Here is a 71,800-nt window from a genome sequence, read left to right as displayed (position 1 = left end):
CTGTGACAAAGGGCACCACATTCCTAGACACCACCAAAACCAACCACTGACCAGCTCCCATTGTTGGACAGGTAAGCCCCAGAGCCAAGGCAAGGGCAGTGCCCTCTTCCCCCAAGACCACTGGCCGGGACTCTGAAGTCATCATCTGGGAAAGCTGTGAAGGAGGAGCAGTCATCCCCATTGGCTGCAAACCAGCTGCTACCCACAGGGCAAGCAAATTAGCCTAGCTACAAGAAGATATCCTGAGGGAAATATAGGAGATGAGTGCAACTACCACTATCAGCCACCACCTCCCCTCAGACCCTGATGGACCCACCCAGTCCTCTGAACCTAAACCTGGGAACAGAAGTACCCCCCACCTACCCAGACAACCAGGACTGTTCTAGCCTTGTTTCTTCAACCATTATTGTGTAGGAGTAATTGTTGAGGGGAGTAATCCCCTTCAGAAAAAATCCCTGCCTTGCTCACCGCTGTGAAAATCAACCACTGATCAGCTGTCATCTGTGGGTAGGTGAACCCAAGAGTCCTGGGATTGCCAGTGCCCTCTAGACCATTGAGGCTACTTCCAGCCCAGCCTCTGCAGCCATCAATCCTCCCATCAAGCAACCTCACTGGGGATGGGATCTGGGAACTGCTTCTGCATGTTGCTGCAAATTCCCCCTCCTCAACAACCACAGCTCCTGACAACCTGGAAAGGAAAGTTTTGACAACCAAGTCCCCGGCACTGCCAAGCGGCTCAAAACCAGAAAGAGATGTGACTTTATCAATGGAAATAAAATTTTAAAAGATGTTACCATCTGCTTTGCTGCTATCAGCTAAGGACCATGGGACCTTTCAGTCTAACTATACAGCTGAAACTTCCTTTATGTATTGTCTATCTGTAAGAATGTGAATTCTTTGAGAGCTGGGATTGTCTCTGCTGTACTATTTTTATCCCCAGTGCTTAGCTTAATTCTTTGCACATAGTAAGCACTTAATAAATGGGGTTTTTTTTCATTATTTCTGTTGTCATTCATTCATTTAGTTAGAGCCTTAAAAACTGGGTTCCAATCCCAGTTGGGTTACTAACCCATACAATCAGGCCACTTCCTTAGGCAAGGTACTTTCTCTCTAAAACTCAGTTTCCCCATCTGTAAAATGAAGATGTTGAAGTAGATAATGTCTAAGTTCTCTTTGAAGCTCTAGATGGAAGAGGGGAAAATAGTTAAGAGAGTCATACATCTATCTGTATATAATTTGCATTCTGATTTCATAGGGTCTCATATGGATAGAAATGAGTTGGATTATCTCTACCTGAGGTCTTACAAATTCCTCTCGGGACATGAGAGCCCTGAGCAAGGCTGGTCCTCATCAGATACCTTTGAATGATGTCACTTGGGTACAGGCTGGGTGGAGATCAGGGAGTGTTTGGCCTCTGGTATCTATTGCTTCTTTTAGGGCCCATTTTCACCCCACCCCTAGTAATACTTCATCCCTCTCTTCCTTCTAAATCCTGTTATGAACAAAGTGGTACACTGTTCATTAAATCAAGATGATGGCATCACTCTAATAATCATGCAATGCCCAGTAGTCCTCTCCCACTCCCTGCCTCCATCATCATTTGAAATGCATACACATGAGAAGTCTAACACTGAAGCCTCTCAGACTGAATCAATAAACTTTTGCTCATAGAAGGCTACTTTCAGGATCACTGCTTTACAAAAGGGAAAGGAAATATGGTTCAAACTGGGACTCATGCCTTTGCAGGGCTTATAGGGAATAATAACATGAGTGCTCTCTCTGCCTCTCTGGCTCTGTGTTTTTGAGCTCTCATATGGCCCAACCCCAAGCTCAGCTTTCCTGAAGAAATAAATATCTCCAGCCTTCAAAGAGGAGAAGCCTTTCTCCTTACCTCTATCTGCACATTAAATCACACAACAAACAGCTTGAGTTTCATTGGCCAACAAGTTTTATCAAATTTTAAATAGCTTGGAAATGATGGCAAGTATTTAGGCAAAGAATAAAGCTTCCCATTTCCCACTGTCGGTCAGGCAGCATAAAGAAGGACCATGGGAATAGGAAATAAATGAACTGATTAGCAGGAAAACTCAATTTTTTTTCTGAGTGGGTGCAAGGAAAGGGGGAATAAGGTCTCTTACTCTCCTAGCTCTCTTACCCTCTTACTCTCTTACCCTCTTACCCTCCTAGCTAATGCCTGGTCATTGTTCTACATCACATTTGCACAACCCCTCATCTACCCCATCAGTTCCAGTGGCTACACCATAGCTATAACACCATGCCTCCTTCTTCCCTTCTTCCCAGAACCCCTTTCCACCTCAAAGTCAGGTATAGACCCCTTAAATGCTGGGAATGATGGATAAATTGCCCAATAAGCAGGTCTGTTTCCTCCCCTCCCCCCAAAGCTTCCAAATACAATGTTCCTATGGGTGGGGCCAAAAGACAGGTTACACCAGACTTACCCCACCCAATGCTCACTGCTCCATTACCCTCCATTGTATCCCCTTAGCATTTATGTCCCTATTTCACCGTGTTCATTCCTATTCGCTTATTTACACACTGTTTGTAAATATTCTTAACAAAGCTTGGCTTCTCTCATTACCAGCATTAGCTTGGGGATTCCCTGCCATTTACTAAACCTGGTGAGCTGGGGGATTAGCTTGACAGAAAGAAACCCAGGCCCTGCACTCAAGGAGCACCTGGTCAGAATCTGGTGTCTATATTCAATCCCTCCTGCTGCAGCGACTCCCTTTGGATAACTCAGCTGCTCATCGGCAACCATTCTGTCTGTCAATGAAATTCACGGCTCTGAGCCAATTTCTGCCTAAATCTCAGCTACTCGCTGTTTGTCATAACAAGGAAGCCTGAATTAAAGACACATTAACTCTACTCTGATCCAAAAGGACTGGGTCAGGCCAAAAGATCCAATTTGAATCCTGGCTCTGCTACTTTGTGGCAGAGCTGTGATGACCTCCCTCTTTTGCCTTCAGTTTCCTAAGCTGGAAACGAAGGGCATTGGACTAGATCTCAGAGTTTCCCTCCTTCTCTAAAGTCTCCTGCTTTTGCAGCAGCAGGCACTGAGGAGTATCAGCTTTTGGAAGAGTCAGCTAGATGAGTCAGCTCCTCCCACTTCTTTCTCCCTTTTGAAATGACTTTGTATTAATTGCCTATAAATACTTGAATTTACCAGTCAACAAGACATTATATTCCCCAAGATGAATGTTACCTCCTTGAGGGCAAGGACTGCATTATATTTTATCTTTGGAATAATGTGTAATAAACACCTACCCCTGAGACTTGCCCATAGTAGGTGATTTATAAGTATTTGTTTAATTGAACTTTCTTTTCCAGTTTTTCACCATAAATGCTGTAGTAAAGTATTCTGTCCATCAGGGGACCAGCCTATGTATTGAAATTTCTGGGCAGTCACTTACTGCCCAGATAGTTTGACATAGAGAAAAGAACACTAGTCTTAGAGACCAGTATTTGAAGTTGGGCTCTAGCTGTATAAAACTGTGGGCAAGACACTCAGTCTCTTTTTCCATAAAATAGAGTTAAAAATTCTAGTGCTGCCTATCTCACAGGATCGTTCTGAGTTACCAAGTACTTTGTGAAGTGTTATCTAAGTATAAATTATTATTATCATCCCATAAATCTAAAGGTGAAGCTCTCACAGGCATCTCCTACCCCACAAGTCATACACATTTGCCTTTGGCATGGGCTGAATGTCCCTGAAGAAAAGAAAACTAATCCTAGGTATTGTATTTCTTGCCTTCTCAATGGGTGGAGGAGGAGTGGAGAGAGGGAGGGAATTTGGAACTGAAAATTTAAAATTAAATAAAAAAATTTAAATAATGTTTTGTTTTCCCCAATTACATGTAAAAACATTTCAAACACTTTTTAAAAGTTTTGAGTTCCAAATTCTATTCCTTCCCTCCTTCCCTTCCCCCTCCCCTGAAACGATAAGCAATCTGATATAGATTATACATGTGCAATCATGTAAGACGTAAGAAAAGAAAAATTAAAAGAAAATTAACCCTAAGGACTTTTCTCGGGACCTATCTGCTCAAGATTGGGGAGATAGGGCACGGGGGGACATTTCTGAACTTGGGAACAGATTCACTCAACCATATGCCATCTCCCATTCCTGCCTCTGAGAGTGTAAAATACCTCAAATTCTTTCCACCCCATACCCTACCATAGTACAGCCTTCCCATTCTTCAGGTAGATTCTATAATTCTGCGTCCTCCAGGAAGCCAATCTAGATTCAACAAAAGGAGAGTAACCACACTTTAAACCTTTATGTGCTATCTAAGAGGAATCATAATATTCAGAGCTAGAAGGGACCTTAGCAAATCCATCAGTCCACAAGCATTTATTAAGTACCTACACATGGAAACAAAAACATGAACTTGGACTTCAAAAGATAGTGAAGGATAAAAGGACCTAGCGTACTGTGATCCACGGGGTCATTAAGAGTCAGACAGGACAGAACAACAATAACAAATAGTCCAGGAATAGGAGGTAGAGATAAAAACCCAAAAAGTAAAACAGTCCCCCGTCCTTAAGGTGGTAACCACCTGGGAGAGGGAGAGGGACATGGACCACACACAGGTGTGGAGAAAATATTTTCAAAATAGATACAAAGAGATGTGAGGAGGTAAGGAATCCGTGGCTGGGAAGATCATGAAAGGTTTCCCATTGAAAGGAATGGTTGAGTTGAGATTTGAATGAAACTGGAATTCTAAGAGACAGAGGGAAGGAAGAAGTGCTTTCCAGATATGGGGAGACAGGAAATGCATGAGCATAGAGAAGGGGGGTAGACTATCACGTTGGAAGAAGAGTGAGAAGATCAGTGTGGATGCACTGTGGTAGGTGTTGAGTGGGAGAAAGGTGCAGTTCAACAGGAAAGATAGGCTGGAACCAGGTGGCCAGGGGCTTAAATGACAGAGGAATTTCTGTTGAGCCTGGGTTTGTTACCCCCAATAAGGGGATAAAAGACAAAATGTCTCTGAAGTGCTCAAGTAGAATCCCAAAGTTCAGCAGTTAGTGGCATCTTTTGAACTTGGCTTTCTGGGGTTGTGTGTTTTGGACAATACTGGGAAAGAGGAGCCAGAAGAAGAGAGGTGGGGAGAGTGGAACGGCCAATCTCCAGATGGCAACTCCCCTGACACTATTTTTCTGAAATATCCCTGCTGGGCAGAGAGGCTGGAGTTGGGAGATGCCAAAGAGATGCAGAAAGGGGCAGCTAGGTGGCAGTGGATAGAGCTCCGGCCTTGGAGTCAGGATGACCTGAGTTCAAATCTGGTTTCAGACACACAATACTCACTAACTGTGTGACCCTGGGCAAGCCACTTAACCCCATTGCCTCATCGGAAAAAAAAAAAAGAGAAAGAGACTTCGGAGAGGTGAGAGTGCTGACTGTGGTGAGCATACTGGGATATCTCCTTCCCCCCCCTTTCCATTCTCAGTGAGAAAGCAGCTCTCCGTTAACTGCCCAATTCATCAAATTTCTGTTTCCTTTCCCGTGGGGGGGGGGGGGATTTAAAATGAGGAGAATCAGATTCTTCCTCTGCAGCCAGAAGCATGAATCACTAACATCTTCCTATACAATAAGCCATTCCCTACCACACCTCCCTTGTCTTTTCATTGCTATCCTCCTATTCCCCTTTATAGAGAAAATCCAGCTGCTGCTACATCCCCTGGTGCAGATACAGATTAAAGTCACTATCTCCTAGTGACTTGAAATGAAATTCTATCCCAGAGCTCCATCATGATCACTCCAGCGGGCCCTGGGCCTTAGTAATATACTTGCTGTGCACATTTCCTTATGTGTGGCTCAGTTCAAAAGAACTTTGGTCCCTATACAGGAGGCTTAAAAGGTGGAAGGAGAACTATCTTTGTGCCTGGCTACACTTTAAACTGGAATGAAGGAAGGAGTCTGGGTCAGGAAGTACCAAGACCCAGAGGACTTTCAATCCAAACCCTAGAGGAAAATGGTTCTGAAGCAAGTCCAGGGAAATTCTACCAGCAGAACCTTAGCCTGGAGTGAAACAGTCCAGGTAGAGGGCTGGGTGTAGGACCTTCCCCCTAGCTGGCCACCCTCTGCTCTGTGTTCCTACATCTAGCTTCAAAGAGAGCTAGCCTTGGGAATGCAGGTGACTCAAGTCACTAGAACATGCCTTTGGAGCTCCAGATAGAGGCTGTTGTGCCCTTCTCACCCCTTGCTGATGGAGAGACTTGTGGCAAAGCAAATGACCTGTATTATTGGAGAGACTCTAGAGGAGCCATGATCTTCACGTCTCCAAATCTCAGAAAGATCATCATTGAGAAGAGAGATTAGACTTGGTCTGCTGGACCTTCATGGTCAGAACTAAGAGAGATAATAGAAGGATTTAAGGGAAAGTCTTCTAACAATTAGGGCTACCTAGAAGACCAAGTATGGACGACCTCGGGGGTGACCAGCTCCTCTTCAGTGGAGACCCTCAAGTAGAGGCTAGATGACTCACTGCAGGAGATGATGACATGGGGAATCCTGGTTAGCTCCAGGTCACACCTGATGACCTCTGAGGTCCCTCACAGCTATGAGAGTCTGGGAATAGATGGCTCCAAAGCCGGTAGTCTTTCGATTACTTCACAGCCTACTGTGAGTATACCATATTGTCCCCACATCCTCTACAAGTCCATTGGCATCTGTACCCACAGATTGGCACTTGATGAAGGCTTTGTTCAGTGGCTCCCTGTTGCCCCTGGGATACAGAGATATATAAGCTCCTTAGCTTGGCATTTTTAAGGAATACATTAGCCAAATGAAGAAGCCTAAGGGGAACTGAGTCACTCTGTTAGAGTAATTGTTGTTGTTGTTCAGTGATACCTGACTCTTCCTGCCCCTATTTGGGGTTTTCTTGGCAAAGACAATGGAGTGGTTTGCCATTTCCTTCTCCAGCTCATTTTACAGATGAGGAAACTGAGGCAAACAGGGTAAAGTGACTTGCTCAGGGTCACACAGTTAGTATCTGAGGCCAGATTTGAACTCAGGTCTTTCTGACTTCAGGACTAGCCCTGTACGTAGTGCACCACCTAGCTGCCCCCTAGCTGTCAGAGCAAAACCAGCAGTAATGGACCAAAACCTTTTGGTTTGCCCGAGGAAAGTTTGAATACTAATAAGCCACCAATTCCTCAGGAGTCTTCTTCCCCTTTTGAGCATGAAGGCTCCTGGTTCTGCTGCCACTATATGTGGTCCTGTGAGATCCAGATAAAGAACCCTATAGACCCAGACTTTACTAGTTTAGTAAGAAGGTGCCACATTCCCTCCAGAACCCCAGCAGGGTGCCCAATTCCAGCCAGGGGCCCAGTGCACCTGACCAGTTTCCACCATCTTGCCTGACTGCCTTTCTTATTGTTAAGCATTTCCCCCTCAATAAAGTAGGCTGCTTTATTGTCTTCTTGTGAGCTCCATGTTTCCTTATACTGGACCATGATACTCCAGACCTTCCTAAGTCTATATTAAGACACATTTAAAGCCATTCATGGTATGGTTCCAGCCTCCACTTCCAAGCTTATTACACATCCATTATTCCCTTTTATGCTCTTTCCCCCAGCCAAACGGGCACATTTTCTTTTCCCCTAACTCAAAATTTCATCTCCTGCCTCTGTGATTTTGCATCAGTCATGCCCCTTGCTTGGACTGTACCTTCTCCTCACCTTCACCTTTTACAATCCCTGGCCTTCCTACAGGGCTCAGTTCTCATTCCATCTCCTATACAGGAAACCTCTCCTGTCCTCTCACTTTTGTACTCTCTCCTTCTCCTCCTCAAATTATCATGTGTATATTAATCTTGTTTATATGTGGTGTCCCCCAGTAGAATGCAGGCTTCTTGAAGGCAAGGTTGTTTTCATTTTGTCTTTGTATCTCCAAGCCCCAGCACAGTATCTTGTATGTTGTAAATGTTTAATAAATGGTTGTTAGATTAGAGGAGGAGGAGGAGAGGAGGAGGAGGAAGGGAGAAGGAGGAAGAGAAGAGGAGGAGGAGGAGAAAGAGAGGAGGAGAAAGAAAGGAGGAGAAAGAGAAGAGGAGGAAGGGAGGAGGAGGAAAAGGAGATGAGGAGAACAGGAGGAGGAGAACAAACAGAAAAGCATAGAATACAGAGTTGGACAGTCCTAAGACAATTACATGTGTAGAGCCCTGTTTTAGGTTAGGGAAGTGGGTCAAAGTGAGCCTTTCAGAGGAAGAGATTTGGTCTTTGCCTTTGGGGAGCTTCCATTTCAATGAGGGAGATGAGGCAGATAAGGCACACACCCAAGACAGATATATGCATAGTTCATGTCTAAGCAAGTACATCTGCATGGGAGTATATGCAGAAGTCCTTGGAGGATGAGGAGGGATTCCTCAACACTGTCTGTCCCAAATCACTGTGGACCAAGAAAGCCTTCCTAGGGGAGGGGAGTGTGGAATAGGAGAAGAGGAACAAGACCGGGGTTAGATAGTATGAAGCAGCGGCTTATGTAAAGGCTTCAGGGTGTGAGAAATTTAGATGAGGGGTATGGGAGGTAGAGATATAGGTGTGAGAGGTACAGAGGGTAGAGACACAGGTGTGAGGGGTATAGGGGTTAGGGTACAGGTGTGAAGGGTACAGGGGGCAGGGACACAGGTGTGAGGGGCAGGGAGGGAGGTAAGCTGGTTCATCTGTTTCAAAATGACAATTCACTGAGAGGGGAGTTTTTGAGATTAGGTAAACTTTCACAGCTGGTAACTAAAGGGGGCTCTTGTTACCACGCAATGGATCCTAAGCTTCTTCCAAAGTTCCACTCAGGCCCCACTTCTGGTGGGAAGCCCACCCTGATCCTCCAAGTTGTTAGCACCCTCACTCCTCAAATCATCTTATATTTACTGAATTATGTGCATGTTCTATCTTCCAGTAGAATGTAAGCTTCTTGAGGGCAGAAGCCCTTCATTTATAGCCTCAATGCCTTGCTACTATAGATGCTAGTGACAGAGATGATGGACTCAGGGTGCAGAATGAGACAAATATTTTTGGACATGATTTATAAATGCTTGTGGAATAAATTAATGAAGTAGTTCAGGTCTTGCTTTCTGAGCCGTGTTACTCTGAAAGATTAAGTAAGGGGAAGCAGAGAGCTGTGGGAGATGAAGGCAGAGTAGCTGGGGACTGAGGGCACACTGGTGAGTGGTGCTCAGAAAGACTTGCCAAGGAGCAATGGATCTCACTGGGGTCAGTGTTCAAGTAAATCTGCTACCTGACAACAAACACCTGTCTTGCCCCCTCCAGAACCGCCCCAGACTCAGGCTTCTTTTTCGTTACACTTTGCTTTCCTTTTCCCTTCAAGGCTGCCTTTTATTCTCCTCTCAAGATGTTTTATCTACCTTAAAATGGATGGAAGCTTCAGTGATGAAGTATGCTACCCATCTACAGGCAGAGGGGATGGACTCAGGATGCAGAAAGAGACACATGTTTTGGGACTTGGCCAGTGCAAGAATTTGTTTTGCTTGACCAGGTATATTTGTTTCAAGAGTTTTCTTTTCCTTTCTTTTTTATTTTCTAGCGGAGGGTAAAATTGGAGGAAGAGAAAATTTTCTTGTTGTTGTTGATTAAAAATTCAATTTTTTTAAATAGGCAGAAGAAGGGTTTTGGTGTTCGCTAGGTGACCGGCCCCAGGACTCTCAAAAGCCATGGAGACATGTAAGATCCTTCACCAATCTAGGGAAGACAAGATCACAGAATGCTAAAGATGGATGGAAAGAGCATTAGATATGACCTAATCTAAAACCGTCATTTTAGAATTGAAGAAACTAAGGTTCACAGAAAATGAAATGACTCATCTAAGGTCACGCACTAGTAAGTTGAAAAGCAAGGACTCTAACCCTTATCTGCAGGTTTTTGAGGGGTTTTTACTGTTGCTTAGTCGTTTTTCAGTCATGTCTGACTCTTTGTGACCCCATTTGGGGTTTTCTTGGCAAAGATACTGGAGCGGTTTGCCATTTCCTTCTCCAGCTCATTTTACAGATGATGAAACTGAGGCAAACTAGGCTAAATGACTTACCCAAGGTCACACAGCTAGTAAGTGTCTGAGGCCAGATTTGAACTCTGGAAGAGCAATCTTCCTGATTTCAGAGCAGAAAGCTGCTGTTTAATATGGGTTGGGGATGAGGGAGGAAGAAGAGCAGGAGGATCAGTGTGGGGACACAGAGATGCTAGGAATAACTTGGTGCCAATCCCAGACAGCAGACACAGGCAGTGGGCCTCCCAGGAGGCAGAGGGCAGGGCATCCAAGAGTTCCTCAATTCCCACCCAGGAATGGAATTAGCCTGGGTTAGCTACCCAGTGCACAATGAATGAGCTTAGAGTTACTCTTCCACTGCCACCCCCACCCCACCAGGCACTAATGTCTTGAGCTTGTCAACATCTCTCCTGGCTGCCTGAGTGCCAGGCAGCAGCTCCCCAAATGAAGGGGAAGGAGCGGGTCATTAGCCACAAGAGAATGTATCATTAGGGAAGATATGTTGCCATCTCTCAGACAATGGCAAACAGTCATTAAGGACTGTGTCATTAGGATGAGGCAATGCTGGGCCAGCCAGCCACAGAACCCACCCAGGGAGCTGCCCCAGCTAGCACTGCTTCCCCTCTCTCCCCCTCCCCCCGGGCCCAGGAAGCACTGAGCCTGCCAGCTAGAGACCAGGCTCTCCAGAGGGGCCAAACCCTTCCCCAAGGTCTCAGACATACAGACTGACACCCCTCCTCAGGGTCCCAGACACACAGTCACTCTACCTAAGAAGATCCCAAACCCAGACCCCATCCCAAAAAAGACCAAACATATAATCCCCTCACTCTGCACAGATACTCCCCCCCCCAGAAGACACCCCCCAAATTCCCAGACACAGCTATCCCCACTCTAGATGCTCAGACAAAAAGCTATACATTTCCCCATTTCCCCAGGATCTCAGACACCCCTACACACAGCATTAACCCACAGATCGCAACCCCTCCCAGAAGAATCAGACACACAAATACCCCCACCCAGGGACTCTTTCTAGAAGGGCTCAGATACACAGATACTACTCAGAAGGTCCCAGATCCAGACCCCTCCCCATCCCTTCTCAAGGACAGCAAACTCAGAGCCTCCCCCAAAAGATTCAGACACGCAGACACCATCACCCCAGGGGCCTAGAGATACACAGACTGCTTCCCAAGGATTCCAAGGACCCCTTGTCTCTGCAACCAAAGGGATGTTTCTAGGAGCTAATCTGAAATAAAGTCTAAATAAACTCAGGAGGCACGTGGTTGGAGGGAAAGGAGGAGGATTTCACCACCTGCCCTCTCCTAGAACAGGAAAGGACACAGCAATGACTTTAGTCCCTGGACACCCAGCCCTATAGCTTGGCCTCCCAGGGTGTGGCCCTCAGGGAACATTAGAGCTTTAGCCTTGTCCATATAGGGAATCAAGGCACTCTAGAATTGGAAAGTACCTTCCAGGTCATCTAATCCAAACTTCTACCTTTAAAGAAGAGGAAATGAAGGCTCAGAGGTGTAACCCTGGTTAGTATTGGATTTGGAGTCATTCTGCCCAAATCAATTTACTAATCACCATATAGTAGGCGTTGTGCTAGGTCCTTTAGATACTCAGGAGATGAAGACAAAAGTGAAAATGTCCCTGCCCTCAAGGATCTTACATTCTGTGCCTATCCATACCTTCTCATCTTGCTCAACTCTCGTTGACCCACCATGCTCCAGTCAGTCCACCCAATGTGCTTCCTCTCATCCCAAATAAATATAAGAGAATGAAGGAGAGGAGCAATGTACTAGTACTAGTCCTTGGGGGGCAGGTCAGAAAAGGCCTCGTGCAGAAGATGGTGAGTGCAGAGGTGAGTCTTGAAGAAAATTAAGGATTTTAAGACATAAAAGTGAAGAGGAGGTATATTTCATGTATAAGGGACAGCCAATGCAAAGGCCCAGAGAGGAAAAATGGAGGAAGAGTACAAAGGGGTGTGGGCGGGTGTTTCTGTAGGGGGATACTATGCGCTAAGAATGGAAACATAGACTCCATCCAGGTGTTGAAGAAGAGAAAACAGAGGATTTTTTGCTCCTGAGGTTAATGGGAAGACATTTATCTTTTCCCCCAAATCTTCCCCATTTCATTCGAGAACACCATCATCCTTCCAATGACCTAATTTGACAGCCTTGGTGATCTCCTCAACTCAATTCTTCTGACCCCAAGTCTCCCATCAGTTAATAAATCTTTTGGATTCTACCTCCAAAGCATCTCCCTGTCCCCTTCTCTCTACCCACACAACCACTACCAATTCAGGACCTCATCACCTCTCTTCTTGACTATTGCAGTAATGTCCTCAGTGGCTTGCCAGCCTCAAATCTCTCACCATACCAATCCATCCTCTTCACAGCCACCAAAAAGATCTTCCTAAAGTGAAGTTCTGACCCCTACATAGCAAACTTCTCTCCACTACCTATTACCTCTAGGAGTAAATATATGATCCATGGCTTGCCATTCAAAAAGTTCTTCATGACATGGTCCCGTCTTACCTTTCCAACCTGTTTACATCATACACCCCTTCACAAACTCTGTGGTCCAGCCAAACCAGCCTTCTCACTCTTCCTCATGAACCTCTCTCCATTTCTTACCTCCATACCTTTGCACTGGCTGGTTCCCACACCTGGAATGCTCTCCTTCCTCACTTTGAAATCCCTAATTTTTTTCTTTGTTTTTCCTCTTTCTTTTCTTTCTTTTTTTCTCCTTTTTCTTTTCTTTTCTTTTTCTTTTTTTTTCTACAACAGGAGAGTTCAATATCCCTTTGTCAGCGTTGAATAAGTCTAAGAGAAAGCGAAACAGAAGATTCCTTCTAAGCCTTAGCTCAAGTTTCCTGAGCTCTTTCTCCTCCCCAACGTTACTTTGTATGTGCTTTACTTGTGTAACTCTGTGTGTCTATGTTGAATCTTTAGGGTAGGAACTGTTTCCATTTTATCTCTGTATTCCCCAATACCCGGTCAACTAGGTGTCAAAGTGGATACAGTGCTGGGCTTGGAATCAGCAGGACCTGAGTTCAAATCCAGCTTCAGACACTTACTAGCTGTATGGCCCTGGGCAAGTCACTTAACCTCTGTTTGCCTCAGTCACCTCATCTGTTAAATGAGCTGCAGAAGGAAATGACCAACCACTTCAGTATCTTTGCCAAGAAAACTCCAAATGGGATCACAAAGAAATCAGATGTGACTGAACAACAGTCCTCAGTACCTAGCACAGGGCCTGGTTAATTGAGGTTTGATTGATCCATCAATCGATTGGCTGGTTGGTTGACGGATCTAGAGGAGCAGGACCTGGAAAGGGGAGGCAGTGAAGGCTTTCTGAAGCAAGGGTCATATACATCTGTACATATGTGTGTATAAACATATATACTTACATAGCCACATGTGTGTATGTATGTACATATATATAAGTATATATATATACTGTGTGTGTCTATACATATACATGTGTATATATGTATGTTTCTGTGTATGTGTATATATATATACATATATACATAAATATTCATATATATACACACATATTCATATTCCCACCAAACTCCTTGAAGTTTGAGACTAGGTTATTTAATCTTTATATCTCCAGTGCCTAGCACAGAGTAATGACTTAATAATTGTTTGTGGAATTGGATGGGATTGCATTGAAGTATATTGCTAGATTTGGGGGGCCTGGCCTGGCACTGAGAAGAACTGGCCAGGGCCCTGTCCCCTGGCTGGGAGTGGGGCTCTTATTTTTTTTCTCCTTTGTTTATATTGCCCTGAGCTCACTGCCCACGACCCAGTGAGCTGCTATTAGCCCTCAGTAAGTGCAGGCTGTATGATCGATGACCTGGGAAGATAAACTCCTTGAATAGAGGAATCTGTCCCACTGAAAACAATCATTAGGTCCCCAATCTAGCCCTGGTGTTTGTTTGCTTTCTTGGCAGACCTGCCCTCAGATGGCAGATCAGAGAGGTGCTGAAGTCATCAGATTCCTACCAGCACCTGCCATGTTACACTCCCTCACAGATACCTTCATGACCACCTGTCCCTCCTGTCCTCCCCCACCCGAGGCCAGCTTTCTACACCTCCATTCCTCCCTAACTGCAGTGTCTGCCCAGGCCTCCACATCTGTCCTCCCATCCCTACTATCTGTACCTATACAAGCCACACCCTTACTGCCTTCCCTAGTGGATTACCACCACCCCCATGCCTATTCTTCTGGTATTTTCCAGCTGCACACATCCATTCCCCCACCTAATCTTCTATGCTGATCTTCATACCCAATGTATCCTTCTTCCTCCTACTAGCTTAGTCCTTAGTCCTCAGCATTGATCAACCCTCCCAAAGGTCGCATTGCTCCCCAGTTATCCTAGCCTCAACTCCCTGCATGGTCAAAGTTCTAAAGTCAGCTCTATTGCCCGACCAAAACCATCAGATATCTTCCACAGGAAGTTAAAGGAAATGAGAAAGAGGGTCATGGTCAGGCCCTAAGTTGAGACTTCCTGTTCCTGCTCTGAACCTCCCCAATCCCACCTGCTCATGTCACTTTCCTTCCCCCCACCCCCAGTCAGTAATGACTCACCCTCATAAACCCCACATGTCTTTGTTCATCACCACTTATGTCAGATTACAGTTATCCAAGTTGGCATCTTATTCCCCGGGTACACTATGAGCTCCATAAGGAACTATGCCTTAATCTATACTTTGCATCACGTCCCTCAACACCCAGGCACAGGGCTCCACATGCAACAGCGTCTTCACAAAGGTTTGTTGAGGGAAAGACACGGCGATCTGAGCTGACCTCAGATCCCCCTCCCAGCCAGTGCTCCACACTGCACCCCTCTCCCCTAGAGGAGAAAGCTGAGGCCTGCAGAGCTTTAGTGACTGTTCCAAGGTCACACAGCCAGCACTTAGCACAGTGCCTGGCAATGACAGCCAGTTGAGGTCACTAGCAGAGCCAAGATAAGTACTTGTCTCCTCAACCCTAGACTAGTGTCCTTTCCGTCACCTTGGATATAGTATGTTCTTGAATGAATAAATGAGTTTGTTGATCATTCGTTTAAGGCTCATCTCAGATCCCACCTCCTACATGAAGTCTTTCATGATTCTTTTACCCCTTAGCTCAAAGTGATCCGTCTCTTCTCAAATTTTCCTAAAACCATTGATTTAATCTCTCCGTTGTCCTATCACATTTTACTTGGCATTATATTTATGCATATGAGCGTATGTACATCACATACATCTCCCTGTAGACTGTAAACACCACACGCACACACACTTATATAAGGTGATTTTTGCTCAGCAAAAATCTTGTTGCACTGGATTGAATCAGAGACCGTCAGGATCGGAAGGGAAATTAGATGCCCTCTAGTCTAACTCACAGCTAAACAAGGGTCCCCAGTTAGTGGCCACTCACCCTTCTGCTTGAAGACATCCAGGTAAGAGGAACCAACAGAATGATGCCATGGGCCAAGTGCTAGATCGCAGACTAAAGAGTTCAAGCCCTAATTCTGCCTCTGGATCAGACCTTCCCCTCTGATATTTACTGCCTATGCAACCTCGGGCAAATCACTTACCCTTTCTATACCTCAGTCTTCTCACCTTTAAAATGAATTTCAGGGGCTAGACTTGAGGCAGCTACATGGTGAAGTAGGCTAGAGCTCTGAACCTAGTCAGAAGTCCTGAGTTCAAATCCAGCCTCAAACACTTACTAGCTGTGTGACCTTGAATAAGCTATTTAACCTCTGCCTCAGTTTCCTCAACTGTAAAAATGAGGATAATAATAGAAGCTTCCTCCCAAGATTGTTGTGAGAATCAAATGAGATTATTTATAAAGTGTTTACCACGGTGCCTGGCACATAGTAAATGCTATATAAATTATTATTATTCTAAGGTCCCTTCCAGTCTACAACAATGGTCCTGTGACCTCACAAAACAGTTCATCCCATCTGGAGATCACTCCAATTGTTGGCAAATTTTTCCCTACATCAAGACTAAATTAGCCTGGGTTTCCTCTATCCATTACTCCCAATTCTTTCTGCCAGTGCCACCCAGGATAAATCTAATCCCCTTTCCACATCTGAATACCTACCTACATCCAGCAATCATGCTTCCCTCTAAATTTTCTCTTCCAGGAAAACATTCCCAGTTTTTTTCAACCAGTTCTCTTCTGTCAAAATCTCCAGTCCCTACTCTCCAGCTTAAGTTGAATTGATAATGAAGATGATGATGATTTTATTTATTTATTATACAGCACTTTTAAAGTTTACAAAGTGCCTTTCATACATCAGTTCATTGCTCAGCATTGTACAGTGGGAAGTGTGCTGCATTTGGAATCCCATCCCAACTTTGTTACTGTGTGTTTGGGCAAGTCGCTTTCCCTCACTTCGTCTCAGTTTCCTCATTTGTAAAATGAGGCAATTGGACCAGATGACCTCTAAAGTACCTCCTAGCTCTATGATCCTCAAATGGCCTGAAGATCCTCACAACCAAGTAAGGCACGTACAATAGGTCTTTCTCTCCCCATTTTACAAATGAGGAAACTGAGGCTCAGCAGTCACAGACCTACGTGTTGGAAGGGACCTCAGAGGCCAACACTGACTTTACAGATGAAGAAACTGAGACCCAGAGAGGGGAAATGACTTGCCCAGGGTTTCACAGGAGTATATGCCAGATGGAAAGATCTGAATCCAGGTACTTTGACTTGCTACCTGTCTTGCTCATGACTGAATAGGTATTAAGTGTTGCAGTTGGGATTTGAAATGATTTCTCCTGACTAAAAGTACTGCAATATTTCCATTATACCAGTGGAATTTAATTGATTTTAATTTGATTTAAAGCTGTCTGCCTGGCTGGCTGACTGGATGGATGGATGGACGGACGGACGGACGGACGGATGGATGGATGGATGGATGGATGGATGGATGGATGGATGAGTGGAGGGACAGACAAGAGGATGGATAGGTGTGGCTCCAGGAGCAAAGGCTCTCAGCTCAATCTTGGAGCTGCCTCCTGGCTTCTACCAAGTTGTATCAACAGATAGCTGCAGTAGGACCTGGCAGAGAGATTGGCACCAGTCTTGGAGTCTAGGCTGGGTGTGAAGCTGAGGCTGAGAGTTTATCACTCTCCCTAGCTACAGAGAAGAGACAGCTCTAGATGTGGTTTCGGTCCATTATCAGGGCAGATAAAAGAAATGTCAGCTTGGTTGTTCCAGCATTATTCTTTGGCATCTACCCTACCACTCCCCTGGCCTCCTTTTGACAAATGACTGCACTTTCAAGCTTCCTTTGTCCCCCCTCCTGTGAAAGAAGCCAGGGATGAGGGGAAGGAGGGGCTGGGACTAGCACTGTTTTTTGTCATTCATTGTAGAAGGGAGAGGAGGTTAAGATGGGTCAGGCATTATTGGCTGATGTGAAAGCAGGAGATTTGATGAACTAGAATTCCAAGGCTAGATATGGGGGTAGTGTGAGGGAAACTGAGAAGGAGGAGGAGGAAGAAAAGGAAGAGACTGCTATCTAAGAGGCAAAGGTGTCCAGAGAGGGGATAATTGGGTGAGTTTCTTGTCCCCAGTAGAAGACCCAAGATCCAGCTCACATGTTACCTTCTACATGAAGCCTCCCCTGATGCCCTCAGCTAAAAATGATTACCTCCCTTCTTAAATTTTCCTAGATGACTTTAGCTAAATTTCTCCTTAGCTCCCATCACTCTCTACCTTGTATCATATTTGTCTGTGTACATTTCATATTTCCCTGGTAGACTGCAGTCTCCTTAAGGGGAGGGTTTATGTTAAAAGGATCATAGATTACAGACAGCTATATGCTATAGTGAATAGAGTCTGGGACTCTAGAGTCAGGAATATCTGAGTTGGAATCGTGACTCAAACACTAGCTGTGTGACCGTGTCACTTAACTCCTCTCAGTCTCAGTTTCCTTATCTGGAAAATGGGGATAATAATAGCACCTACTTCACAGGGTTATTTCAAATGAGATAATATATGTAAAGTGCTTTTTAAACCTTAAAGCACTGTAAAATTTACCAATTATAATTATTATCTAGTCCAATCCCTTCATATGACTGCTCAGAAAACTGAGACCAAGTTCACAAGAAAACTGAGTTCAAGTGACTTGCCTAATGTCACACAGATATTAAGTAGCAAAGCTAGGATTTCTTTTATTAATCAATTTATTTTGAATTATCAACAATCACTTGCACAAGCTTTTGAGTTTCAAATTTTTCTCCCCCTCCTTCCCCACCTCCCTCCCCAAGACGGTGTGCAATATGATATAGGCCATACATATACATTCCTATTAAACACATTTTCACATTAGTGATGTTGTAAGTAAGAATTAGAACCAATAGGAGGAACCACCAGAAAGAGGAAACAAAACACAACAGAAGGGAAAAAAATAGCAAATAGTATGCTTCAATCTGTATTCCAACTCCATAGTTCTTTCTTGGCTGTAGATGGCATTTTCCATCATGAGGCCTTTGGAGATGTCTTAGATCCTTGTATTGCTGAGAAGGGCTAAGTCTATCAACATTAGTCATCGCACAATGTGGCTGTTACTGGGTACAACGTTCTCCTGATTCTGCAGAGCTAGGATTTCAACCTAGGGTCTTTGATGCCAAAGTCTGTATCCTTTTTCCATACCATCTTACCCACCTCTAAAAATGTTGTTTTTCATCTTTGTAGGCCTGGTATTGGAAACAGTGCATGTAGGAGGCATTTTATTAAATTATACATTATTAATGCCTGTTGCATATTTAATTGAATTTTTGTCAATATTAACTGTTTCATACAATCTTTGGTGTTTCATTCTGCTGGGAAGGAGAAAAGAGAAGAGGATCAAGAAGGAAAGAGACCAGGACCTGCCCTTAGAGAACTCCCACACAGATGGATGGATGACACAGGCCACACGCCCAAGGAACAGACCAGCAAATCGGTGATATATGACAAGAATGTGGACTATGTATGGAAAAGTTGGAAGAAAGAAATAGAACTGGGTGGAGTCAGTCAGGGAAGGCTTCCTGGAGGAGGAGACTGGACAACAAGCAAGATTAGAAGGAAGGAAAACACCCCAGGAGGGTTCTAAGGTTGAAGAGCACCAGGCTGGTGCCTGCTGTGGCAGAGATCAGCTCAGTTCCACTATGGCTAATCTGAAAGCCCCCACTGGGGATCCTGAGAAATGAGGGGGCTGGTGCACAAGAGGTGGTGAATGAGGAGACAGGCCAAGAAGGACAACCTGAGAAGTGGGAAATAAGGAGAGCAGGTCCTGAGGCAGACTCCCGTGAGAAGCCAACATCATCTTTGGCCTGGCATTTCTTTCAGGAGAATCAAAACAAGAGGCTGGAAGTATTTCCCAGGGAAACAAAGAAGGTTCTAGCCACCTCCTCCGATTCTCCATTTCTTCTTCTCACCCTTGGCTCCCCATGGAACCAGAGACAGTGGTGCTGGAGTGGGAGGGAGAGAGGAAGCCAGCCAGCCACCCTGCCTCCAGTTTCCCCTTGTGAAATCCCTTTTCCTGTACCTCTCCACCCAGCAGCAGGCAGGGCACATGCCTGAAGTGCCATTGGCGTGAGCCCAGCATGCACATTCCAGAACCCGTGATGGCAGTGCCTAGACAGGGGCTCCTGGAGGAGTGGTGGAGCCAGGGCCTAGGAATGCCCAAGGCCTGCTCTCTGTGAACCTCCTAACTGGCCTCCATTTCTACATAATCTACTGCCCACAACCCAGTCTCCTGGGGACTGATACAACCTTTCCAAAAGGAGCTGGCTCAGGGTACCTTGCTCAGGTATCTTCTGTTCACACTGACAATTCAAGAGTTGACTAATGGGGGGGGGAGGGTAAGCATTTATTAAGCATCTACTGTGTGCCTGGCACTGTGCAGAGCACTCTGCATATGCTTTCTCAGCTTATTCTCACACCAAACCTATGAGGTGAGTACTTCCCACCTCCAAAACCTGGGATTTAGAGTTTAGGGGAGTAGCTGTGATCTATGAGGTATCACAAGAATAGGTAGGGGGTTTTAAATGTGACGACATTGGAAATGCCATCCTAGGTCAATCCTGTGGTCAAGCCAACCCAAGATTAGGTCTCCAACGAAGGAACTAAAAGGCAATATGGTCCACTGGAAAGAACATTGGATCGGAGTTGGGAGATCTGGGGCCTGTCCTGACTGTACAACACCGATTATGTAACCTAGAACAAGTTACCACATCTCTATGACCCTCAATTTTTTTCACCCAGAATATAAAAGGCTGGACTAAATGATTTCTAGAGTCCCCCTCATGCTCTAATCAAGGGTGGGAAACCTGTGGCCTCAAGGCCATATATGGCCCTCTAGGTCCACAAGTGTGGCCTATTGAATAGATTTTGTTGAAGGGCCACACTTGAGGACCTAGAGGGCCACATGTGTCCTCGAGGCCACAGGTTCCCCACCCTGATCCTATACATAGGACAGCACAGGGGATAGATTGTCCCACCCTTTACTGCCAATCTTAAATTTAAGGATGTACTCCTAACTTCTCATTTCCTCTTAATAACCCATGCTGGACTGGTCATCCAGGAATTTATCTCAACCCTTCTTGATCCTAGAAATATGTAAATAATAACTAACATCTATCTCACTAGTTCTTTAATGCTTACAAAGCTCTTTCCTCACTTGGACCCTAGGATGTGGATTTATAGCCACTTCACAGGGACGGAAACAGAGGCCCAGAAAGCAATGAAGTGACTTGCCTAGAGTCACCCAGCTAGTAAATACGCAAGCCAGGGCTTGAATTCAAGTCCTAGAGGGTCAGAAAGGGAAAGGAACCTGTGGGTCATCTGGCCCTACTTCCTCGATAAAGACTGCGTCCCCAAGAAGGAAAGTGACCTAACCAAAGTCACTTAGCCATTAAGGGACGTGTTCCCTGGCTGCCAGTCCCCTGATTCTCTCAACTATACTAGCTGCCTCCAAAATCTGTGTCCATCTTATCCTCTTCCCTGCCAGATTACTCATCTAGACTGAAGCATCAAGCAGGTCTTCCTCCATCCCAGGACTTCTCCTTTTCAGGCTAGAAAAAAACCAGGCATGACTGGGCCATACCACCCTAGGTAATGAAAGTTGTCCTTGTGTTTAAGATTCCAAAGTCTCCCTCAGCCATGACAGTCTTCTATCTCACACTTCCTCCCACTTGGGAAAGTCTATAACTAGCAACTTTATCCCATTTCCACTTATTCTAGCCTCCCCTTGGAGGAATGGAGAAGATCAGGCCTTCTGTGCTATGATCTTCAGAGGATTGTGACTCTTAATCCAACTCAATAATCTCCAACCCAACTCCTTCTATCCCTGGTCCTTAATGCCCTACCCCTTGCATAGTACAATAGAAAGAGGACTGGACTTGGTGTGTACAGATCTGATTTTGAACCCCAGCCTTCATGTTTAATAGTTGTGTGAATGTAAGCAAGACCCTTACATTTCCTGAGCCTCAATTTCTCCATATATATGTGGTACTCTCTTGGGCTCAATTCCACATCTTAAATTGGTACTGGCAGATTGGGTCCCCAGAGGTGTAACTTGCTACCTCAGGTTCTAGTCAGGTTCTGTGAGTGGCTATTCTCCTAACATTAGCAAGCCCCCACCAGTGTACTTCTCATTAATAATCAGCCAGTAGACTCATACAAATGACATGACAAGATTAGTAGTTACAAAACATTCCTCCCCAGAACCTGGGGTACATTGTCTCACACATACATTCAGATACCATGGAGGAGAGTGGACTTAACCATAAATTAAAATGGCATGACATATGGGTGACACAGATTGACCAACTCTGGAACTTGAGGGCTTTGATGCAACTTCTCCAGAGTCCTCATGAAGTTCACTGTACGGCATGGTATAGGTGATGGTTGATTTGCTCTGATGATTAGCTAGTTCCTTGAAGGGCACAGCATCTCAGCTGGGTGAACAGATCAGCTGAGCTTTCTCCACATAGGGCACAGCATTTCTCCTGGATAAGTCATTACACTCCTAGGATACACTGAGAGGGTTGATCAGCTCCTCACCCAGAACAGTTCCTCATTCACCACTGAGATGGTTCTTCAGAAGATGCAACCTCTCTGTGGAAGGGTCGATTCACTGGACTTCCTAAACCACTTTTAAATAGGCGTCTGCCACCTCCATCATATCCAGCTTCTGGTTTCACTGGGTATTATAGTACTCTTTTTTCAGCGGAGTACGACTATAATCTTTGAAAAATGAAGAAATCTTTAGTCTTCTCTTTGACTCTCTCAGGGCCTTAGGTAAGAGGTTTGTCAACTCCCAGGCAAAGGTGGGAGAGGTATAGCCTGTCCCGTTTAGCAATTCTTCCTGGTTCAGAGTAGGGTTCCAACCTCACTTATGGGTTACATTTCCCAGATTCCTGTAGGGGTCCTATGCAAACCAAATGGTTAGTGACAATCTGTCCTGAGGCAAGTTTATTGTCAGCTGGACTTTTCATCTGCAATTAAGCTATCCAAAGCCTCTGACCCCTTCCAAGATTTTTTACTTATATCCAAAGTGACCTTACCTTTACATTTTATCTTCATTGTTTTCACCTCTTCAGAACCTTCAACATTGCTGAAGTCGAAACAGGTCACTCTCTTGCACCTAAAATGGGAGCAACAATATTTGCCCCAATGTCTTAAAGGGCTGTTCTGAAGAAACTGAAAGACACCACACATATAGAAGCTATTGGTATTAACATCAGTTCCAACCCTTAGGCTTCCATGTCTACCTGGCACTTATACTCCCCACCACCACTATCCTTGGGAAGTTTTCTTTAGCCATTGAAAATTGGCCCTGATCCTCCCATTCTTGACATTTGGTTATTAAAAGCAAACAAACCCCTACACCTGGAATTTAACCTTCTTACCTGTGGGCTCCTCCAATACCTTGGCCTATGAGCCTTTGGAAATGTTCCTCACCAAGCTCAACTGATTTTCAAAAGAGAATCTCTTCTATTTAGAAAGTTCTCATGCATTGGATTACCCTATCCCCATCAATTAGCTCATCCCCAGATCATCAGTGACCACAGTCTCAATGTATCCCTACTACGTGCTTTGAAGGAAAAAAAAGACATAATCCCTGCTCTCTAGGAAGTTTCCAGTCTAATCATTCTATGGAATGTAAGCTCCTTAAGGACTATTTCATTCTTTCATCTTTATATGCCTTCACAATGCCTGAAACAGAGCGGGTGCTAAACAAAAGATCTGAAATTTGAATTTGTTGGCTTATAGGGAGCTAACTCTGATAATTATAAGAATTATTCAGACAGGAACGCTGGGGCTTGGGGCAGGAGGGAAGGTAAAGATTAAGTGAGATTAATCTGCAAAGGCTTCCTGCAGATGGTCCTTGGGTTTCCCTATCAACTAATGCAGGAGTTCTTAACCCTTCTTTATGTCCTGGACTTCTTTGGCAATCTGATGAAGCCTAAGGAGCCTTTCTCAGAATCACATTTGTTGTTGTCATCATCGTTGTTGTTGTTTTAATTTGTAATTGAAGAAAAGGCTGATTTCAGTTAGAGGTCAATGGAAATAAAGAATGTAATTTTTTCCCCAGTTTTCTGTGGTCCTCTGAAATCTAACCATGACCCTCACAGTTAAGAAGTCCTGATTTAATTAATCAAAGCCAAACTCTTCTCTCCCTCCACTTCTGGAACCTTCATCTCACCCCATGGGCTCCTTTTCTTTCCCATCACACACCCAACTGACAGTCTCCACACACTTCAGTTCCTTCTCATCCTGGAAACTCATCCTAAGCTATGTGCTACCCATTCATCACACAAATATTTACTGAGTGCCTACTGTGTGCAAGATAGTGGTTTTGCTTTTATGAATTAGGCCTTTACCCAGCTGAAGAAGCAAGGTAAGGAGGAGAAGCTGAAACTATGACATAATGAAATGCCTTTCCCATCCACCCCTCAACCTTGATGGTTGAACTGAGCCACCCTCTCCACCTCCAGACTCTGTCAAGCTGTGAGGCTCCTGTCTGTCATATCCAGGTGGCCATGACTGAGAGAAAGAGGAAGTTAAAAAAAAAATAGACAGACCTAGAGATAGAGACCTAGAGGCAGAAAGAGGAGGGGTGTGGAAGATAGGAAGAAAAGGAGAAGAAGGGGAAGGAGAAGGAGAAAAAGCAAGAGGAGGGGATGAGAAGAGGGAGAAAGAGGAGGAGGAGATTGAGGAGATATACAGAGGGGGAGAGAGAGAAAGAAAGAGAGGAGAGAGAGAGAGAGAGAGAGAGAGAGAGAGAGAGAGAGAAAATGGGAATCAGGAGACCTGAGTTCTAATCCTAGATCTTCCCCTAATCTTAGACAAATAGCTTCATCTTATCTGTAAAACAAGAGAATTGGATTAGATGACTGATAAACTGCTTTCTAATTCTACACACTGAACAGGTTTTGACAATGGCCAGTAGTATGCCTTACTTATACTGGAGGCATATCTCTTCCCAGACCATAAATTCTATGAAGGCAGGAACAATCTTAGTCCTCTTTGTCTCTGTTTCACACACACACACACACACACACACACACACACACACACACACACACACACACACAGTGCTCAGCACTCTAGTGGGTACCTAGGAAGGACCATGCCTGATCTAAACTTTATATTAAGAGCCTAGCACAGTGCTCTGTACTTCGCAGTCCCTTAATAAATATTTGCTGTACAACATTGTATGATGATCAGCTATGAATGACTTAGGTATTCCTGGCTATAGGACTCATGATAGAAAATGCTATTCATATCCAGAGAAAGATCTGAATGCAGATCGAAGCATACAATTTTCATTCTGTTTTTTTCATGGTTTTTTTTTCTTTTGGTCTGTTTCTTCTTCCACAGCATGACTATAATAGAAATATGTTTTACATGATTACACATATATAACCTATATCAAATTACTTACCATCTTAGGGAGGAGGGAGGTGAGAGAGGGAGGGAGAAAATATGGAACTCAAAATTTTTAAATGAATGTTAAAATTTGTCTTTATGTGTAATTGGAAAAAATAAAATACTATGATAAATGAAAAAAATAAATGCAGTATTACGTTGTAGCTGTAACATTCAATTCAATTAATTCAACAAACACTTATTAAGCCCTCTGCGGGGGCAACAAAGATAAAATCAAAGTAGTTCTTGTCTCCAAGGTACTCATGTCCCATTGGAAGGGTTGGACTCTAAGATTCCTTTAAAAAGAGCATAAGCTCCTTGAGGGCAGCAATTACAATTATCTCTTCCACATTGTGACTTTCCCCACTGGGTTCTGATATATCAGGGGTCAGCATGAAAAATTAAATGGGAATCTGGGAGTTTTGTGGAAGCCACAGACAACACAGAGCCTATGACCAAATATTTAAATTTTACAATAAGGTACTGTACACACCCCATAAAAGAAAAAGAAAAAATGCAGACCTCTTCTCTGGTACAAAGGGAGGGCAAAAATATTTTATGTGCATTTTCCAAATCACAGAAATGTGCCCCTAACCCCTACAATGTGAAAGGGGTTGGGCTTTGTGTGGATATCCTTGGTTGCTAGGCTGCTCAGTGTTAGAGAGAGCCAGCCTGGGAGGCAAAAAGACCCAAGTTTTAGTCCTGGCTTTGTGTGGCCCTGGGCAAGTTGCTTAACTTCTCAGTGCTCTAGACGACTCTAAGACACTTAACTTTGCTGAGTGTGTGCCTACCTGCAATGGTGCAGGAAGTTTCTTCATCTGGGAGTTCCCTGTACTAATTAAATTAGAAATCTAGTCCCCACTTTGTATCCCCAGTGCCTCCCAAAGAACCTCGAGCATAATAATGTGTGTTGGACTGAAATTCCATCCCTAGCATTCTTATATGATTGTATGGGGGGAGGAGAGGGAATGAGGACTCGTGATTTGGTAGGCTTTTGTTTATTTTGGGCTTTTTCCTCCTGCTGTTCCTGTTTGGCAGCCGGAGCAGGCCAGTACAACACCTTCCTCAGTGGCACCCAATGGAGACTCCACCAAGCCCGAAGAGAAAGCCACAAAGGCTGGACTCCGATGTCAATTCCATGAGGCCCAGAGTCACGGCCCAGGGCTTCCCCTCTGAGCCAAAGCCAGGGACAGAGCCTGTCCCACAGCTGAAGACGGGGGCCTTGGGAACAGAAGCATGCCAGCAAGCAACCAGGGAGAGAGAATGATGGGAGTCAGGCAGAGTAACTAATGGAAATCAGATATCAGATAGAACACAAGAACTCACATAAGATGGAACTGAAAAGAGGCAAATGGAAGTCCTATCCTTAAGTTTAAAAAAAATCAGCTTTACAAGTATGAAATAAAGACTAAACAGTCTTTTCATGAAAAAGATACGAAACTGGGGCAACTAGGTGGTGCAGTGGATAGAGCACCAGCCTTGAAGTCAAGGGGACCTGAGTTCAAATCCAGCCTCAGACCAAATACTTGACACTAGCTGTGTGACCCTGGACAAGTCACTTAACCCCAATTGCTTAAAAAAAAATTTTTTTAATTTAAAAAGATATGAAACTTACAATGGATTACAAACTCATGAATAAATGAAAAAGCATTTAAGTGCTTACTATGTGCCAAGCTTGGCAGTGCAATGGATAGAGTACTGGGCGAGCAGTCAGGGAGACCTGAATTCAAATCTAGCCTCAGACACTTAGTAGTTGTGTGACCCCAGGCAAGTCACTTAACTTCTATTGGCCTCAGTTCCCTCAACTACAGAAAGAGGATGATAATAGCACCTACCTGGGTTGTTGTGAGGATCTGAGGATCAAATGAGATAATATCTATAAAGCGCTCAAAACAGTGCACATAGTAGGTGCTTAATAAACTCCTGTTTCCTTCTCCCTCCCACCATGCCAAGCACTATGGATACAAATGCAAAAGCAAGACAATTCCTTCCCTCAAGGAGCTTACATTCAAAAAGATGGAGACAAAACATACGGGGAAATGGTAGTCGAGGAAGAGTGTTTTGGTTTGGAAAGTCATAGGGATGCTAAGTGGAGCCATAAGAGTTGATTGACATACTCTTTCCCGTAGTTTTTTGGTTTGTTTGTTTTTTAAGTTTTTGTTTTGTCTTGTTTTAGCTAGGCAATGGGGTTAAGTGACTTGCCCAGGGTCACACAGCTAGTGTCAAGCGTCTGAGGTCAGATCTGAACTCAGGTCCTGCTGACTTCAGGGCCGGTGCTCTATCTACTGCACCATCTAGCTGTCCCCTCTTTTGAGTAGTAATGGCAATATTGATCTGATTACAGCTGGGGTGGGGATAAAAGAACCCACCCCCATGCCCATTGACACAAACAAAGGGAAAGAAGCTAGCTAACGTGAAATTCAACAGTACAACATGGCAGAGAAATGAGCTTACATGATCTTGGGCAGCATTAAGAGAAGCTTGGTGTCAGCACGTGAGAGGCAATCATTCTATCAAGGGGATGGGCGCAAGAAAGGAGCACACGGGACAGTCTCTCTCCATGTGAGAGATCACGGAGCCTCCTTCCTAAAGAGTTGAGATAGTGTGTTAGGGGAAGAGCGTTGGAGAGACTATGGTTGTGATCTCCTAACCATGTGGGGCAGGGGAGGTTCTTTGATTGGCTGTAAAAGTATTCAAAAAGGCTGGTCAGCCTCAACTTTCCCCTTCAGCTACATTCTGGTGATACATCTTCTTCACTCACAGGGTTGGGTGAGAAGCATCACCACAAGGAGGGAAGTCATCAGACCTTCTTCCCTTGTCATCATGGTTGTTGTTGTTGTTATTTGTCTTTCCTTCTCCGACAGGATCAAAGACGATCATTTGGGTCTATTGATCCAATGATAAAGGAAAGGCACCAGAATTAATGAGGATCAGGGAAGGTTTTCTGTAGAAGGTGGGATTTTAGTTCAATCAATAATAAACATTCATCAAGCACCTACTACGTGCCAGAGAAGAGGTCTGAATTTTTTCTTTTTCTTTTATGGGACGTGTACAGTACCATATTGTAATGTAAAAATACAACCATCAGGTGGGGTAAAGTCTTGACTTGCAAGTGAATCGGATTTAAGTGAGGCAAGGCTATGAAAAGTCATCATCCTCACTCTCTCCTCCAGAGTAATAGGAATCCAGTAGCAAAATATAGATCAGGACAACTGGCAATAGCCCCAGATGCAGAGGGATAGACTGGCCTTTTTAAGCTAAGGTCTTGTCTGAGGCACTGTGAAAGGGCTTTGACCCCTACATTTGTACTTTAAGTGAAAGATTTAGGAACCTCTAACTGTGAGTTCAAAAGGTCAGGAAGTCATTCTGGTACCTAGCATCGCAGAGTCTGGGGTCGAGTGCCAGCATAGCATCAATGTCTCAAGGAGCAAAAAGTGACCTTGGGATTTGACCTTCAGGATCCCAGCCCTGCGGTCGCCTAAAACAAGGACTCATCCGTCTGAGAAGAACTTGGTGGGATCAGTGCTATGTAAGAACTAAACTAAGTTTGGGGCCTACTCCTCCCAGAGGAGGTATTAGGAGGGGGGAAGTTTGTACTTTATTCTTGCTATATCTTTAAATAAATAACCCTTTGTAAAAGTTAACTGATGTTAAGTGCTTAAAATATCACTGGGGCACTAGCCAATGGCACCTAACATAGCACAGTCTTTGGGGGCTCCAGCCAGTGGTAGTAGGAAAGAGATACCTCAACTTTTCAGGGTACCCAAGAGCAGAGATGCCAACATAAAACCTGCCCACGTGGCCCACAACACTCCCAACTGCTACCGGAACCAGATTAAAATGTCATTGGGAAATATTTTTTTTAAATGAATTAAAGTACGACAAGACAGATAACATCACATTTTAAAACTAAGTCAATATGTGGCTCAGAGACAATTAGGTAACTCAATGCAGTTCCAACCTGCTTTGTTTGCCCTGCCAACCTTCTGGTGTCTGATCACAACCACAGTCATGTGTTCAGTACTGGGCATCACATTTTTGGGAAAACATGGACGAGATGGAAAGTGTCCAGAGGGAGATAATCCAGGCCTTAAAGGACTTAAACCAGGCTCTGTTGAAGGAGATGGGAAGAAAAAAGGGAAAAAAAGACTTAGGGAAAATATACAACAGCTGTCTCCCAAGTATTTGAAGGGCTAGCAGTCAGTCAGTCAATGATAATTTTTTCAAGTGTCTATTATGTGCCAGGCACTTTGCTAAGTGATGAGGATACAAAGAAAGGCAAAAGACGGTACCTGTCCTCAAAGAGCTTATAATCTAATGAAGATTGTAACATGCAAACAAATACACACACACTTACGCTATATACAGGAGGATAAAATAGAAATAAACAACAGAGGGAAGGCACCAGAATTAATGGGGGTCAGGGAAGGCTTTCTGTAGAAGGTGAGATTTTAGTTCAATCAATCAATAAATATTTATTAAGTTCCTACTACATGCCAGGCAGTGTGCCAAGTGCTGAGGATACAAAAAAAAAAAGGCAAAAGATAGTCCCTGCCCTTAAGGAGCTTACAATCTAAAGGGGGAGACAACATGCAAATAAATATATACAAAGCAAGCTATACATAAAGGAAATAACTAACACTAGATACAGGATAAGTAGGAAACAGGGAAGGAAACTAAGGAAATTAAGAGAGGCTGGGGAAGGCTACCTGTAAAAGGTGGGATTTTAGTTGGGACTTAAAGGAAGCCAAGGGGGTCAGTAGTTGCAGCAGAGGAGGAAGAGTATTCCAAGCATAAAGGACAGTCAGAGAAAATGCCCAGAGCTGAGAGATGGAGTATCTTCTTCATAAAATGGTCACTGTTGCTAGACTGAAGAGAAACCACAGGGAAGTAAGGTATAAGAAGATTGGAAAGGAAGGAGGGGGCTAGATTATGAAGGGTTTTGAATGCCAAACAGAGCATTTTGTATCTGATCTTGGAGGTGATGTGGAGCCACTGAAGTTTATTGACAGACATGGTCATACCTGAGCTCTAGGAAGATTACTTTAGTGGCTGAATGGAAGATAGATCGGAATGGGGAGAGATGTGAGGTAGGCAGATCCACCAGCAGGTTATTGTAGTAATCAAGGCACAAGGTGATGAGGGCCTGCACCAGAGTGGTAGCAGTGTCAGAGAACATATTGGAGAGGTGTTGCAAATGTGAAATCAACAGGCTTTGGCAACAGCTTGGATAAAGGGGTAGGGAAGGGTGGGAAAGAGAGAGAGAGAGAGAAAGACAGAGGAATCCAGGATGGCTCTCAAGTTGTGAGTCTGAGGGACTGGGAGGATAGTGTTGTCCTCAACAGTAACAGAGAAAGTAGGAGGTAGGGAGGGCTTGGTGAGAAATATAATAAGTTTTGTTTTGGACATGCTGAATATAAGATATCTACTGGATATCCAGTTCATGATATCTTAAAGGCAGTTGGAGATATGAGATTGGAGGTCAGCAGAGAGATTGGGGCAGGAGGGGTAGAATTGTCAACATAGAGGTGGTAATTAAATCTATGAGAGCTGATGAGATTCCCCAGGACAGGACCCTAAGGGACACTTAACAGCGTGTGATCTGGAGAAGGATTCAGCAAAGGAGACAGAGAAGAGGCTGTCAGGTAGGTAAGAGGAGAACCAGGAGAAAGTGGTGTCCTGAAAACCTAGAGAGAAGAGATTATTGTGGGGAAAAAAAGTGATCAACAGTGTCAAAGGCTGCAGAGAAGACAAGAAGGATGAGGACTGGGAAAACACCATTGGATTTAGCAACTAAGAGATCATTGGTAACTTTGGAGAGAGCAGTTTCAGTGGAGTGATAAGGTCAGAAGTCAGATTATAAGGGGTTGAGAAGACTATGAGAGGAGAGAAAGTAGAGGCACTCGTTATAAAAAGCCTTTCTGAAGAGTTTAGCTACAAAAGGTAGAAAAGAGATAGGTGATAATAAGTGGGGATAAAAGGGTCAAGTGAGGGTATTTTTTTCAGGATGAGAGGCAAAGGCACATCTGCAGGCAGTGAGAAATGAACCAGTGGTGAGGGAGAGATTGAAAACAAGTGGAAAAAACTGGGATGACAGAGTGAGGGAATCTGTTGGAAGAGACAGGATGGAATGGGATCACTTGAACAAGTAGTGGGGTTAGTCTTGGTAAGGAGCAAGGCCACTTCATCATGTGACACAGAGGTGAAGGAGAAGATAATGGCAGAAGGTACCTGAGTGATAAATGAGGAAGAGGGGAGAAGAGGGAGTTCACGGCAAGTAGCCTCATTTTTTTCCTATAAAGAATGAGACAAAGTTCTCAGCTACAGAATGGAGAGATGGTGAGCTATAGGAAGTGAGAGAGTAAAGGAGACAGAGTGGGAGGCTGAAGCTGGGCTGGATGTAATCTGCAATATGATAAGGAGGCTAGAGATTCAAGGGAGGACTGTGTAGAGTTGAACTGGTTCACCAAAGAGTCAAGCTGATGAGAAGAGAAAAGAGTGGCTAGTGCAAGGAAGATCACCTGGGAGAGAATTGAGGGGTCAAGGGATTGAAGGTCAGAGTGCAAAGAGTAGGGTCTTGTAAAGGAAGGCAAAGGGAGAAGTGACAATCCAACATATTACATGTCCCTTTTAATCACTGAAGACAAAGTCTGAGTTATCAAAAAAGACTTTACCAGCAACAAAAGAAAATGAAACAAAATTTTTTAAAAATCTTAATCACATAACAGAATTGTCAGGTTGTATGTAACAGCCCCTGCAAAGACCAGGTGTCATATCAAGCAAGAACAGAGCAATCTCACCTTAAGACACCCCAATATTGCCTCACAGTCTGATACCATTTCCTGAGCTAACTGGGGGAAGAGAAAAAGAAGGTCCTTCTGCTTCTCTCATAGCTATGATCCGAAACTCAGCATAGTTGCCCAATATATCCCTTTTAATCACTGAAGACAAAGTTTGAATTATCAAAGGGACTTCAACAGCAACTAGGGATTGCTGGTAAATTCCCAGGCGTACACAGCAAGACATAGGACCACAATATTTTGATCAGAAAGAGACTTTAAGAGACCATTTGTACTTGTAAAGTGCTTAGCAAAGTTACATAGTAGGCACCTAATAAATGCTTATTCTATCCCTCCCTGATTTTATACAGAAGGAAACTAAGGCCCAGACACATCAAGTGACTTGCCCAAATTCAATCACTTCAAAACTTCAAAGATCTGTTATTTCATTGATTGCAATACATCCTTCACTCATACCCATTAAAAGACTTCTATAACTTAGTACTAGGGTTCTTGATGATTTTTTGTGTGTGTCTTGGACCTCTTTGGCAGTCTGGTAAAGGCTATGGTGAACCCTTCAAAGAATCATGTTTTTAAATGCATAAAATAAAACATATAATATTTCAAAGGAAATCATCATTTAAAAAAATTTTTTTAATTCCACCTACTCCAAATTCAGAACCTCTGCCCCTAGGAGTCAATTAAATTTAATTCTATAAATATTTCATATGGGCTGTAACATATAACTTGACAATTCTGTTATGTGTTAAGATTTACTAAGCACTTTTTACGTGTCATTATGTGCTAAGAATAAGGGATATAAATATGAAAAAAGAAAGAAAGATAGTTTCTACCTTCAAAGAGTCTAATAAGATGATCTTCCCAAGTGTTTGCTGCCATGTTGGTATTGAGTATCTCTGAGCTCACCTAGACTTGTCCTCAGACAAAGACCTGCTGGGACTCATACCCAGCTGCCAGAGTCTGTGGGAACCCTAGGTCACCTCTGGTCCATGGAGAAGCTATGGAACAGGATGTCAGCAGAAGTCCCAAGGCCATACAGCTTGGATGTTACCCTGGGTATTACAAATCTGGTACCCTCCCTTCTATACCAAGCTGCTTCACTGGTGAGTTGAGCTGAAACCAGAGAAGAGTCCAGACTCAGGGTCATAGGCTTGAGGCATCATGGGAGTTGGCCAGGTCTAAAAGTCAGACTGAGAGGAATTGTGAGGTAGCAGAAAGATCACTGCACTTGGAGTTAGGACCATGATTCTGGCCCTACCTCAGCAGCTTATGAACAGTATGACCTTGAACAAATCACTTTCTTTATTTGGACTTTAGTTTCCTCATTTGTTGGACTGAATGGTTAGAATGGTTAGAACTGCTGGAAGTTCTAAATCCTAGAGGCCCACCTTCCTTTTCCTTCTAAGCTCCAAGTCTGGGTCTTCCTTGGAACTTCCAGGGTTAATGCTTTGACTTACCATCATTCCATTGTGTTAGAAAGGCTCTGCCCATCAGCAGTGAGGGAAGGACTCTTTTTTCACATGTTGTTGCAGTCATGTCCAACTCTTTGTGACCCCATTTGGGGGTTTTCTTAACAAAGATACTGGAGTAGTTTGCCATTTCCTTCTCCAGCTCATTTTGCAGAAGAGGAAACTGAGGCAAACAGAGCTAAATGAGTTGCCCAACGTCACTCAGCTAGCAAGTGTCTGAGGACAAGATTTGAATTCAGGTCTTCCTGACTCCAGGCCCAGTGCTCTATCCACTGAGCTACCTAGTCGCCTCCTTAGCTTGGCTGTGTCTATATGGTATGAATTTCAATCAAATTTAAGGGCAGGGATTGTTTCTCTTTGTAAGCCCCGGCATAATCACTTGCATGTAGTGATCCCTGAATAACTGTTTGTTGAATGGAATGGGATTAACTTGCATTAAAGAAAATGAGTGTGGGGTATTCACACCAGTAAGCTGTTCGTGCCTGTAAGAACTGGTGTGTGGTATACCACAATAAGAGAGAAGGGCACCTGATTAGCTGCTGATTTCAGGAGCTAATTCACACTCTCTCTGACTCTGAGGTTGCCTCCACAGGCCCTCGTACTGTGCGTACCTCTTGTGGAGAAGTCTTGTGTCACAGCTTTTGCTGCAAGTTATCTGAGGTCTTCAGCACAGATAACACTAAAGCATTTAGAAGACAATGAATCTGGGTCACTAGATCAGGATGTGTTTTATCCTAGGAAACACTCTGGGCTCATCCACCCTCCCTTGTCATGCTTAGGTCTGGGGCTCAGAGAGCTCGGTTTTGGGCGAGGCCCAAACAGCATCTACATGAAGCCTCTCTTTGTCACCCCAGATGCCAGTACCCTCTCTAACAAAAATTCACCTTGCTTTTATTTTGCGAATACTTATCATCTCCCCTAATGGACTGTAAGCTCCTTAAGGGCAAGGATACTTCCTCAATGCCTAGTACCTAGCCGCACTTAATGAATGATTGTTGATTGAGTAATTGACCCTGAAACTGCGGCTCAGACCTAAATCTTCTGATTCTATACCCTGCCTCCACTCTACTTACATCAAGAACACAATAGCTGGATGCCAAATCTGAGACCCCTCATATGTGTTCCCTGTCTCCTTCTAGAAGATAGCCAGGGATTATTTAAGCAGCTAGGTAACCCAGGAGACAGAGTACTGGGCCTGAAGTCAGGAAGACATGAATTCAAATCCTGCCTCAGATATCATACCAATTAGATGTGTGACCTTGGGCAAGTCACTTAACCTTGGCCTGCCTCCGTTTCCTCCAAATGTAAAATGGGAACTATAATAGCTCCCACTTCCCAGGGTTGTTGTGAAGATCGAAAGAGATAATACCTGTGAAGCACTAGCACAGTCCCTGGCACACAGCAGGTGCTTAATAAATGCTTCTTCACTCCCCCATCGTGTAGGCAGAGGGACAGCAGAGTTACGAGGGTGAGTTTCTCTATTTTGCAAAGCAGCCATCCCAGGCTCTTAGGCTAATAGATCCAAGTTTCTTAGATGTTGTACCAGTTCATCTGAGTCATGTTCTTTTCTATGCACTCAAGCATCTCTTCTCTTCATGAGTACCCTTGTTGTCCCAAAAAGGTTGCCTCATGAGTGGGATGCTGAGCTGGGCTGAGTTGAGAATGGATTGCCCAGAGCCCAGCCTCTGCTTACCCAAGTCTGCTATGGACATGTGGATGACATTTAAGAAGCCTCAGCAGGAGTGGTCAGTGAGGACAGAATAGGGAAGACTGTATCACCAAGGTGGAGAGCAAAAGAAGACTGAGTCACCAAGGTAGAATTCCATGCCCATTCTATTTCATCTGGGCAAAGCTAAAGAAAATTATCATGGAAGTGGGGACTTCAGGAACTGATAGAATGAAGAGAAAACATCCAGGAGGGCTTGGTCACTGATTTAGAAACCCTTTGAGGTCAGAAAATATCTTTTTTATATCTATTTTACTTTCAAGGCGTGGGATAGGTAAGGAATAGAAAGGTGATAGGAGGAAGAATAAAAGGAGGGAAGGAAAGAGTAAAAACTTTGACAGTGAAAAATAAATAATTTTAGAAGCTGTTTTTCACTGTGAACCTGGCACCTGAGGGGCCGCCATCCACACCTGAGAGCCCAGGGCCAGGGCACAGCCTTTTTCAGGGCTCAGCTTTTCCAGAAGTATGTGAGTTTTAATACGTCACTCCTCAGGTATGCCACTGAGGTCTGTGGTGAGAGCTTCTCTCTCTTTCTCCTTCCTTGTTGTGTCTGCCCTTCCTCTCTCCCACCCACCCACCTTAAGGCTCCTCCCCTCCCCTCCACCCCCATCCTGAGCCTGACCTGGGTTTTGTTTGGGAGCCTAACAACCCACTCATAGCAAGCTACCTCAGGAGGGGAGGGGAAGGATTCAGGGAGCTGGAGGGGGAGGGAAGGGGAGAGGGAGGAGGAAGAGGGAGCTATATCATCTAACAGGTTGGTCTGGCTGGGAGGCGTCACGCCCTCCCCGAGAAGGTAATGAGCACAGCACAACAGGTGTTTGCTCCTCATTACCCAGCTCTCTCCTGCCTAGTAGAGACAGGAACGGCCGCCAGACCCCGGCTGCCACATCCCTCTCACCCAGGGCACTCCCTTGGGTGCCCGGTCTCCCTGCCCCCCAGGGGGGGCAAAATGGCCTGCCAGTCCAGCGTCGGCTTCAGCAGCCTCAGCAGCAGCGGCGTAGCCTCAGTATGGAGCGCTGGACCAGGCTCCCTGGGATGGAATGGCTGTGGGGAGCCCAGCCCCAGCTTCAGCTCTCGCAGCCTCACCAGCTGTGGGCCAAGAGGCACCTTCCAGCCGGTGACCGTGAACCCCAGCCTCCTGGTGCCTTTGGACATCAAGGTGGACCCTGCCATCCAGCAACAGAAGAATCAGGAGAAAGAGGAGCTGAAGACACTCAATGACAAGTTTGCCTCTTTAATTGGGAAGGTAAGAGGCAGGAAGGGAGCTTCTGTCTGAGTCAGCTTCTTTTGTAACTTTATCTGAGGATAAAGGGACAGTGGCGTTGTCTGGCTGACTTGGAGACTTTGCAAAGTGGGACGCATGGAACAGCCAAGTGGGTTTATTTGGCCTCTAGCTCCTCCTCCCCATTGCCCTGGCTCTGAGCATCCCCTAGGATCCCTCACCAGCCAATGGAGAGGCAAGATACTTAGCCAAACTAGTCTCTGAGAAGGGGCGGGACTTTCCCAGCTCCATCCAAGCACTTAGAAGGAAGAAGGGACAGCACACGCTGTTCCTAAAGGATGTCTGGGACAAGGGAAAACAGGTTTAATAAAGTGTCTTGGCCATAGTACCTGGGCATGGTGGATGGAACGGAAGAGCATTTGTAGGACTTTAAAGTGCACATTCTGGGTCAAAGTCCCTTCTCCCCCATCAGAGTCTCTTCTGCATATGGGTCTTAAAGGCCACCAAGACTAATACCCTCACTTAACAGATGAGAAAGCTGAGGAACAGAGCAGTTAAGTAACTTCCCCCGGTTCACACAGCCGGTAAGCATCTGAGGTGGGATCTGAACCCAGGTCTTCCTTACTCAAAGTCCTGATCCTGTGCTGTGGGGTAAAAGTCGAGGCAGGGTTTTGTCAAGCAGGGCACAGTACAACCCAAACCCCAATCTCCGTCCATCCACCCCTCAGGAGCCGGTGGTTCTGTTCCTGTCCCCTTTTCATAACCCTGGAGAGGTGTATGATCCTTCTTGGTCCTCTTCGGCCAGCCCCAGTGATTACCTGCTGAGCTGAGGCGGGCCCAGGAAGCCCGAGCCAAAAGGAAGATGCAGGACCGGATGAGGATGCTGCCTCAGGCATGTCAGGGGATAGGAATGTTGGTGGTGATGCTGGGCTATAGGAGACAGCCCAGCACGAGGCTTCCCAGTTCCTCAGCTCTCCAGCCAGGCCCCCAGCTCTGGTGAGGTTACAGCAGAAATCCAGCCCCACTTTGGCTCTGGGCATCTTCAGCCCCCACATCCATAGCCTGCGCTTGGTCCTCTGTCATTAATCTCTGTCTGGCTCCCCTTTCAGATCTGGTCCCTTAGGGTAAGGACCATGAGCCCTCCTACTAAGAAGCCGTTTTTTTCTCCTTCCTGCTCCAAATATCACCATTCCCTGCCCCTACTTCCCTGCCTCCCCAAAAGCCTTCTCTGGCTAATCCTCCCTTCATTCCCCAGCTCTGCCCCCCATCCTCTCAGCACTGAGGTCCAGAACTGTCTGTCTGCTCCCCAAACTATACATTCTAGTGGAAGTCCCTTCTCCCCCATCAGAGTCTCTTCTGCATATATTTGAGGCAGAGAAGGAAGACTGACCAGCAGTAATAATAGCTAGCATTTAAGAGTTACAAAACACTTTATTTACAAATATTATACATAGACCTCATATATATTCCTTACATATATTCATATATTATTCATATATACACTATCTACTTATATATGTGTACGATATATATATGATGATATATATATATATATATATATATATATATATCATATATTCACAACACTGTGAGGTGGGTGTTATTCTTATTTCCATTTTACAGATGGGGTTGACAAAGGTTAAGTGGCTTGTCCAGGGTCATATGGCTAGTAAATGTCTGAGACAAGTTTCAAACTTAGTTTTATTTTGAATCCAAGCCCCGTCTTCTAGCCACTATTCTACCCAGCTGCCTCCCTAAAGAACAAATGTCTAGCTAGGTGAGAACTTTCTGCCATCTCCTAACAACTGATAAGCCCCAAAACTGTAATTTCCCTCCAATGACAAGCAATTTGTAAATGGGGGGCAGGTCCCTGCAGAGCTCTCCTCTTCAATCCCGGCTTAATCCCTGAAAAGTATTGCTTCACGGAACTATGTAATTTGGCCAGGATGGGTGACTTTTCTCCCTTGAATGCCAACATTGATATCACTTTGAGCTGTTGCCATCAGCAAAGAGGAAGCTAGAGTTTTGTTCATAGAGCACTGGGCAGGACGACCCCAAAAGGCAGGGAGCTTGCGCCCCAGAAGCTGGGGTTGAGGAAACTGCCTTTGGAATGTTTTTTCCGGGAAGTTATGGCCTAAACTCCCACAGCCCCAAGGTTCCCTTCAGGGTTATGAGTGTTGGTTGGCATTTGGCCAAGAAGGGGCCCCGTTGATTCTACAACTCTGGAAAGACAATCTGCTTGTCTGCCTCCTATCTTGACTACTCTCCTCCCTCTCCCTTCTCTTTGAATGTGTAGTTCCATTATAGATGACAGGAAGGAGAGGTCCCTGCCCCACCCCCCAGAGCTGATACGGAAAATGGACAAAACCCAGAGCAACTGGACAGAATACTAACTCACTATAGGTTGGAGGTGGGAGTGGGGGCTAGTCGGAGCAGGTTTCCTGAAGACAAGAGTGTTGAGAAGGGAAGGGAGTGGGAAAGGGACAGGTCTGCAGAAACTAAGGAGACCCTAAAAAGCTACAGGAACACTCTGAAGGAAAGGGGATGGGTACGTTATTGCAAGCTGGAGACTCATGGAGGGAAGGGAGGAAATAGCACAGATAATAAAGGTAGAAAAAACTTAGGAATCATCTAATCCAGGAGTGGGCAACCTGTGGCCTCAAGGCCACATGTGACCCTCTAGGTCCTCAAGTGTGGCTCTTTGATTGACTCCAAGTTTTACATAACAAATCCTGTTATTAAGGACTTACTAATGTGAAGTTTGGATTTGGTCAAAGGGCCACACTTGAGGACCTAGAGAGCCATTAGTGGCCTTGAAGGCACAGGTTCCCCACCCCTGAATTCTAACCCAACTCCCTGCCACCTTTTAAATGTGAGGAGTCTGGGGCAGCTAGGTAGCACAATGGATAGAATACCAGCCTTGGAGTCAGGAGAACCTGAGTTCAAATCCGGCCTCAGACACATAACACTTACTAGCTGTGTGACCCTGGGCAAGTCACTTAACCTCAATTGCTTCACAAAAAATAAACAAATAAATGAATGAATGAATGAATGAATGGATAGATAGATAAATAGATAAATAAATAGATAGATAAATGAATGAATGAATAGATAGATAGATAGATAGATAGATAGATAGATAGATAGATAGATAGATAGATAGATAAGAGGAGTCTGAGGCATTTACCTCCATCCCCTCTTTCTTCCCCCATGGTTAAAATAACAACAATAACTGATATTTCTATAGTGATTTCAGGTTTGCAAAACACTTCACCTAGATTATCTCAACAACCCTGGGAAATAGGTGCTCCACCACCCTCATTTTACAGATGAGGAAACTGTGGCAGAGGTTAATGGCTTGTCACAGGGCGACCCAGCTAGAAAGCGTTTGAGGTTGGATTAGAACTCAGAACTTCTTGGAGCTGGATTAGAAGGTTCAGCTCCGCATCCACTGTGCCACCTAGCTACCTCAAGGTGAATTAAGGAGATGGGTGGGGACAAGGAGCAAGAGAGGGGAGCTTCAGCGATGACAAGAGAGCAAGGGAATAGTAGCTAGGAGAAGAATCAGAGGGAGCAAAGATTATTTCCTCTAGAGAAGAGAAAAAAGACAGACTGGGTCATAGCACAACGATCAAAACATAACAGTCACGCTGACGTATAGCTAAGACTTTCAAGTTTGCAAAGCACGTCAGACACACGCTCTCATTCTATCCTCGCAATAACCCTACGACATAGGCACCACCCGTAAAATGGGGGTATTGTTATACCCATTTTACAGATTAGAAAATTAAGACTATCTTTTGAGGGAATTATAGATTTAGAGCCAGAAGGGATCTTTGAGATCATTTAGTTCAAGGCTCTCGTTTTACAGATGAAGAAACTGAGGCTTCCTAAGGTTGTGACTTGTCCCAGGTCACAGAAACAATAGGGCAGTGATTTGAACTCATATTCTCTCGTGGCTTTTCCATTACACCCACCCTGCCTATCAGTCAGTGAAAAGGGCACCATTTGAGGAGTGGAGTGGGGAATGGTCCATGAATGGATCCTTAGTGCTCCCTGAGTACAAGGCAAAAGGAAATGTACTGAGGTAAGACAGTAAGAAGGCCTGTCAGGATAAGGAGATGGAAGGAGATTGTGAAATGTCTGCTTCTAGAGATAGGAGCAGAGAGGCACTCACCTCTCATCTGTGCTGCCTGAAGGCAGAGAGATGACTGAGATAATTTCCACCAGTCCCTAAGGATTCTAGGGTTAGGAGGAAGCTTTTGGATACCATGAGTGCCATATGGCTTCTTGCAGGCAGGCTAGCTAGCAGCCAAACCATGGGAGCGAGGGCTCCTCATCCTTCCTGAACAGAGCACATTCCTTCCTAGAAGCAAAGAGATAGATGAATCCTCCACAGTCCTTCCAGGCAGCTGGAGGTGACCAGGGAGGGGAAAGGAATGGGGGAGAGGACCTCACAGCCTAGGAAAGCTGCCAAGCCAGGAAGTCACAGAATGAAGAGCATAGTTAGATAAGGGCAGGAAACTGGGTAAGGAGACCTCTAAATCCCTTTGCCCTTACTTTCCCCATCCCCCAACACACACACACACACACACACACACACACACACACACACACACACACACACACACACACACACCCCGCCAAAAGGATCGCATAGCCAGAGTCAGACAGCCTCTCTCTGGAATGCCAGGCTAGGGCACAAAGTGTTCAGAGGCGTAAATCCAAGAAAGTCTACAAAGATCAGTTTCCCACCTTGGCCTGAGGGAACAAGTCAGTCCTACACCCTAGAGCCCCTCATTTGGCCTGTATCCTCCCAAGGTCAGAGAAGGACCACCCAGGCAGGACCTAAGCTAAGCCTAGGGCTGGGGTGCAGGGGATTGTACCCTAGTGAAAGAGGCCCGGGAGTAGCCCATCCCTGCTTGGAGTGAATTCCTTCGGCCTACTGGAGACGACTAAAGAGGCACCTCATTGGGCCTGGATTAGTTGCCTTTCCCAGCCCTTTTGTTCCCAGCACGGGCATCAAGGGAGGAGGCCTCCAGAAAAGAAGATTCTTTGGAGAGTTACTGGGTGGGGGACAGACATTCACATCCTGATTCCCTCCCCACCCACTATGACAACATGGGGCTCTTTAAGGGAGCGAATGGGCTCCCAGTCCCAAGACCGGAGGTCCCTTCACCTTGAGAGCACTTGGCTTCATTCAAATATTCTTCATGAGTAAAATTAACTGGGGTTATAACATAAGAGCCTGAGGTCACATGGAAGGCAGAACTTCTGGGAGGGAAAATTTGTCTGTACACCATGGGTGGAGGAGAGAGAGCTTTATGTGTCTCCTCCCTCCCCACCCATTGCATAAACATGGGACTCCTGCCCCGGGAAGGAAGGTGGGAGATCAGTATGGCGGTGGGAGAAGCAATTCCCCTTCCTCCACTCTTCCCCAAATTAATTCTCTCTCTCTCTCTCTCTCTCCTCCCTCTCTCTTTCTTTCTCTTTCTCTCTCTCTCCCTCTCTCTTTCTTTCTTTTTCTTTTTCTCTCTCTTTCTTCCTTTCTCTCTTTCTTTCTCTTTCTCTTTCTCTCTCCCTCCCCCTCCCTCCCTCTCTCTTTCTTTCTTTCTTTCTTTCTTTCTCTCTTTCTCTCTCTCTTTCTTTCTTTCTCTCTTTCTCTCTTTCTTTCTCTCTCTTTCTCTCTCTTTCTTCTCTCTCTCTCTCTCTCTCTCTCCTCTCTCTCTCTCTCTCTCTCTCACACACACACACACACACACACACACACACACACACACACACACACACATATATTCTGATCTATATGAACTAATCTAGCTATGACCACTACAGGAGGTGGACTTGAGAAAGACCTTAGCTAGAACTTTTCAAAAGCTATAAAGCTGAGATAATCAAACAGCATCAGCTGAATCCTGTCCCCATAATTCTCCTGGCATATAGGCTGAAGAAACCACTGCCTTGCCCTGAGACAGGTATATGGCCAATTTGACCTCTAGAGGGCTAAAGGTCACACATCTGTAAAAGGTTGTGGCCAGCAGAAAAGGGAAGTGAAGAGAGATCCATGTGGGAGATACAACTTCTTCTAGCCCAAGAGCAGAGGGGAATCTGTAGAAGACCCCAGACTTGAGACTTGAGAACAGTAAATGAGACCTAAGCAAAGAGCCCCAGTGAGAAGGAGGAAAGTCAGGACTGGTTGGCAGGGCTGCCAGGCCCCAGGGCCTAGAGTCATGTGAACCCAAAGAACATTATTGGGGTTACTTTCACAGCCAGTCCCCAAGAGCTAGTAGCTCAGCTTCTCCTCTGTGCTAAACAATTTTACCCTATCCCTAAGCAACCCTGGTCCTCTTACAGTCTGGTGAGAGAGGCAAGCCTCACACAAAGTATCGAGTCAAGAACAGAGTATAAAATGGAAGGCTTCAGTGGTTGGGGGACACAGACCACCTAGGGTAAATGGGACAAATCAGGGAAGGCTTCCTGAAGGAGGCAGATTTTTGGAAGAGCAGGATATGAGCTCGTAGAAAGGAGATGGATGGGTACCCAAGATAGGCAGAAATATTTGTGGGACAATCAGAGGTAAAGAGAAGTGGTGTAAACTGGAGAAAGAGAATGACAAAGGAACAAAAACATAGCTTGAAGGGACATTATATGCCATCCAGTCTAATCCCCTCTTCTAATAAAATTAGGAAACTGAGGCCTAAAGAGATATATTGACGTGTCCAAGGTCACACAACTAAGAGTCAGAGTCTAAATTTGAACCCAGTTCCTCCAGCCTTCACTGTACCTCACTGCCTCCCATGTCTGGGTTTGGTTTCAGGGAGTTCAAATGGAAACATGGAAGAGGGAGGACTGTCAATCTCAGATCTGATATTCTGGGCAGTCCCGTAGCAGGGCAGATGCTAGGCAGGTGAGGAGCAGCCGTCACCTGGAGTCTTCATCTCTGGGAGCTGAACGTGCCTCAGAGGAGGCAAGCGGTATATCAAGGGGGAATAACAGCCAGGGCAGACAAAGGATAAAATAAAACTATCCTGACAGAGCAGTTGGCAGGTGTCCCAGATGACAGACCTGAGGGGTGGCCTGCTCAGGGTCCAGAATTGAGAAAATCTACCTCTCACTGACAGGATAGCACGGGCCGTATCACCAGTCCCGAAAACAAAGTTTGGGTTTATTCCTGAAGCCCTGTGCTCAGCCCTATTGCCCAGGCCCCTATCTGTCAGTTTTTCATTAGGATAATGGAGGATGAGTAGGAAGGAGAATGTGGAGCTATCAGCATTCCAGAGTTGTGGATAGAATACTACACTTGGGGGCTTGGGAGATGTCATCACTTACGGCTGACTATTTCTTATCATAGCTGTTTGTGTTCATGTTTTCTCTCCCCTCCTGGACGGGGTGAAGTCAGGGACCTCCTCTTATTCTTCTTTGGATTCAAGGAATCTAGCACGATATGGTGATCCCCTCCCCATAAAATGTGATTAAAAAATATTTGTTGAATTAATGTGTTGGCAACCCCGATATGTGGAATTAATTTGACCTTCATGGTGTCTTGTTAATTAGCCATTGGTTTGGGACTGTAACAGGTTCACATTTGAGTTCAGACAGACATTCCCATTCATAGTAACTTGACATTTTTATAGCACTTTAGACAGACGGTCGATAAATACTTAAGGTGTTTCAGTCATGTCTGATTCTTTGTGACCCCATTTGGGGTTTTCTTGGCAAAGATACTAGAGTGGTTTTTATCATTTCCTTTGCGTTACCGATGAGGAAACTGAGGCAAACAGGGTAAAGTGACTTGCCCAGGCTCACACAGCTAGGAAGTGTCTGAGGTCAGAGGAGTCTTCCTGGCTCCAGGTCTGGCATTCTATCTACTACACCACCTAGCTGCCCCAGGCACTGTGCTTACAAAGGAGGCAAAAGCTAGTCCCTGTCCTTAAGGAGCTCACAATCTAACGGGGAGACAGTGAAAATATGTACAAACAAGCCATATGTGGGAAATAATTGAGAAAGAAGGTGTGAGAACCAAGCCGGGTTGGGAAATGCTTCCTGTGGAAGATGGGATTTTAGTTGGAATTTAAACCCGTGACATCCTCTTAAAAAACAAAGAACAGCAACAGCGGCAAAGGAAGCCAGGAAAGAGGGAGCATATTCTAGGTATGGGAAACAGCCAGAGATGATGCCCAGAGCCAAGAGATGAATGTCTGGTTCATGAAACAGCAGCGAGGATGGTGTCACTGGATTGAAGCATACAGGGTTAGGAGTGAGGTGAAAAAGACTAGAAGGGTAGAAGGGTTATGAAGGGCTTTGAATGTCAAGCAGGGGACTTTGTATTTGGTACTGGGGATGATGGGGAGCCACTGAAGTTTGTTGAATAAGAGGATGACATGGTCAGACCTGAGCTTTGGTGACTAAATGGAGGATAGAGTAAGGAGAGCCTTGTGGCAGGCAGACCCACCGGCAAGCTATTGCAGTAATCAAGGTGTGTGGTGAGGAAGGTTTGAAGCAGAGTGGTGGCAGTGTTAGAGGAGAGAAGGGGGCATATTCAAGAGATGTTGCAAAGGCGAAATCTGCAGGCCTTGGCAACAGATCGGCTGTAAGTGGGGGGAAGGGGGCTAAGAAATAGGAAACAGTTGAGGCTGACACCCAGGCTGCAAGCCTGAGGAACTTTAAACTTTAAAATTTGCAAAGCGCTGTGCATATGTTATTTTCATTTGAGTCTTACAAAGACCCTGTGAGTTGGTCCCACAATTGTTATTCCTATTTTACAGATGAGGAAACTGAGGCTCAGAGAAAATAAGTGCCCTGTACATGGTCTCACAGCTAATAAGTGTCAGATCTGATATCTGCCCCCTCCCCATCCACTCCCACCCTCCACCTCCACCAGCAGCACCTAGCGCATGGTCTTAGCTATACTTCAGTAGGTCCATTGTCTCCAGTCTCCACAGACCTCATCAGCAGTCTCTAATGACTACAATCTTTCCCCATTTCCCTGGGAGAGCCCAGGACAAAGCCATTCTTGAGTAGCCTTGCAAGATGATTCCCCTCCAGCCAAGACTAGCCCCAAACCAAAGGTCTCCACATCATGGGGACCCACCGATTCCCAGCCTTGCCCAATGACTGTCCAACTCAGCCTCCCTCTCATCCCTGATCCACACCTCTCCAGGTGAGAACATCATTTGATATGATGGGCAATACAATATGCCCATCTGTGGCCCCCTCCCTTCACAGCCTCTTCCTCCCCTCTTGCACCACACACTTTCCCAGGGAAGCTTCCCCTGACTGATGCCACCCCTCTCTCTGCATCTCCTCTGTCCCTGTGAGAACCTACCCTTACGATCACAGATTTCGAGCTGGAAGGGACCTTAGGTGGTCTATTTGAATCCCCTCATTTCACAAGGAGGAAACTGAGGCTGAGAGAAATGACCTGAGGTCACAGAAGTAGGTGGTGACAAAACCGAGAGTCCAACCCAGATCCATTGACCCTAAACCCTGAGTTCCTTCCACTGTGCCACATTTCCTTCATCATCTGTACTTGGTTGAGATACTGTTGTGTAGACATATGGTAGAAACACTGTATAGACACATGTGTAGAAACAATGGTAGCTGCCTCCGGTCAGGAAAAAGGAACAAGTCAAATACTGAATCCCTCCTAGAAACTGTTGTTCCTTCTCTGGAACCTCAAAAATACCAGCCAGCTCTCCAGGCATGGCATCCCATCCCTTCTATATTTCTCTCTGTCTTCCAATATCACCATTGGATGCTTCCTTTTCCATTTACAGATACAACCAGAAGTGGGCTTAAGTGAGTTTACCCTACATTAGAAAGAGGGTAGATAAAAGAAAAAACTTGCAGATAATCCCAGAAACACCAAGTGCTGGGCCCTGGCCCAGAGAATCTTTTCCTAAGATCTTGCATTAACCAGTCTTGCAGATTGGGACGTGCTGTCCAAAATCCAACTCCAGCAGAGGACATGAGGCTGGTATCTCTGAACCGGAGGAGCCATCAGCAGGCAGGCGCCAAGGGAAGGAACCCTCCTAGGGAAAGGGTGTGGTCCACCTCCAAGATAGTAAACAGGATACTAACCAGGTCAAGCGAGAGTTCAACGGCAACCAAATAAAAATAGCCCACATTTATATAGTTTTTTTTTAAAGCCAGTCTTGTGATATCATTGATGTAGGGAGCTCCAAGGGATGAACTCCCCCTATTAATGCGGTCAGCACCTTTTCTGTTACAAATAGCTAGAGGCACAGAGAGGTTAAGTAATTTGACCAGGGTCACACAGCCCCAGGATTATCAGAGGCAGGGTCTGAATCCAGGTCCCCTTGACACTCAAGCGATCTCTATCCACAGCACTACCTTGCTTCTCATATAGCCTTTAAAGTTTATTATAAAATACTTTTCTGGAGCAACATAGGATAGTAGTAAGGGAACTAGATTTGAAGTTAGAAAACCTAGATTTGATTCCTGACCCTGAAACTTATCAACTTTGTAAATTTCAACAAGTCACTTCCCCTCTTGGAGGCTCTCTGTAAAAGGCTCCATTATCTTTAAGGTACTTTCCAGGTCTAAGTCCCATGAACATAGGCAGATGGTGTGAGTATTATCAATCCCATTTTAAAGATGAGGAAATTGAGGGTTCAGGCTACAGAAGGCTAAGAGATAATCCCTAGTCCAGTGTTGTGAGTAATCCTTGCTCCTGGGAGAGGTTCTTGAGTTCAGGAGTTCTGAGCTATAACTGGGCTAAAGCCTATTGCATGTTCACACTAAATCTGGCCCTCAGCAGGAAGGATCACCAGGCTACCCGAGGAGTGAGCCAACTGGGATAAAAGCTTCCAAGCTTTTATCGAAGCCAAGCAACTGGGTTCGAACCCATCATTGACCACACTTGCTGCCTGGGCATGATAGGAAGACCCAGGCTAGGGAAGACAAGGAAAGGAAGAGAAGGAAAAGGAAAGTAAGGCAAGAGAAAGGAAGGAAGAAGGAAGAGGAGAAGGGGAAAGAAAGGGGAAAAGGAAAAGAAATTTATCCCTGTACAAGTCTGAGAACCAGTCACCTCCATTCTACCCCAATTCCATCCCCATATCACCACCCCCAGCAGCACCTAGCCACACCACAGCAAATCTGTTGTCACTAGCCCCCAGAAGCCCCCATCAGTGGTGCCTCATGACTGTAATCTGTCCCTCTCTCTCCCATGCTCATACAGATGGTTAAGTGTAGGAACTAGAATCTAAATGGCTATGTCAGAGGCAGAAAAAGAAGTTTACAACAATGGTCCAAGGCCAAGGAAGTCAGTACCTAATCAGAGAAAACCCCACCACCAAGAATAACAACAGACCTGGAGAGATAAGATGCTCTCTCAAAGCTTCTCTGCCCAAGATGAGCTTCTCTTGCTATAGTAGCATCACCCCTCACTGCCCCCCTTGTGTAGGCATTCCTGTCTATCCAGACATAAGATTAGATGGCCGCAGTCAACCCTTCTCTCATGCCCAGAGTCTCAAGCCTTAGGCCTGTAGAGAATGACAGGGATCTTGAGTTGACAGTCAGCCAGCCTAAATTATCCCATCTCAACTTTTTTTATACCTCCAGGAATCTTTACCATGTCTCTGGTTCTAAGTGCCAGCTTCTAGGGAAAGAATTTAGAGAAGGCAGCATGGTACATAGGTTCTAATCTGCCCTCTGATGCTTACTAACTGTGACCTTAGTCAAGTGACTTAACCTCTTTGAATTTCACTTTACTTCTCAGTAAAATGAAGGGTGTTGAACTAGCTAGCCTCTAAAGTTCCTCTGAGCTCTAGATCTCTTTTCCCCTGACTTCTAGTAGCCATGAAACTGCTTCATAAGCAATGTTCCCCCAGGAACCTCCAACAGTGTATAGTTGTCCCACAGTGACAGCTGGAAATCACACACTGTCCCACAATGGGGTTGGCAATACATACATAATGCTTATGCATTCTCTAGTAATGCTAGCGTATGGAAAAAGGAACATGTGATTTCTGTCCCCAGTCATAAGGGAAAGGCAATTTCTTTGGAGGGTGTGAAGAGACACACTTGTCCAAATGGTTGTGGGGGAGCAGGGGGTGTGGAGCCTTGTTCAGGTTACAGAATAATGAGGAAAGGCCTTGACTTCCAACCACGGAGCCTAGAAGTTGGGGAGAAAGGCATCATAATAGCGATCCACGTTTTCATAGAACTCTAAGATTTACCAATCAATCAACAAATATTCATTAAGCATCAACAACTGTGCTAGGTCCTGGGGACAGAAGCACAAAGACAGGCCAGGAGGCCAGACATGCTTCAGAGGAAAGGAAGTATGAAACCAGGTGGGAAGAAGGAAGGAAAGGAAGGGAGCGAGCATTTATTAAGTACCTACTATGTACCAGATACATAGGGACTTTCAATATCTCATTTGATTCTCATAACAACCCTGGGAGACAGGTACTATTATTATTCCCACTTTAGAGCTAAAGAAACTGAGACAAAGAGAGGTTAAGTGACTTGCCCCAGGACACAGCTAGTAAGTGTCTGAGGTCAAATTTGAACTCGGGTCTTCCAGGGGCCACGACCAGGCCACCTAGCTCCCTAGGGGGAAAGATCAGTTAGATGGAATGCAGCCTTATGAACCTTAACAACACCTAAAATAGGGATGCTTTGGGATAAGATTCCTATGCTCTGTAACTCATAAATTCTGTAAGATTTGCATTTTCTCCTTTTTGCTTTCACTACTCATAAAGTTTTCTCTTGAAAACTATACCTCTGTCTCAAGAGCAAAGAAAAGGAAGTCCAAGCTTAGGCCAAGAGCTTCTGAGGCAATGAGAGTACTCAGGAAAGAAGAAAAGTGTTGACAGTCCCATTTCGTGTCCTCTGTCCTGATGGAGGCATGTTTGTCGTGTTCTGTTCAGATTTCTGTGAACATTACATTTTAGGATGGACAAAGCTAAAGTATATCAAAAGAAGAGCAGCCAGCAGGGTTGAGAGAAGCAGGGAAACCATCCTGTAAGAGGATCAATGGAGGAAACCAGGGATGTTGAAAGTGAAGAAAAGAAGATTTGGGGGGGGGGGACATAATTGCTATATCTGAAAGGCCATCATGTGAAATAAATTCTGCTTGGCCCCATAGAGCAAAACTAAGTAGAAGCTGCACCAGCAGATTTCAGCAGGATATAGGGGGAAACTTCCTGAGAGCTGGCTAAAAAGCTAAGACTGCCTGGGAGGGGGACAAATGGAGGTCACTTGTCAGAGATACTGCACTTGCACATAGGCTGCTGTTCAGGTAAAAGTTAGACAATGGAAACTGTAAGGTCCCTACATGCTTGTCAGATTGAATGAAGAAAGGGGCAGCTAGGTGGCACAGTGGATAGAGCTCCAGCCTTGGAGTCAGGAGGACCTGAGTTCAAATCAAAACCTGAGTTTCAGACCAGACACTTGACACTTACTAGCTGTGCGACCTTGGGCAAGTCACTTAACCCCAATTGCCTAAGCAAAAAAAAAAAAAATTAAGAAATAAGGGCAGAGGGTGGTACAAGGGACCTGCATTCAAATCTTAGGTCTCTTAGTGTATGTATGTTCTGAGGTGTGTCTCAAATCCTCTGGACTCGGACCTCTTTTCTCCTCACCTTGGACCTGGAGCTCCCCAAACCCCACCAAGCAGTCCAGCCCCCAACTCCTGTCCCCTCACTGCCCATTCCCTAACTCTTCTAGGTGCAGTCACTGGAGCAGCGGAACCAATTGCTGCAAACCCGATGGAGCTTCCTACAGGAGCAAGAATCCACCTCGGTTGACTTCAGCCACATGTATGAGGAGTACCTGAACCGCCTTCAGCAGGAGCTGAAGACAGTGAGCCAGGAGCGAAGTCAGCTTGAAGCCAACCTGATGCAGATGATGGGGAAGGTGGAAGAATACAAGATCAAGTAAGTTTCTGTCCTGTGACATAGACTGGGGCAGGTCTCCCTAAGGACAGCGAGACCTAAGAAGGACATGATATTTTTCCACCGCCTATGGAGGGTGGAGCAGCCTGAGTCCCTGCCTATTCTGCCTCCACTCAGGACCCCCAGGTATCCTACTCTGGACCCCAGCTTTCCTCAGAAGCTCTTCTTATTACCACGATAAGGAAGACGAGGCAATTAATATAGAGAACAAAATGACGGCAACAATTGCCAATAACCCTTCTGAGGGCACCAGCCTCTCTCCACACTATGATGCTCCCAGTAGTTTTTTTTATAGTAGCAAAGCTAGTGCTTCTTCATAAATTAACTGTTGACAGGAAAGAGAATAAGAGGTCCAAGAAAAACCTCTCAGTGACAAAACAGTACAGTTCTGGGAAATCTAGAAGTCCAAGTAGCTTTCTCTGTTGTCTCTTTCCCCGTAAGACACTTCCCTCATGTCTTCAAATCCTAGTATTTGATGGCCTAAGACTCTATGATCCTACCCAGTCTGCTCCACATTGTCAACACTCTCACCCTACAGCCTCCCTGACTCACTAGTCCTAATATCCTACCTTCCCCCAGCATCTGACCTCACCACCTCCAGAGTTCCTACCAACCACCCCCAGACAGAGTTTTGGAAACCAACACAGAGAGGCCCCACAGGAAAGACCAGGGAGATTCCATTTCTCCTAGGTCTGTTCCACAGTTCACTGTGGGATTTCTCTTTCCGTCTCCACCTAAATTCCATGAGGTCTTAATCTGAATTCCATTAGGCCTCTTGCCTAGTTTCTATTCAGCTGCCTGAGTTCTCATTTAGCCTCTCCCTGATTTTCATTCAGTTTTCTACCTGATTTCTCACAGGCCTGCTGCCTAATTTCCATTAGGTTTGCTACCAGACTAGATCTGTAAGGTCCCTTCTCAATCTAAAAAAAAAAAAAATTATGTGATTGAATTCTATTTGGTCTGGCACATGATCTACATTAGATTCATTGCAAAATTCTATTCAGTCCTAGGCATGGTTTTATCTAACATCCCACAGAGCATTCAAGGTCCAAGAAAGGGTCTTCCAAACTGGGCTCCATTAGTAGCCAAAAGAAAGAGAATAAGAGGAAAGTGGTGGATAGATAATGGAATGAGAGAAAAGTACCAGGGCTCCCCAGAGGGAAGAGCTCAGGTTGAGGGAGATAGGCGTGGGGAATGTTTTGTATCTCCTAGACCCCCCAGGTTGCTATGTGTGTTGGAGGGGGTGCCTGGGTGACTTTGGGCTAGGTCCCAAGACAGAGAGAACAGGGAGGGGCTAATCCTTGGCTACATAAAACTGATGAGATCAGCCCTTGCTCTTGACAAGTGAACAAGTTGGGGAGAGGGGAGGGAGTGGGGGGTGGGGGATGGTAGAACAAGGCAGCAAATTGAATTAAATACATTTTGTGAAGCTGGACAGAGTGAGGGAAGGAAGGGCAAGGAGACAGGGTCAGCCCAGTTGGGCTTTCAGTCCAGGAAGGGGCAGCCTCCACGGAACATAAAATTATAGGATATCAGAATTGGAAGGGCCCTCACTTTCCAGATGAGGTGCAAAGACGAGGAGCAATTTTCCCAAGCATATTTATACAGGGAGCTGGAAGCCAAGCTGGGATTCCTGATTCCTAGTCACAGGCTCTCTTTCCACACCCTTCTGAGGAGCTTAGGACTTGATACAGTGGGTTCCTTTCTCCTGGAGAAGGGGCCAAAAGTCAGGCCTGCCTCCCCGCATTCCCAGGTCCTGTCACCTTCTGGGCCATCTCCCTATAGTTCTAAACTGACTCAGCATGTGGTCTGCTGGGCAGCCAGCTGGGCAGACTGGATACTAGGCACAAGGGACACCCCCTTCCAGGCGAAAGCAGCAACTCCCGAAGACATTAAGCAATCCCTCCTTCAGTGTTTGCCTCTGGCCTGCTCAATAGTACTCATGACCTTTTACCCTTCTCTTCCCTAAAGAGCTCAATGACCTTGACTCTGTGCCCTATCTCCCCCTTCCCAAAGACACGGTCCTGGGTGAAACCCACAACAAGGGGCAAGAGTGAGGACAGTAGAGATATTACGTCTCCACGAGGACCAACCTGCTAGTGTGACTCTGCCTTACTTCTCCCAGGCCCACCCCCTGCCTGGTTTCTACTGAAATTTACTGTTTTTTCAATTAAATTTTATTTTTAATCCTAGAGCATTCATTTTTCCCTCCCTCCCACCTCCCTTCTCATTGCCCGCCTCTCTCCACTGGGCAAAAAAAGAAAGAAAGAAAAACAAAACCCTTGGATCCAATATGTAAAGTCAAGCAAAACAAATTATCATTTTGGTCGTGTCTAATACAGCCTTTATTCCATTAGAGAACTGCACGGAATCTTGGACTCCTGGGGTTAGCCAGGGCCTGGATGGTTTCAGGCCAAGCCTTTGCCTCCAAGTCAGATACTACCCTACAACTCAGCCTTAGTGTAAAGGTCTAGACTTCCAGAGGAGAAGCCAGATTTCAGCAGGGGAGGCTACGGAGGAACCAGGAAGAGAAGAACGGAGGCAAAAGAGATAGAGAACCCTACAGGACCTCAGATAAATCACTGAGCCTCAGTTTCCTCCTCTAGATAATGAAGGGGTGGAACTAAATGATCACTTAGGTCCCTTCCAGGCAGCTGGGTGGCTTGGTGGATAGAGTGCCTTCCCTCGAGTCAGAAGGACCTAAGTTCAAATCCAGCCTCAGACATTTACCAGCTGTGTGACCCTGGGCAAGTCACTTAACCCTATTTGCCTCAGCTTCCTCATCTGTAAAATGAGCTAGAGAAGGAAATGACAAATCACTCTAGGGTATCTTTGCCAAGAAAACCCCAAATGGGGTCACAAAGAGTCAGATGTGACTGAACAGCAATAGAAACAAAGGTCTCTTCCAGCTCCAAGTCATAGAATCCCTCCCAGGTGACCTCTCTACCAAGCCGGAGGCCTCCTCCTTTTAGAACTGGGAACTGGAAAGGAGGACGCTCACATCCCTGACCCTAACATCCTGAAACAAAAAAGGAACTGGGCACCAAACCCAAGGAGTAAGCCTCCTAGAAACCAGGCAAGAAGAGCGCCGGATCTCTCTGAGCCTCAGTTTCCTCATCTGCAAAATGGGACTGGGTGGGGAAAGGTGTTCTAGATGGTGCTGTTCAGTCAGTTTTCACTCGTGTCTGACTCTTCGTGACCCCATTTGGGGTTTTCTTGGCAAAGATACTGGAGTGGTTTGCTACTTTCTTCTCCAGCTCATTTTACAGATGAGGAAACTGAGGCAAACAAGATTAAGTGACTTGCCCAGGGTCATGCTGCTAGTAAGTGTCTGAAGCTGGATTTGAACAGGCCCAGCACTCTGTGTGCTATGGCGCCACCTAGCTGCCCTGTTCTAGATGACCACTGTGATATTATGATCGAGCGATATGAGAAGACCTCATGAAAATAAAGCATTAGATATGATGACAGTCTAGCAGTGGGCAATCATGAAGGTCAGGTGGCAAGAAAGTCTGGTGGATCCTCAGTCTTTCAGGAGGTGCATACCCATGAGGAGCAGAAGAAGGTGTGACTGGCATGACCATAATCCAGGAACTTTCATATCTAGGCAGAGGCTCCCTTTGACACCCCTACCCCCACCCCATCCCCTCTTGCCACTGCCCCAGTGATCCCGGCCTGACCCTATTGGCCTGAGTTGAGTTTCCCCCCTTTCCCATAATTAGCCATAGAGTATGTTGGTGCATCATCTCTGACTCCAGGCCTGGCACTCTATCCACTGTGCCACCTACCTATTCCTATACGTGACATATACAGTGGAAGGTAGTCTTGGAAGGGGCTGGGGGAAAGAGGGTAGGGGCCAGGAAAGGCCTCTTGAAGAAGATAGGATTTGAACTGAATATTGAAGGACCTGCATAGCCAAAAGCTGGAGGTGAAGATGAAAAGCATTCGAGACATAGGGAAGTCACTTAAAAGGCACTGCAACCCCCTCGTCTAATGAGTAAACTGAGGGCCATCAGTTAAGAGACTTGCCCACAGTCATGCAGATAAATAAGTGGAAGAGTTGGGAATAGAACCCAGGTCTCCTGAATCTCAGTTCAGGCTTTGTCCCCCACCACATCTTCTAAGAGAACCCAGGATACGAGAGCAGCCATCAGGGAGATTTCTTTTCTCTCTGACCTGATTTCCAGTAGACCTGGTTTCTCTCTCTCAGGCATGCTTCTGCACACAGGTGTCAGATGGCAGAGGTCAAGGCTGTGGGGAGGTACTGCCACTCAGGTTGCCCATGCGGCCTGAGGAACCATGCCAGCTGGTGACACTGGTCCAGGGCAGTACCTGCGTGACAAGGAAGGCTGGCTATAATTACCACCAGAAGGTGATTGAGGAATTCCAAGGAGAAAAACATAAAAAAGAGGAGGGACCCATCTCTCAGGCAACTCTGGAGCTACAAGATCCCATTGTACACACACAGCTCTAATCTTCAAGATACCTGAAGGATGACCAGAATGGAGGGGAAGGGAAACACCAGAGATCTCTGCAGGGTTGTGCACAGATCATAGCTGGAACAGCCACAGGCTGAGTGTCAAGGGGCAGGTGAGAGGGAAAGGAATAGCTTATAAACAAGCCCAGGCTCCACGGCAAATGTTTTCCCAAGGGGAGTCAGTTACACAAGATCTGAGTATTGGATGGGGAGGAACCAAGATATCCCATCCCTAGCTCCATCCATCAGATAGGGTCCCCATTCCAGCCAGAAGCCCGGCAAAGAACAGCCAGAAACTAAGCAAGACCATGGGGGTGGGAGTGGGAGTAGGGGTAAGAAAGCAATCCTCATTGCTAGGGTTATTAACTCTTTCATGACTTCATTGTGGAAATACAGAAAATGAATCCATCTTTTCCATTTCACAAATGGGAAACCCAGGGGGCAGCTAGGTGGCGCACTGGCCCTGGAGTCAGGAGGACCTGAGTTCAAATTCGACCTCAGACACATAACATTTTCTAGCTGTGTGACCATGGGCAAGTCACTTAACCCCATTGCCTAACAACAACAAAAAGAAAAAGAAAAAGAAAAAGGAAAGGAAAGGAAAGGAAAGGAAAGGAAAGGAAAGGAAAGGAAAGGAAAGGAAAGGAAAGGAAAGGAAAGGAAAGGAAAGGAAAGGAAAGGAAAGGAAAGGAAAGGAAAAAGAAAAAGAAAAGAAAGCACAAATGGGAAACCTAAGTGAACCTGGACAGTGAAGAAGATACATAGGAAGAAAGAAGAGTTGAGGATGAAGGCATTAAGGGATTCCCCCAAGTGATGTGATAGGTAGAGCTGGGAATGGGGGTCAGGTGGTCCTGCTAAAGCCTTCTCCATCTCTCAAGCTTGGAATTTGTGACAGTTTTTCAAACATGTGAAAATGGAATCCCCATCCCCACCCTGCCCCTTCTCCTCTCACCAACTTGGGAAGTTCTAAGGTTCAGGGTTCAGTTCTGGCCTTGCCAATTGGGGTGCACCTCCGGGTTGGAGTTAGGTTACACTCCAAGCCTAAAGGACCTGGAAGCCCTGGCTGGATTGTCCTCATCCCTCTCGGTCCCTGAAGTTGCTTGACTCTCATTCTTTCATAGGACTCTGCCATCTTCTCCTTACCCATATATTCAGCCAGACTAAGTGAGCCTCTTCTTTCTCTCCTTACTCACACCCCACCACACACACACTCCAGATACAAAAGAAAGAACCCAGAAATAACAAAATTTGTTAGTGCTACAGAAACTAAATTCTGAGTGAATGAAAAAAGCAAAAAATGGTCCTAAAGAACAAATAACGAAACACATCTCCCTCTTCCTTGCTGGAGACGGACAACCTTACATTCCTTGTCAGGTGAGGTCATTGTAAAAGCGCCTTATGCTTAAGTATCTGTCACATGGGAGGTATGCAGTTCTGGGTGAGTGGCAGGGAGGATAATATCCAGAAATGACTACGTAAAAACAAAAGGCATTAATAAAACATATTTAAAAGTAAAGCATTGCAGGCAATTAAAAATTATAGGTGAAAGCTTCCATCACTAGCAAAAATTATTTTTGGCTAATGTTTCTTCTTGGTCCCTAAAGGAGAATGGTAACTTCTACCCCAAAAAAAGTCCTGATGTTGATGTGGGATTTGCCCACCTGGGCACTCTGGCTCAAGCTTATTGACCTATTCAACAACACCAGGGTCACCCTCAGCTAACTGAGAAGTTGGTATCAGCCAGTGCCCTGGATTTGGAGACAGAGGACCAGGTCAGGAAGACCTAAATTCAAATCTGACCTCAGACATTTAGTAGCTATGTGACCCTGGGCAAGTCAGCCTCTATTCCTCTCAATTTCCTCAACAATAAAATAGGGATCATAAGAGAATCTAACTTTCAGAGTTGTTATGAGGATCAAAAGAGATATCTGTAAAGCACTTAACATAGTGCCTGGCACCTAACAGGCAATTAATAAAATTTTTTTTCCCCTTGCTCCTCTAAGACTACAAGTTGTTGAGAAGTTGCTGACCTGTGTCAATACAGGGAATTTTTTACCTAAGAGTACTTTATACCAATGAAATCAAAATCCAGTCCCAATTCCCATCCCTACATTTATATACCATACTTTGTTCAGTCATTCCCCAATTAACGGGAATCTCCTTGGCTTCAGTTCTTTGCTATGGCAAAAATATTGTAGCAAGCTATAAATGTGTTTGCACACATGGGTCCTTTCCTATTTTATGTGATCTTTTGAGGGTGTATGCCTAGAAGTGCTATTGTTGGGTAGTGACTTTTGGGTACAGTTTTCCAAATTGCCTTCCAGAACAGTTGAACCAATTCACAGTTCTATCAACAATGAGTATGCCTGTCCTTCCACCTCCCTACCACCAATTGTCATTTTCCTTTTTTGTTTTTGGTTTTTACAGTCTGATAGTTGTAAGCTATAACCTCAGAGGTGTTTTATTTGTACTTCTCTTATTTTGGATTACTTAGAGCATTTTTAAAATTTGGCTGTCAACAGCTTGCATTGGAACTGCCTGTTCCTATTCTTTAAACATTTAGCTACTAGGGAATGGCTCTTGTGCTTATAGAGTTGAATCAGTCCCTTACAAATCTTAGATATGAGACTTTTATCAGAGAAGTTTGCTGCAAATATTTTTCCCCCATTAACTTCTAATTTTAACTGCATTGACTTTGTGTAAAAACGTTTCAATTTTGTGTAATTAAAATTATCCATTTTATCTCCAGTGATTCTTTGGGAAAGGGGTTTCTGAGCCCCACACTTACAGCTAGAGCAGGGGAGCTGAGTCTCTTTTTGTTTCTGTCCCTCTCAGATACGAAGAAGAGATTACCAAGCGGACAGACATGGAGTTCACCTTTGTCCAGTTGAAGAAGGTACTCCCCTTATCCTTTCCTATTTCCCAGCCCATCTGACCTCAGGATAGAATCTAGCTCCCTTAGGCCAGGGGCTCTTAACATTTTGTGTGTTGTAGACCCCACAGTCAATCTGGTGAAGCCTATGAACCCCTTCTCAGAATAATATCTGTTGCTTACTTTCATAACTGGAAGAAATGATAAATTTAAAATCGACATTAGTAAAAAACAAAGATGTATTTTTTTCCTGTCCAAGTTCATGGATCCCCTGAAATCTCAAGAGATCTATGGACCCCAGATTAAAAACTCCTCCCCTAGGCCCATGGTCGATTTTTCTTAACCCTGCTTTCTGGTTTCCATTGGGTCCTAGCTTTTTTTAAAAAAAAACACTTTTTGCAAATGCACCAGTGTTTATCCCAGAATAGAGAAACAAATAGGCAAATATATGAGTAAACAAAGAGAGAGAAATACACAGCACAGGTAGCTAAGGCACTGTTCTTGTCCTGCTACTTTCTCCCAGAGTCCTTTTAGATTCTTCTCATGGACCCTTCTCCTCCCCCTTCCTTAATTTCTTAGGATCTCTCCTTCCTCACCAGATACTTTCACTCCCTGGAGTTAAGGGGCAACCCTAATATCTACCCCACCCTTGCCCTAATCCCACTTCTTCTCCAGCTCAGCTCAGTCCCAAGGTATCCCACCTACATCCTCTTTCTCACTGATCACTTCTTCCTCACCAGGATCTGGATGCTGAATGTCTTCGAAGGACAGAGCTAGAGGCCAAACTCCAAGGACTCCAGAGCTTTGTGGAGTTGATGAAAACTGTGTATGAGCAGGTGAGAGAAACAGGATTCCTTCCATGAGCATGAAAAGAAGGAAACTGATGTCCTACCAAAAAAAAACAAACAAAAAACTATCCTTCTTCATTATGCTCATCAGTGTAATGTGGTGGAAAGAATGCTGGGTCTGGGTCAGAGGGCACTGGTGTGACTCCCATCTCTTGTTACTATATGTGTGACGTCAAGCAAATCACTTAAGCTTCCTATGCTTCATCTGTAAAACTAAGGGATGGTGCTAGATGAGTTCCAGGGTTTCTTTCCAGCTCTTCTTATAAGATCCACTTCTAGGTGACTTTACACAGGTCAATAACCTCTCTGGGCCTCAGTTTCCGCATCTGTAAAATGAGCAGATCAAAGAAAAGCATCTCTTAGGTCCTTTCCAGCTGCAATGTTCTGTGTCTAGGATTCTTTTTCCTAGGAAGAAAAGTGGAGGGAGAGCAGGGAATAGATGAGAGGCTAGGAATAACAGGGTCTGAGTGAGTGTGGCAATTCCTTGGCCATTCATCTATCCAGCAAAATGGCAAGTCCCTAGGGGTGGGGAAACTTTAGCCTCAAGGCCACGTGTGGCCCTCTAGCTCCTTAAGCATAGCCCTTTGCCTGAATCCAAACAGATTCACACTTTGCCAGCTTCCAGAGAGAGCCAGCTTCAAAACTCTGCAGACCTGAGTTCCAGTCTCTCCTCTGACACATATTGGCTGTGTGATCCCAGACGTGTTTCTTAACCGATCTGGCAACCTCTGGGCAACTATGAGTTGCAGAGAAGGTGCTGACCTGTTTCAGTAGATAGAGTTTTCTTAGCCTGAAGTTCTCCATACCAATGAAAATATAGATCCAGGCCCTAAACTATCCCCATATGTAAAGCACTATGCTAGGATTTGGGAAAGCAAAAGGAAAAAGGAAACAAGCCTTCCCTCAGAAGGCTTACAGTCAATTGGGATGTTTAAAAGAGCTAATTATCTGCAGACCGGGACAGGCCCCTCCAATCACCCATAATTAGTATGAATTCATGAGCTCCAAAGACTGGAAAGAATCATCAAATTATAGAATTGAGAACCAGAAGGGCCTAAAAGACCATCCCGTCCAACTCCTCCATGACCTCAGAAAGAAGTGATTCGCTCATAGGAAGAAGTAGGAAGAAGTCATAATGTAGGCCTTCTAAAAATCAAGTCTGAGCCTTGGAGTAAAACTGGGGAAATGTCATCCCACCATGGTGCTGAGTTCTAATGCAAGCAATGAAGAAATTAGAGGCTGTTACCCTGAATATGCCCTAAAAGAAAATGGAGAGTTTACCTCAGCTAGCCTATGGAGGGAGGCAACCCCAGTTACCAAAACTCTTAGTTAAAGAAAAAGAAAAAAAAAAGAGAAAGAAAGAAAAGAAGAAAAAAATTCTTAATCTCTGAATGTTGCCTGTTAAGTGTGGAGTGTGTCTCTTCCAGGCTCTCCATGTCTGGCATCTTCCTAGCTTTTATTCATATTATTCCCATCCACATAAATTATTCTCTGGTTCAACTGGACTCCTCACTCTCCCCCATGTTTTCCACTGTTTATACTTTTGCCCGTGTTATTCTCCATGCCTGCAATGCAACCTACTTACACCTCCCCACTTCTGCCTGTTGAATTCCCACTCACTTTTCAAAGTCCAACTCAAATATTCTTTCTCCATGAAGTCTTCCCTGATTTCCCCCAGGTAACCATTATGACCTTTCCCCCACTCCAACCTCACTCAGATTTTTATTTGCACCTCTTTAATGCAATTGTATGTTATTGGTGTGCTATGGTCCATGGGGTCATGAAGAGTTAGACATGACTGAACAACTGAACAACAAATATATCTCTAGTCAACTATAATTTCTATGAGCAGAGGGAACGTATATTGCATAAATTTCATATCCCCTTCCTACCGCCTAATTCAGCACTCTGTACACAGTAGGTCCTTCATAAATGGTTGTTGTTTAACTCATCCTTAACTGGGATCCATCTTTAATTGAGATTTGAGGAAGAAAGAGACACAGTGTCTACTCTCATGGAGCTACCAGTCTTATGGGAAAGTATCTACCAAGGATGGACTAAATACCAAAAAAGAATGAGAAACAAACAGGCAGAGTGCCAGGCTTCAGTGCTAAGGCAATGGGGAGAAAGCAGAAAAAATGGAATTAGAAGTGTGAATCTGAGAAAGTTTCCTAGAGAAGCAAGACTGTAGATTGGGCTAGGAATCCAGGGTGGAAAGCTTAGAGGTAGGGGGGATGAGAGGAGAAGATATACCAAGGAAGGAGGAAGGATGCTTAGGGGAGGAAGCTGAGTGGTGAGAAATATTAATCATAGGATTGCTAGCTGGAAAGGACCTCAGAGGCCTTCTAGTTCAAACCCCACCCCCTCATTTTGTAGAGATGCAGAAAAGGGAAGTGACTTTCCCAAGATCATACAGAGCTAGGCTTTAAATTCAGGGCCTCTGTTTCCACTCCAGTATTTTGTGTTATTTTTTCAAAACACCCCAAATACTTTCATTCTCTTTTCATGGAGGAAGGCATGCTAGGACACTATCTGTAAAAATGGAGGAGCTGAAATAATAAAGGAGATGGGGATCCCAAATGGAATCCCCTTCCCCTGACCTCTCTGTTCAATCCTCCCCCCTTCCCTTCTCTCAGGAGCTCCAGGACCTGATGGCCCAGGTGAAGGACATATCAGTGACCGTAGGAATGGACAGTCGCTGCCGCATTGACCTCAGCGGCATTGTGGAGGAGGTGAAGGCCCAATATGATGCCATTGCTGCCAGAAGTCTGGAGGAGGCCGAAGCATATTCCAGAAGCAGAGTAAGGGCAAACAGGATGGTAGGAAGGGAAGAGAAAAGGGTGCCATGTTGGTGGGGCATCACTGACTATGGACTGTGTGCCACATGGGTGGGAGGGAAAAGCTGGGGGGCTGGCTCCAGGAAGCTGCCCCAGCCTAGGACAGGGGAGGGGGGCTAAGTGCCAATAAGTGGTGGGGGTAGGGAAGGTGAGCTCAGGAACATAATCTATCTCACATTTTCATGAAATGGGGGGGCAGGGTTTGGGAAGAGGGGGAGAAACAAAATACAAAAGGAAGTCCTGGATAGAAAGAGGTAGTCTAGCCCAGAGTAGAGAGCATTAGACCAGAGTCCCATTGGCATTGCCACCAACTCACTCTGTCCTCAGACAAGTCATTTCTTCTCTCTGGGCTCTCTTGTGCAAAAGGAATATATTGAACAGAACGAGCTCTCAAGTTCCTTCCAGTCCTGATAGACTGTATTTTTCTTGGGGGGACACTTCAGAGAGAAACAGATCAATCCATCAGGTGTTGGTTTAGCTTCTGCTATGTGGCAAAAAAGGAGGGGAGCAAACAATGATCCCTGCTTTCTGGAGTTTATGGTCTAACTGAGAAACTAAGGCATAGAACAGCCTGATGTGTGTTAATCTGCACTGGTCCCTCCTACTCAACATGGCCAAAAGGGACTATCATCTTAACACCGCCCCCACCATCCCATGCTCCTATCTTTCCTATCACTTCATCTTAAAACATGGTAAACAACTTGGACTCTTTCCTCTGGCCCTCAACATCCCATCATTTTCCAAAGACTGTACATTCTACCTCTGCCATATCTTTTCTCTGTCCCTTTCCCTCACCACCCAACCAGGCCCTCAATGGCTCTCCCCTGAACTATTGTGCTAGCCTCATTACTAGTCTTAAAGAATCATAAGAGCCTAGATCTAGCATTGGAAGGACCTCAGAGACAATCCAATGCCCTCAGATGTAGGAAACAGGGCCAAGGGAAGTTAAATGACTTATCCAAAGACACACAGGCTGAACCACCCAAGAAAAAAGGCTGGTTTTAAAATATTCCTTTAATATGTAAAATATTAAATGACTTATCCAAAGACACACAGGTAGTGTCAGAGGTGGGATTTGAACCCAAGTCCTCTGATTCCACTGCGTCATCCTACTTCTAGTCTTTACTTCCCCAAACCATACTTCCCTCACACTCCTGACCAACTAATCTTCCTTTAAACATGTCTCCTCTGTCTGCTCAAAACTCTTCAGTGGCTCCTGTTTCCCTAATGAAAAAAACTACAAACTACTGACTGTTGGGGCATTCTAGACCTTCCCCAACATGGCTCTACCATACGTATCCAGTCTTACCTCATCCTCTCACAATGGATGCCACATGTCGGCCTACTGGCTCTTTCACCATCTCCCATCCCTAGCCTTCCTTTTTCTATCTCCACACCTTTTTTTAGACTATCCCATGTTCCTGGAATGGACTCTCCCCTATATTTTGAAGTAGTTGCCTTCTATTAAGGCTTAACTCAGGTACAACCACCTCCATGAAGACTTCCCTAATACGGCTAACGCTCTCTACAGGTAAAAGGGACCATCTTTTCCTCAGTTTCTCAGATTGCCATATTAAGTTCATTTTCCCTTGTCTCATGGGGATTTGCATTCATATCTCTCCCCCTCTTCCTGACCTGAAGACCCTCATGAATAGGGTCAGTGTTACACCTGTCTTTGTACCTCTCAGTCCAGCATCTTTCGCACAGTGGGCATTTAATAAATGTCTGTGGAATTGAAGATACATAAACCTGAAGCCACATCATATGGTGCTGTTTAGACTCTAAACTATAGGACTTCTGGGGAGAGAAAAAAATAGGAGGATGAGGGGAAGGAGACAGAGAATAAGGATTTGGGAGGAGAGCGGAGAGAATAAAGTGAAGGGGAAAAAACAGAGAGAGGACAGAGAATAGAAAGTAGGGGAGAGGACAAAAGAAAGAGAGAGAAGGATAAAGAAGGTGGAAAGAAAGAAAACAAGAGAGTGAGGGAGAGGGGGAGAACAGTGAAGATGAGGAAGAAGGAAAACTAGAAGTTAGGGAAGAGAGAAGACATGAGGAGAATAGAGAAGGTGGACAGAGTAAACAACAGAGAGTAGGAGAGGGAGAAGAGGGGAGAAAATAGAGACAAAAGAGAGAGGACAGGAGAGAAAAGAAAAGGGGAGAAAGAAAAGAGGGAGGAAATAAAGAAGTTGAGGAGAGAAAAGACAAGAGAATAGGAAGGTGAGTGAGGCAGCTTCATATAATGGAAAGACCCCTGGATCTTAAGTGAGGATAGGAAGGTGAGGGATAGAAAAGAGGGAGGAGATTAGAGAAGGGGTTGGGATGAGGAGAGCACTGGGGGAAAATGATAAGAGAATAGGCGGAAGAGAGAGAGAAAGGCATGACGGTGGGAGAAAAAGAAAAAAACAGGAAAAGAAAAATGGCAGAGAATAGTCAGGAAGCTGTGAGAGCGCCTAAGGAAAAGAGGGGAGTGGAGAATCAGTAAGGAAAGAAAGAATAAGGATGAGATGGGGAAAAAAGAGGAAACAGCCACAGAGAAGTCTTCCTACGCTGGACCATGCTTCTCATTTACTCTTGTTTAATTCTCAGCTGGAGGAAAGGGCAGCTCGCTCTGCTGAGTTTGGGAACAGCCTTCAAAACAGCAGAAGCGAGATTGCCGACTTGAACATCCAGATTCAGAAGTTAAGATCGCAAATCCTCTCTCTGAAGAGCCATGTGAGTGACTCAAAGGGGCCATGCACACCCAAACCTTCTCTCCCAGGTCTCTCCGCCAATAAAACTGGACTGGGGTTCATCAATCCCCAGGGTGGGCCTGAACCACTCAAGAAAAAAGGCTGGTTTTAAAATATCCCTGGGACAGACCCATCGCAGGTTCCTGGACAAGGATAATATCCTTGACCATTAAGGCAGCACATGTATTTCTTAATGGAACCTAGACTTGGAAGTCCTGAATTCAAGTCCCGTTTGGACCATGAAATTTAGACCTGGAAAGGGTGATAGAGGCCATCTTGTCCAAGCATTCTGGGTAGACAACAAAAAAGACTGTTGGCCTTTAGAGGTCTTTGCAGTGCATTTTCTCTTCCTCTTATTAGTTGTGGCATTGGCCAAGTGACAACCCCTGGTTCTCAATTTCCTCATCTATAAAATGGAAAAAAGGTAATACAGTGTTCAGAACCTAGTAGGTACTTAATAAATGCACCTACTGTGCTAAGCACTTTATAAATATTATCTCATTTGATCCTCACAACAACCCTGTTATTATTACCATTTTACAGCTGAGGCAAAAAGAGGTTAAGTGACGTTCCCAGGGTCACAGCTAGTAAGAGTCTGAGGTCAAATTTGAACTCAAATCTTCCTGACTCTAGGCTGAGCACTGTTATGCCACTTAGATGCTTTTAAATGGTCTTATTCATAACCCTTTTCCTGCTTTTCTCACAGGGTTGTTATAAAGTCTCAAATGATAATAGGGTGATAGGGAATGAACCTACGGTTTCAATGATATGGGGAATTCCTAATACGGAAACTCTCCCTACCAATGAGGACCAGAACCTTCTTTTTTATAGTCTTAGAAAGTTGCCTAGAGGTTAAGTGACTTGTCTAGGGTCACACAGCCAGGATGTTTCAGAGATGGGGTTTGAGCTCCTGGTTTCAAGGCCAGGTCTCCATCCATTACACCACGCTGCCTTTCACAGGTCAAACTCTTTATTTTAGGAACCATAAAGCACTATACTATCACATTTAAATTTCACTTTATCTCTAACTGAACTTCTTCTCCATACCTGGGGGATGTGGGTTATGTGATACCTTACTGTCCCTCTACCCAAGAATGCCCAGGCTGGGCTCCGGTCCCTCCCTCTCTGACAATCTCTCCTCATTTTCTTGGTTGTAGTGTCTGCAATTGGAAGAGAACATCAAGGCAGCAGAGGAACAGGGAGAGTTGGCCTTCCGGGACGCCCGGGCCAAGCTCACCCAGCTGGAGGAGGCCTTGCAGAAAGCCAAGAAGGACATGGCCATCCAGCTGCGGGACTACCAGGAGCTGATGAATGTCAAGCTGGCCCTGGACATAGAGATCGCCACCTACAGGAAACTGGTGGAAGGAGAAGAGTGCAGGTGATGGGAGGGAACTGACCAGATGAGGCCAGAGGCAGGACCAGATAAGATGGGAGAGAAGGCGAGGGCTCTGAGAATTACAGGATTTAAGGCTAGGCCATCTAGTCTAAACACCCCCCCATTTTACATATAGGAAAACTGAGGTACAGGAGAGGTCACATGCTGCAAAGGAGAGAACCCTTGCCTTGAAATCGGAAGACCTTTTGCCCTTCCTCTGCATGACTTTTGGCAAATCACGTGACCTTTCTGGGCCTCAGTTTCCTCATCTGTAAAGTGAAAATAATACTTGCACTTTCTACCTCCCATGGTACGAGACTCAAAAAGATCATATATGCAAAAGCCTAAGCAAAAAACATTCTATAAACATATTTAGTTATTATTGTTATTATCATGCAATTTGGCAAACATTATACAATTAGTGCCTAACCTGGGCCTATAAATCAGGATTCCCTGATTCCAGTGCACTATATTTCACTTTTTAAAGTACCGAAAAACGCTTCTAGCATATGTTATAGAATGAAAAAATGTGAAGAACACTCTCCCCAAGTCTGGGAATCCAAACCTTAAATGAAATCAGGCATCAGGCCAACAGAAATCAGGAAGCTTCGTCAAGGAGAAAAGTAAAACCCAAAAGGGCTATGTCACTCACCCAGGTTAACACAGCACAAAAGCAGGAGGGTTGCCCATAGACTCTGTCCCCCTCTGGTCCCTCCCTCCTTCGGAGTCACCAGAGGACCTTCCTTCTCCACCTGACCTCCTGCTTCTTTTTCCCCAGAATGGACTCTCCTTCCTCTGCGGTTGTCAGTGCCATCCAGTCCCGATCCAGACCTGGTGAGTTTATTCATCTTATCCTGTGTGTGTTTAGGGGAAGTTGATGGAAGGTAGGATCCCCGGGGTTGGGAACCTGATTCCTTTTTTAGGGGGATCAAAAAGCAGCTTGATTCAATTTAACAAACATGTATTGAGTACCTATGACGTGTAAGGTACTGAAATTTTGGAAAACCAAAATTAAAAAGAGACAACCCTTACCTTCAAAAAGTTTATAATCTGCTGGAGGGGCTAGAACCTGTACATGGAGAGGTAAATACCGAGTATATTCAAAGTAACTTCTAGAGGCAGAGAAAACTAAGGAATGGTGGGGAGGGAGCACTTGGAAAGTGGGAGCCGAGTGAGGTAGAGGTGAGGAGGGAGTGCATTCCAGATATGGCGCCAGCCTGAGATGGCATCTCAGGTATCAGAAATAATAGTAAATACGTCAATTTGTCTGGAACAGAAAGTGTATAAAGGGGAGTAACAGGAAATAAGACTGAAAAGATAGATGGGAGCAAGATTCTTGGGGGAGCTTAAATGCCGGGCTAAAGATTTTATATTTTGTCCTAGAGACAATAGGGAGCCATGGAAGATTTTTGAGCAAGGGAGAGACATAATCAGACGTATGACTTAAAAATATCCACTTGGCAGCTATGCAGAGGGTAGATTGGAGAGGGAGAATGGATTGGGACAAGAGTATGAGATTCTACCCAGTCACCTCCCATGTTTATTTCCCTTGCAGTTGCCTCCAAATCAGGCCCCTCAGTGTCCCCCTTCCTAAGGAGGAAGAACAGGGGTCCAGTGATCAAGATCACAGAGATGTCAGAAAAGCTCATCTCTCAGGAATCTGAGGCCACTCAGTAAGGCAGCTGGCCCCCTGACCCAGCCAGCCACTCCGACTCATGGAAGACAGAGGGAAGCGTCAGCCTGCCTATATTCTTGGTGGGAGAAGGTGTCCAGAGGGGATTAATGATCATTCCACTCCACTTCTCAGCCTCCCAACAGCATCACTCATGTCTGGAATTTCCACCCAGTGGTCAGGGTCATTTGCCGTGCTTCCTGGACGTGCTAAATGGACTTCAGGATCAATCTTGCCTCTATTCCTTGTCACCTCTAGGACTTCCTCTGATTCCCTTCCCCCACACACACACACTCAGTTTTCATTTGAGGTTGGGGGAATCTGAACAACTGATCTGTCTGGCATGATCCCCCGCCCTGGACATGCCTCTCAAGTCCTCGACTCAGGATAGAATTAAGTGAACAAGTCTCCCATTGCTCTCTGGTCTGGTCACCTTCATGCTGCATATCCCTCCACTGGCACCTCCGGGGGATGGCTGGAGGAAAGGAAGCGTGGGTGCTGGTGATTAGCCAGATTAGCAAGGAGGATGAAAGCCCACTACTTCCTTGCCACCAGTCTTCACTTGCTCCCTAAACCCCTGACAGTATTAAAAGTAGGCAGGGTATGGGGATTCCTGGGGGAGAAATGAGATGTTCTTCTGGGTGGAACCAGGGAATTAGCCTTGAGGCTCCTGGGCCGTGATGACCCAGCTGAAATGCTTCATTATCCCTCCCCTTCCCTTCTGACCCACTTGAGTCCCACACTCCCAGGGACTTTGCTCAAATTTAATAGCGCCCAGGAAAGGAATGGTCCATTGGCCTATTCCTGAGCCAGCTTCCCATCTCCTCATCAGGGAAACCTTATATTCTTGCCATTTAGTTAGAGGAGAAGGTTAGAAGAAGCCTTTTCCCAGCTAATTCCAAGTTCTTGTGGATGTTGCTAACACTTAAGCCCTACCATACACTCCTAGAGGAGAGGTAACAGAATCTCATCTCACCTTATTCAGGTGCAGCTACTATAGAGCCTGGCCAGGGCCCCTTGTCCTAGAATCCCTGTGGCCTCACACTTAAAATTCCTATTCTCTAACTATGTACTCTACCTAAAAAGGCAAAGTTCTCAGATCTCCAGTATAGCCACATTGCAATATTGCCCCCCTCCCCATCCCCCAAAGATAGAACCAAAATGCCTTGAACCTCCAACTCTTGGTCATCTATGGCTACATTTGGTGCCCTGAACCTTCTCCTAGGACTAACATCTCACCTTTTGCCTCTATGCCTTCCTGCCTTCCTGTCTTCCTTCCCATGGGGCCGTGAAAAAGGCTTAATTAGAGCCCTTTGGAGTCCTGAGGGTACAGAACCTAAGTATGGGGAGGTAAGGAGTCTTCTTAGCTACTATCTTCTACAGCCATGCTAAAGAGGGTATCCTATCAGCCCCAAAATGAATGTCTTAAAGAGACATAAAAGAAAAGATTCATTATCTAAAACAGGGGTATTTGGGTCTGTGACCCTATTAGCTCCTTTCCCCTTTGGTTAGCAGATTCCAAGCTACCCCCAACTGACCCCTTTTTTCAGTTTGAAATCTCTCATAAACAACAGACCCCCCACCCTTCCTCCATGTTCTCCCACCTCAGAGCCCATCTCTTCCCTTACTCTGTCCTCATCTCTCCCCTTACTCTGTCCTCATCTCTCCCCTAATGCCCCCAGCCTTAGCTCCTCACTCACATCCCCAAGTCCCACTTCTCAAGGTAGTAGGTGTCTAGACTCTGTCTCTTTCTTTGGTCTTTATAGCCTTAGTACTCCAAGCTGCTAAGCAGAGTAGAATGCCATCCACTACCTGAGTCTCAGGTGAGAAATCAAGGGCACATAGACTCACACACATCTTTGTCTGGGGAGATGCCCAACACCCTCCCAACCCCAAACAAAGCCTCCAGCTGCTGTTTTTCATGCTATTTATTGGTCTCTAAGGGTGAAACACAGCAATGGGATATGAGATACATAGAAATATATATTATTTTTTCATAAATTATATGGCTCTTAACTTATTGCCTCCCTTCCTCTTTCTGTCTACAACATCAATACTCTAGACTGTCTCTGTGGACCGTACCTGTCCTAGCCACTGTGCCTCATGGACTGAACTCTCCTAGGACAATACCCACTCTTCTGCCTGGTGGGGTGAATAAAGTGTGCTAAGCATCATCTAAGAATGGAGACGTGTCAGTTTCTATGTTCCCTCTTGTATTGGCCAGTGAAGTAGAGGGACAATGAGGGAGCCAAGACTGGACCTTAGATCTGTCTGACTATAAGCCAGGTACTAATTCCCAGTTGGGAAGAGTCCAGGAAATTTTACCTTTGACCTCTACACTGTTAATTTTCACTGTTTTCTAACCATTTTTGATCCCCAAGCTGCCAACTCAAGGCATTCACAGAAGGACCAAAGGAATCATGTAGATCTTCCTGGTCCCTAAGCCTACTTGGATACCTGAGTTTGGATACCTGTTGAAGACCAACCCAATGACTTGTCTCCCTTGTTCCATCACCGCCATCACAAACAGATGCACGGTTCTAGGATGTATTCCCTCTTTCCCTTTATATTTCTTCTATCCACACAATCCACACCACAAGAGGGAATTTGCTAGGGTTTATTTAGAAGGGATGAGAGGCAATGTGGTTCAGTGAATGGTGTTGGATCTGAAGTCACGCAGACCTGGGTTTAACCTCCCACCTCTGATGCTTTCAAGTTGTTCCACCCAGAGCAAGCCACTTCACCTCCAAAGGAACTCCTAGTACCCCTCTACTAGCATAGTCATAATAGGACGTGACTTTCTTGGTGGAGGGTATTCCCATGCTGATGGATCCCAAATCATTTCTATCCATGAGGACAGAAAGGGACAAAAGAAACAAGAATATCCAAATTCTGCTTACTAGGGTCAGGTAAACAAGAAGTGGGAATGAAAGAAAACTCTGCTGTCCCAGGATGGAATTGGGTCAGATGAGTTCACAGCTCTCTCGAGGCTAGGTACACTTGGCTGCCTCATAGCCACAGGAAAGCATGGTGCTTTCTGCCCGGGACAAGCGCATGCTGATTTTGAATTTGCCCATTTGGGATCAAGATCAATGGTTCTATTATCTCTGGGCTTGTTGTCATCTAATGGAATTGGGGGTAGGGGGGTATCCTGGCTACATTCCTGCGGTGTCACATATCGATCCTTCCTTCCATCATTCGTTCCCCACCCTGATGAAAAGGCAGGAGTCTGTAAACTGCACTATGGTGGAGCAGGAAGAAGATTTTATTTGAAGTCAGAAGACCTGGCTTTGCTCAAATCATGTCTTTGCTCTTTATTGCCTGTGTGACCTTAGTCAAAGGTCCTCAGTTTCCTCTTCAGAAAAGCGAAGGGCTTGGACTAGACAGATGTGAATCTCCTTTCCTTTTCTAATAGTCTGTGATCCTGTGAACACACATATTGAAGGTTGACACGATCCACACACATAATGAAGGTTCCCACCATTACAAAAACAGAAAGCCCTACTGGGACATAACTATCCATTTCAAAATCCTTTGTTTTTGTAAATATTAATATTGATAATAATTAGTAAGAACTCAAAACAAAAAAAGAAGGTAGCACTGGCAGCTAAATCCCAGACCAGCCTAGACCAGTCTTCTATGAAATTTTCCTCACTCTCAAAGAGGTGGGACAATTCCAGTAGGGGCGGTTTCTCTAAACACACGATCTCAAAATTGGTGGAGAGTCCAGAGGAGATCTGTAGTCCAATCCCTAACTAAAAGATGCATCCACTACACAGCCAGTGTGCAGTTTTCCCAGTTAGGGGCTAGGGAGGTCACGGGGACAGGTCCCAATTTCAATGAGACAGTCCTACATGAGCACACAATGCCTTCTGTACTATTCAGACCCCATATGTGGCATTGAATGTCCTGAAAGGACAATCTACTAACTTGATCTATGCTATTATTTCCAACAGTTCTACATGAGTTGCCATGTGAAAGTCTATACAAAAAGAGTCCCCCAAATTATCATCACATCTCTGTTTTCCAAATATTCCCACCTACCTATTGCAGTCAGGATGTACTGAGCACTTCTATGTTCCCAGTACAAATAAATTTAAGCTATAGTGCCTACCTTCAAAGAGCTTATGATTTTGCTGGGGACTAATAATAATAACTCACACACAACACATTTTATAGTTTGCAACATTATTTCATTTGTACTTCACAGTGACCCTGTACTGTAGGTACTACAGGTATTATTCCCCCCATTTTACAGATGAGGAAATTGGGACTCAAGTTGTTCACCCACAGTCACAACGCTAGATATCAAGGGTGGGGTTTGAACCTAGGTCTTCCTGGCTCTGAGCCTGATGCTCATTCCCACCCTAACATACATGGGATAATTAGAAAACAAAGAAGAGTAGAATACAGGCGCACCTCATTTTATTTCACTTCATTTTATTGCATTTTACAGATATTGCATTTTGTTTTGCAAACTGAAGGTTTGTGGCAACCCTGTGTTAAGCAAGTCTATTAGCACCGTTTTCCCAGCAGCATGTGCTCACATCATGTCTCTGTGTCACATTTTGATAATTCTTGCAATATTTCAAACTTTTTCATTATTATTGTACCTGTTATGGTGAGCTATGATCAGCGATCTTTGATATTACTGTTGTAGTTGCTTTGGGGAGCCACAAAACATACTCATGTATGAATTTAATTGATGAACATCGTGTGTGTTCTGACTGCTCTACCAACCAGCCATCCTCTTTCTTCTTGAGCCTCTCTATTCCCTGAGACATGGAAATATTGAAATTGGGCCAATTAATAACCCTACAATGGCCTCTAAGTGTTCAAGTGAAAGGAAGGGTCAATCGATTCACAGACTTCATTGTTGTCTTATTTCAAGAAATT

At 45.1% G+C, this 71,800-nt stretch overlaps 1 protein-coding gene and 1 long non-coding RNA gene across 2 annotated transcripts; one reads left to right on the top strand and one right to left on the bottom strand.

Annotated features, from left to right (window-relative positions):
* Window positions 1-18,201: 18,201 nt before the first annotated feature.
* LOC110194121 (uncharacterized) lies at window positions 18,202-23,199 on the bottom strand. Its single transcript, XR_002320634.2, has 2 exons — window positions 22,588-23,199; window positions 18,202-22,451 (listed from the first exon to the last, which is right to left on the bottom strand). It is a non-coding gene; the product is annotated as an uncharacterized LOC110194121 (long non-coding RNA).
* A 12,488-nt stretch (window positions 23,200-35,687) lies between these two features.
* KRT80 (keratin 80) lies at window positions 35,688-69,078 on the top strand. Its single transcript, XM_020966281.2, has 9 exons — window positions 35,688-36,196; window positions 49,868-50,076; window positions 57,407-57,467; window positions 58,184-58,279; window positions 60,928-61,092; window positions 63,715-63,840; window positions 65,015-65,235; window positions 66,011-66,066; window positions 66,788-69,078. Exons 1-9 carry the CDS (start codon window positions 35,747-35,749, stop codon window positions 66,907-66,909), a joined length of 1,506 nt encoding a protein of 501 aa, XP_020821940.1. The 5' UTR covers window positions 35,688-35,746; the 3' UTR covers window positions 66,910-69,078.
* The last annotated feature ends 2,722 nt before the right edge of the window (window positions 69,079-71,800 follow it).

The sequence above is a fragment of the Phascolarctos cinereus genome, unplaced genomic scaffold (assembly GCF_003287225.1).
Source record: "Phascolarctos cinereus isolate Bilbo 61053 unplaced genomic scaffold, phaCin_HiC Scaffold_1;HRSCAF=81, whole genome shotgun sequence".
In the NCBI taxonomy this organism is placed as follows: Eukaryota; Metazoa; Chordata; class Mammalia; order Diprotodontia; family Phascolarctidae; genus Phascolarctos; species Phascolarctos cinereus.
This window is presented reverse-complemented; position numbering and strand designations above follow the sequence as displayed.

Bases quoted from the DNA above. Each gene is read 5' to 3' on its own strand.
- KRT80 (XM_020966281.2), top strand. From the start codon at position 35,747: ATGAGCACAGCACAACAGGTGTTTGCTCCTCATTACCCAGCTCTCTCC. The intron at 57,468-58,183 runs GTACTCCCCTTA...CTTCCTCACCAG, and splicing joins CCTTTGTCCAGTTGAAGAAG to GATCTGGATGCTGAATGTCT. The intron at 58,280-60,927 runs GTGAGAGAAACA...CCCTTCTCTCAG, and splicing joins TGAAAACTGTGTATGAGCAG to GAGCTCCAGGACCTGATGGC.